Source organism: Primulina tabacum, chromosome 16 (genome assembly GCF_025594145.1).
Source record: "Primulina tabacum isolate GXHZ01 chromosome 16, ASM2559414v2, whole genome shotgun sequence".
In the NCBI taxonomy this organism is placed as follows: Eukaryota; Viridiplantae; Streptophyta; class Magnoliopsida; order Lamiales; family Gesneriaceae; genus Primulina; species Primulina tabacum.
In genome coordinates, this window is record NC_134565.1 from 8,125,897 (window position 1) to 8,197,985 (window position 72,089).

Genomic DNA, 72,089 nt, shown 5'->3' on the forward strand with positions numbered 1-72,089 from the left:
GTGGCAGAAAGAAGAGAAATAGTTGCCATCCGAATGAAGGCCTATTGAAGTCAGGTCATACGAGCATACAACAAGAGAGTCTGACCCCGAGATTTTCAAGTCTGCGATTATCTTAAAAAAAGTCAATCCAACTAGATACGTTGGCAAATTAGAATAATGGTGTGATGGACCTTATAAAGTAATTCTGAAAGTTAGTTCATGAACATTGTATTTAGAGGATAGCCAGGGCCGATCTCTCAAAAGACCCCAAAATGCTTTTCATTTAAAAAATTATAATGCCTGAGTTATATTGATCATCACATTATTAATGAAGTATCTTACCATTTCTAATATGTGTGAAATTATGTTAAAGCTCGGGAGTTTTGAGACCCCGACAGTTTATCTTATATAGGCCTGGAAAGCATAAGGTCCCAGCTTCCTATCCAAGCACGGAAGTTTTGAGGCCCCAAAACATTATCTTATATAGGTCTAGGAGGCATGAGGCCCCGACTTTATATCAAATCTCGGGAGTTTTGAAACCCCAAAATTTTATATTATATAGGTCCTAGAGTCACGAGGCTCCTGCTTCATATCAAAGCCCAGGAGTTTTGAGGTCCCTGAATCTTATCTTATATAAGTCCGAGAGGCATGAGGCCTCGGCTTCCTATCAAAGCCCAGGAGTTTTGAGACCCTGAAATTTTATCTTTTGTAGTTTTGGGAGGCATGAGGCATCGACTTCCTATTAAAACTCAAGAGTTTTCAGGCCCTGATACTTTATTCTTATGCTGTCCAGGAACAGTGAGGTCCCGAAAATTATATTTATTCAACTAAGTGTTAATAAATTAAGCTGTCTCGAATGTCGTCTGACACTAAGAAGATTTTTGAAGCTTTAAGTACATTTCTCAAGGTGCCCGAGTTATATTAGCTTAATCTCGAAGCCCGATTGTTTTTTGACACCTAGAAGATTTTTTAAGCTTTAAGTTCATATCTCAAAATGTCTGAGTTATATTAGCCTAATTTTGAAGGCCCATTTACTTCTCAACACTTGAATTTTTTTGGAATATGTTTATTTTAGTCCGGTCTACTTATCAATTCAAATGAAGAAAAACCAAGATAGAGGTGAATAAGGAAATTTTATCAAACACTGAGAAAATGTATAAGAAAAGCCCGAAGGCCAAAAACACAAAATGTACAAATAAGAAAAATCTAATCTCTACAGACTCCTCGACATCCGCATCTTCCTCTGACCCATTATTTTTATTGTCAGCCGAGAGGGAGGAAATGGCCTTATCAAGATTCGAAAAATCCTTCCACATCATCTGGTAAAAGACCTGCCTCCTTGAACTGCTCCTGACATTTGTCAAAGTCGGACACGAAGTAGGAGTAGGCTTGATCATCCATGGCCTTTTGAATTTTGGAGTCAGAATGAAGAAAGCCCTACACCCGTCCTCAAAATGTCACTAGGCAGCCAGGACAGACTCTGCTTCATAAGCCCCAGCCTTGTGCATATCCATTTCTTCAACTATGGCCTGGACCCGTGCCTCTGAAGCTAAGAGCTCGGTCCTCAGAACATCTACCCTGTCATAGGAAACCTTAGCCTCTACCTAGCTCTTCTTCAGCCTTGACTGGGCTACCTCCAACTGTTGGTAGGCCACCTCTGTTGTCGTCCTTAGCTCGATCACGATCTCATCGTGCAACAGTCGAGTATGCTCCAGCTCACCCTTGACCTGGTGGTGGAGATCCTTAGCGGCTCGAGCCTGGCTCGCCTCTCGCTTGGTCGTAGAAGCGACTGTTCATAGGAAGCTACTGAGCATTTGGAGGACCTGTGAAAACAAAAGCTAAGTTATAAAATTTCATAAGAAAATAAGAGATAGAATTAGAGGCAAAAAAAAAAACATATCGATAAGGCTTTGATAATATCTTCGAACAGTTTGTGGTTAGGGACCAGGCCCAGAAAATGGGCTTCTTCGGCCAGTGAAGTGATGCTCTTACAAGCCGCAACCCTGCCGAGGAAACCTCTTCTAAGAAGAGGTTACCCCAGGCTAATGGATGGTTTGGTTGAGGCTGCTCCTTGATAGCCTAAGTAGAAGGGGAAGGGCCAGGGCTAATTTCTCGGATGAGGCTTGGAGCCCCATTGTCGAAATCACCTGAGCTCGACAATCCATGGTCTTTCAACAGATGAGGGGCACATGATCTTTTGGTTCCTCGAGGGAGATTGCAGCTCAGGGTCCTTGTTGGAAAATTTCATGTTCGCAATCTTACTTGATTTTGTTGTTAACAAAACTTGTTATTTTGTTACTAACGATTTTACCTAAGTGCGCAGAAACTGAAACTGATCAGGACTCGAACTGATCAGTTATCAAGCCAAAACTGAAGCTATCGAGAAGCAAACTGAAAGTGCCAACTGATTGATCAAACTGAACCAGTACAACTGAAGTATCAAAACCAGTTCAAATGATTGTCCAGCTGAAATGTGGTTCAGTAGAAGACCTTCAAAATCCTGGCCAGCTGATGAAGAGTTCAACCGATGAAGATCCTAGCTGACTAGTTCAACTGAAAGAGTGAAATCATTTCAACTGACGAGTCAACTGATTTCACAAGCCCAACTAAAGATCTGACCAGTTCAGAACATCAGTTAGAACCAAACAGTTGCAGAACTCGACAAGCTTATTCAATGAGATCCAGTTGTGCACAAAAGTACAAAAAAATCTGTACTATGAATAGTAAAATAATGGACGTTGCAGCAAAGCCTACAGACAAAATGTTCCAAAATGGCTCTCGAAAAAGTCGAGACACAAATTTCAAGGAACACACTCAATCTGCAACGATCACATATGACAAGTATTGATAAACGATCGCATTACTGTTATAAATACAGACCAAGACCATCAACAAACACATGAACGAGTGCAAAAACAAGAGAGAAAAGAAATGCACACCTATTGCATATCAGCTTACAAAGAAGTAATCAGCCCAGAGGGAACACTTCAACGTATTATCAGCTTAGTCTTAGAAACATATTTCCCTCAGCGTGTGAGAACAATTTCGGGTACTTTTCAGAGATCTGTTCTCACACCTAAGCTAGGTGAGTTTGTACAAGGTGTTGTATAAATCAAAGTCTTCTAGTGGATCCTATCCGAGGTGGTAGAAGGGGTGACGTAGGAGCAGTTGAAGTCTCTGAACATCCATAAATATATCTTGTGTGTTAACTGTTTAACTGTGTTTTAAACTGATTTGATCAGTTCAGCTGATATCAGTTCAGTTAAGTCAATAGATGAACTGATAGAAGCAAGAACTGATTCCCCGTATTTCATTCGATCAGTTTACACAAGCTAAAATTCTTTTTAAAATCTATCAGTTTTTCTTAACGAAAGATTACTTCGAGTGTTTTCCTTTTGATTTGAAACCAAACACGATCTAATTCATTGGTGTATACATTCTTAGAACAAGAACAATTGCAGTTCATTGAGAATATTGTGTTTGAAGCACTCTCGCAGGTGCCCGAATCGATCCATCAGTCCTGTCCCTCGACCCGGGTCGAAACAATAGTTCTCCCTATTTTCTTCTCGGCCACCAACCTTTCCTCAGCTTCTCGGGCCTCAGTAGCTACCTGGGCTTCTGGTGCCTTCTTTTTTGCGGCGGTTTTTTGAGCAACCTGATTGTTTTCCTCAGCCCATTTCTCAGCAACCCATCTTTTACAAAAGCTTTCTGCATCTTGGAATTATTTGCAAATAAAAGAAGGGAAAGTTTTATAAGCAAAGTATAAAGAATTCAATGGTAAGGGGAAGCAAAAGTAGGGAAGAAAGAGGTACCGATTTGAGTACCCTAGGCGGCAAATTCATCTATTGCCCTTTCTGTTGTGTCTTCAGCTCCGACACGCAACTCAAAGGCTATCAGATTTCTTCGGAGATCAAAAGGCAAGAGGAAAATTCATGTCCTTCCACGAGCTCCTTACTCCAGATTTAGGGATCCTGAGTCTTATTGACAAAGAAGTACCGAACTTTCCACCCCTTCAAGGAGGAAGAGATATCATCAAGGAATTGACTGTTTAACCAGGCTATCAGAGAAAAAGCGTTGTCACCAAATCAATAAGCAAAAAATAATGGAGAATAAGGGGGTCGATTTGAAGATGATGCATCTTGAAAAGGATGTAGGCCGATGCCATCATACGGAAGAAGTTGGTATGGAGTTGATTTAAGGGTACCCCGAGAAAATGGGTAACCTCGATATAAAAGAAGAGGATGGGAAATCTGAGGTCAGTATGGACTTATCCTGGAAGAAAGTATAGAATCCCTCTGGGGGCTGATTAGTCCAGTCTGAGAGAGCATGAATAATGATGGTGTATGAAGAAGGAAGGTGAAACGTCCACTGCTTGTTTTGCTTAAAAAGTACTAATTTTTTTATCCTAATGATTTCCTAGTCTCGGCCGAATACATATATATACTTAAAATATTTTTGATACCATTTTTAAAATAAAACAACCAACTAACTTGAAAATTCAAAAGAAATAGCTCAAAATATAAAATCGTCAAATGTTTTACAAATATTAAACTAGCAATATTTCAAAATAAAGCTAACTCTAACAACCTCTCAAAAACCACTTAAAAGCATAATAAAAGTTGTATAAATATTTAATATAACTTTAAATCATAAATGCGAAAAGCTAGCGCTGATCCTCGGTTATATTCATCTTTAGTCTAGCAAGATCAACCATCAAGACCTCCACTAGCATCAACATCATGCTCACCTTCATCGATCATACCTAGCGAGTCTAACGACTCAGCAAACCATAATCTTGATAACAAATAATATGTATACCATCACATGTAACAGTGAACATACTTTTACTTAAAATAACATTTCATAATTATGCATAAACTTAAACGTTTTCATATCATCATAAACATATTCATATCCATCATAAACGTATACGTATTCCATTTTCTTTGAATTCAGATCGTTAATTGTGACTTTTCGAATTAGAGGTTTGATGGATCCATCTACATGTAACCACAGTGCTGGATGGCAGGGACATCAACGACACTCTCTAAAACGTCCACTACTCGTTATCTTTGAAAAAAAGTACTATACTTTTTTTTTTCATTAATCTCGGCCAAATTGAAATATACATTTATATACTTTAAGATATAATAATTGCATCATTTTAAAAATAAAACAACCAACTATATTTGAAAATCAAATGAAATAGTTTAAGAACATAAAATCGTCAAACGTTTTCAACTCCCAACTTAGAAATATTGCTAAAACTACCAACCTCTCAAAAACCACTCAAAAGCATAATCAAAGTCGTAAATATCCTTAACATAAACTTTTAAATCAAAAATGCGGAAAAACTAGCGCTGGTCCTTGGGTTATGTGCACCTTCAGTCCAGTCAGATCAACTATCAAGACCTCCACTACAATCAACATCATACTCACCTGCATCGATCACACCTAGTGAGTCTAAAGACTCAACACACCATATTCTTAATAGCAAATAATACGTATACAGATCACATGCAACATTGAAAATACTTTTACGTAAAATATCAATTTCATAATCATGTATAAACATAAACATTTTTCATATCATCATAAACATATTCATATTCATCATATAAGTATACATATTCTTTTTTCGTTGAATTCAGATCGTTAATTGTGACTTTCGTATTAGGGCGATGTATCCATCTACATGTAACCACAGTACTGGGCGGCGGGACATCAGCGACACTCTCATCTGTCAACTGAGCATTCACCTTACGTATTAACATATCATCGTATTCGTATTAGTCGCAATTACTTCACTTCCTTCAACAATTCATATTTCCATCATTTTATAAAATTCATGCGTATAAATATCATTTTTCTTTTAAACCAAGCATGCAACATATCTTTTAACGTTAACGTTTCATAATAAAATCCACAAACATTTAAAATAATCATATTAACATATAAAATAGCATTCAGGACACTGCCATGATGTTTACTATTTTCTATGTGTAAAATTACTGTTTTACCCATAGATGTAAAATTTCACGATTATTTTGATTTTTTCTTATTTTTGTTTACTCTAGACCATAACAAATAATTATTTAAGCTTAAAATAATTTTTTTTCATATTTTTATTTAGCTTAAATCGATGATTTTTTATTTATTCTTTAATTATAAATTCTTAATATGTTTTAATCTCGGATTAAATTCAAAATTTAATATAAATTCTCAAACTTTAATTATAGACTTTTTATATTTAATTTACCATTGTGAACCATGATTCGACCCTCGTTGAACCATGATTCAAACCCTTAGCCAATTAAACCAAAATCTCAAACCCTAAGCTAAACCCTCGAGCCATCTTACGTTTTCCACGAGCCATGCTCGAGCCACCCCGATCCAACTCCTTTCCTGACCCTCTTTGGACTCTACTGGACCCTTAGAACCCCTAGGACCCAGCCCTAACCCGCGGCGAAGAAACCTGCACCAACAAGTGCTGCGGCCGAGTAACCTTGCTAGCCTAGGACTCTTCGCACCCAACCAGGACCCTCGCCCTCGAGCCAACACCGAGCTCAGTCCTTTGTGAACCCTCTCAGGACTCTAACCGACCTATCCTGGACCCATGACCCTAGCCGCGAAGCCCCCCCTCGCTGCTACTCTCTCTCGGGTAGTTTGGGGAAGAGTCCTTGTGCGCTTTGACTCTTCCTAGCCGTCTAACTCGAGTCCTAGCCACCTACTGACCCTAACCATGTCCCAGCCCTGGTCGAGCCAAAGCCAAGCCATGCACTGGTTAACCCTTCAAAATCGAGCCCTTGACACACAAACGTGGTTATTCGGTTCCAGCTTGTTCTTATTTCGTTTGCAACCTATAAACGTGTTTTCTAGGACCCTTTTCTCGTGTAAGAACAACCCATATACATTCCTTAATCATGGAAGCCCCTTCATGTAAACATATCTCAAGTTTTGGATAAAAAATCACACTTTAAAACCCATGTTTTGCATAAAAATGAAAATAATAAAAATGAATACTTTTTTTCATGCAATTCACAAACAAATACATATTAGGGTATGATAGATGAGAAAAAGAAAGAATTATGGCGTGTCTCTGCGCATTTTACGCATGAAAATCCGTTGACGATGCGAAGAATGGTGACGAGAAAGCCTTGGCTGAAATCCTCAAGAAAATTCGAAGCTTTCCTTGAAAAAATTCGTGTGTGCCGTGTATCTGATGATACTAGGAGTCTTGTGTAAAGATTTAGGGAAGGAGGCGTGTAGTTAAATAGAAAAAGGGGTAGGGTTTGGGCTTAATTATTTGATAAAATAATTAGTGTGCAAGCTTGGGCCTATTAGTAAACTATACTAGGCCCAATAAGCCCAACAATGTATTTAAAAATTATTTCGTTTAGGAAAGTTCGTGAAATTATTAACCAAGTTCTCAAAACGTTCTATTTTTGTTGAAAATCGAATACCGATAAAAATTACGTCTCGACGTATAAAATCACCTCAAAACTCCTTATTTTCAGAAATAACATAAAGCATCAACGTTATTTTATATAATTAAAAACAATTATTTAATAAAAATATTTTTCATTTTTCAGCCCTCGTCTCCATTTCTCGATCACAACTCGAATAACCTTTAAAAATACATTTTTATACATTCATGTAGAAAATTACATTTTAAATGTGTAAACATGCACATTATATTTAATTCATGTAATTAAAACCATTTAATTAAAATACATAAGATATTTAATAACTTGCATGCATGTGATTCACGTGGACTTTAAAATTTTCGGGACGTTACAATCTATCCCCTTAAATTGAATTTCGTCCCCGAAATTCATTTATCCTCGATAATCAAAAAGTTTAGATTTATATTCTAGTATCCCAATAATCCAGGCTTCTACTGCGCTACTCTAATAAAATAAGTTTTTAGGATGTCATTATGTCTCCTTAATCCTAATTAAATTTACCCTTAAGATCTTTGTTTGCGAATGGCAACTTAAAACGACCTATGATGACTTAGTTCTATGTTTCTATAACCTCGAAATTCGACTTTTCTTACAATTCCCAATATTAGAAATGGATGTCCAAACTTATCGTATCTTACTTTCCTCATACTACACCCAAGATGTTCATCAACATATTATATTTCAACATTAAAATCACAAAAGCATCCATTAACGCTTAAATTTTCAAGCCCAATATTGATTCATCCTATAATATCATTGATTGTCATTCCTTATAACATTATAACCAAGATGTTTCAAGGTTCTAAATATTCCTTCAAGCCTAAATCATCGAAAATTCCTATCATTTAAACCATTCAATTCTCACTTATTGCTAAACTAGTCCTCAGATTCCTTATTAATTGAAAAATTAATTCTTAATTTCCTTGAAAATTATCCAATTGGTTCTAAATTTCGAAAATTTCACAATTAACCCATAAGTTCTTGGCATTCTTAATTTCATTCTATAATTTCCCCGTAACATAAATTTCAGTAATTTTAAGCTTCTTAACCCAAAATCAATTCTCATAACCAATCTTACATTTCCATCTAAACCTACAATCCCAAATTATACATTTTTATACTTCTAAATATCGTTGAAGTCTTCGAATCATCATTCCTTATATGAAAGTCTCAAAATTAACTCAACTAATAACCACAGGATCATCAGTATTTTTCTTAGAAAACCTACATGTCCCAAAAGCATTCATTATCTTCACGATTAACTTATGACCCAAAAAGTAGAACATCAGTACTAAAACCCAAAAATCCATACAGTCCAATCATTTCAACCTTTCCTAAGGTCCATTAACCAAATTCTTAAACATGTCCAATTCCATCACAAAGCCAGCATGCATGAAAATCTTATAATTTCTTATTTAATATTGTAATATGTGTATAAATTCTAAAGCATCTAATCTATTACCTTAAAAAAATCATGCAACGATGCATGTTTAATCATAAAAATCCTTTATCATGCAAACTTTAAACATAAATGCCGTTTAACTTCAAAAAGTGTTTTCACATGTAGCTTAAACGTATAGACCATATAAACATGCATGTGATAACATTAAAAATATTTAAAACATTTAAACTTACAGACTTGAGGCTTGATGACTGAGCTTTCCGGAACTGACGGTGGCACAACCCTTTGCAGGAACATTGCTCTGATACCAACTGAAACGTCTACTACTTGTTTTCTTAAAAAAAAAGTACTAGAATTTTTTTCCATTAATCTCAGCCGAATTGAAATATACATATATATATATATATACTTTAAAATATAAGTTGCACCATTTTAAAAATAAAACAACCAACTATATTTGAAAATCAAAGGAAATAGTTTAAAAACATAAAATCGTCAAACATTTTCAACTCCCAACTTATAAATATTGCTAAAACTACCAACCTCTCAAAAAATACTCAGAAGCATAACCAAAGTCGTAAATAACCTTAACATAAACTTTTAAATCAAAAGTGCGAAAAAACTAGCGCTGGTCCTCGAGTTATGTGCACCTTCAGTCCAGTCAGATCAACCATCAAGACCTCCACTACTATCAACATCATACTCACCTGCACCAATCACACCTAGTGAGTCTAAAGACTTAGCACACCATATTCTTAATAGCAAATAATACGTATACAGATAACATACAATAGTGAAAATACTTTTACGTAAAATATCATTTTCATAATCATGCATAAACATAAACATTTTTCATATTATCATAAACATATTCATATTCATCATATACATATACGTATTCCTTTTTCGTTGAATTCAGATCGTTAATTGTGATTTTCGTATTCGTATTAGGGCGATGGATCCATCTATATGTAACTACAGTACTGGGCGGCGGGGACATCAACAATGCTCTCACCCTGTCAACTGAGCCTTGGTCTTACTATTAACATATCATCGTATTCGTATTAGTCACAATTACTTCACTTTCCTTCAACTTTTGAAATTTCCATTACTTTATAAAATCTATGCGTATAAATATCATTTTTCTATTAAACCAAAGCATTCAACATATCTTTTAAGTCTAACGTTTCATAATAAAAATCCATAAATATTTAAAATAATAATATTAACATATAAAATAACATTCAGAATACTGCCATGACGTTTACTATTTTCTAGGTCTAAAATTACTGTTTTATCTCTAGATGTAAAATTTCACGATTTTGATTTTTTCTTATTTCAGTTGACTCTAGAATCATCCCAAATAATTATTTAAGCTTAAATAAAAATTTTCTCATATTTTTATTTAGCTTAAATCGATGGCTTTTTATTTATTCTTTAATTATAAATTCTTAATGCATTTTAATCTCGGATTAAATTCAAACTTTAATATAAAATTCCTAAACTTTAATTATAGACTTTTTATATTTAATTTAACATTGTAAACCATGATTCGACCCTCCGTTGAACCACGATTCAAACCCTTAGTCAATTAAACCAAAATCTTGAACCCTAAGCTAAACCCTCGAGCCATCTTACGTTTTCCACGAGCCATGCTCGAGCCACCTCGATCCAAATCCTTCCCCGACCATCTATGGACTCTATTGGACCCTTAGAACCCCTAGGAACCAGCCCTAACCCGTGGCGAAGCAACCTGCACCAACAAGTTCTGCGGCCGAGTAACCTTGCTAGCCTAGGACTCTTCGCGCCGAACCTGGACCCTTGCCCTCGAGACAACACCAAGCCCAGCCCTTCTTGAACCCTCTCAGGACTCTAACTGACCTAGCCTGGACACATGACCTCAGCCGCGAAGCCCCCCCTCGCTGCTACTCTCTCTCGGGTAGCTTGGGGAAGAGTCCTTGTGCGCTTGGACTCTTCCCTAGCCGTCTAACTCGAGTCATAGCGTGGCTATGACTCCCCTACTGACCCAACCATATCCCAGCCCAGCCCTGGTCGAGCCAAAGCCAAGCCATGCTTGGTTAACCCTTCAAAATCGAGCCCTTGACACACAAACATGTTATTCGATTCCAGCTTGTTATTATTTCATGTGCACCCTATCAACGTGTTTTCTAGGACCCTTTTCTCGTGTAAGAACAACTCATATACATTCCCTAATCATGGCAGCCCCTTCACGTAAACATATCTCAAGTTTTGGATAAAAAATCACACTTTAAAACCCATGTTTTGCATCAAAATGAAAATAATAAAAAGGAATACATGTTTTCCATGCAATTCATAAACAAATACATATTAGGGTGTGATAGATAAGAAAAAGAAGAATTATGGCGTGTCACGCACTAAAATCTGTTGATGATGCGAAGAACGGCGACGAGAAAGCCTTGGCTGAAATCCTCAAGAAAATTCGAATCTTTCCTTGCAGAAATTCATGTGTGCCGTGTATTTGATGATGCTAGGAGTCTTGTGTAAAGATTTAGAGTAGGGTGCGTGTAGTTAAATAGAAAAGAGGTAGGGTTTGGGCTTAATTATTTGATAAAGTAATTAGTGTGTAAGTTTGGGCCCATTAGTAAACTATATTTGGCCCAATAAGCCCAACAATGCATTTAAAAATTATTTTGTTTAGGAAAGTTCGTGAAATTATTAGCCGAGTTGTCAAAACGTTCATATTTTTGTTGAAAATCGAATAGCGATAAAAATTACGTCTTAGCGTATAAAATCATCTCAAAACTCCCTATTTTCAGAAATAACATAAAGCATCAACCTTATTTTAAATAATTAAAAATAATTATTTAATAAAAACATTTTCCATTTTTCAGCTCTCAGTCTCTGTTCCTCGATCGCAACTCGAATAACCTTTAAAAATATATTTTTATTCATTCATGTAGAAAAGTACATTTTAAATGTGTAATCATGCACATTATATTTAATTCATGCAATAAAAACCATTTAATTAAATACATAAGAAATTTAACAACTTGCATGCATGTGGCTCACGTGGACCTTAAAATTATCGGAACATTACACTCTCAACCGTCAACTAAGCCTTAGCCTTACGTATTAACATATCATCGTATTCGTATTAGTCACAATTACTTCACTTCTTTCAACATTTCATATTTCCATCACTTTATAAAATCATGCATATAAATATTATTTTTCTTTTAAATCAAACATGCAACACATCTTTTAGGTTCTAAATATATCATAAAATTCCATAAACATTTAAAATAAACATTTTAATATATAAAACATCATTCAAAGCACTGACATGACGTCTACTAATTTCTAGGTGTAAAATTATCGTTTTACCCCTAGATGTAAAATTTCTCGATTTTGACTTTTTCTTACTTTCATTGACTCTGTACCTTCCCAAATAATTATTTAAGCTTAAATTAAATTTTCCATATTTTTATTTAGCTTAAGTTCTAGGCTTTCTATTTATTCTTTAATTATTAATTCCAGGAGCGTTTAATTCTCGAATTAATTCAAACCTAAATATAAAATTCTCAAATTTTAAACATAGACTTTTAAACACTTAATCTACCCTCGTGAACCATGAACCCCTTAAACATTTAAACCAAATTTTCGAACCCTATGCTAAAGCCCTCGAGCCATCTTATGTTTTCCATGAGCTGCACCCGAGCCAAGCCCTTCCCAAATCCTCTATGGACCATATTGGACCCACAGGACCCCTAGGACTCGACCCTAGCCCGAGCCGAAGCCACCCATATCCGAAGAAAGCTGCGGCCGAGAACCCTATGTGAACTAGGACTCTTGTAACTTGGCTAGAACCTTAACCATCGAGCCAACCCCTGACCCATCCCCTCATGCACCCTCTCAGGACCCTAGAGACCTAGCCTATCCCAGCCCCAACCACCCTGGCCGAGACCTGTCCCCTTGCGCACAGCTGCACACTCACGCGATGGCTCGGGAAGAGTCCTAGCTTGCTAAGACTCCTTCCCATGCGCTGTGCTCGAGTCCTAACGTGGCTTGGAATCCTCTCCTGACCCAACCATGTCTCAATCCAGCCCTGGTCACGCCAAAGCCAAGTCATGCACCATGGTTCCCTCAAAACCGAGCCTTGACCCAAAACATGCAATAAACGATTCCAGCTTGTTCTTAGTTCGAGTGTAGCCTATCTCGTGCATCTTAGGACCCTTAGACTTGTCTAAAAACGACCCAACTTGATCCTATAACATGGCAGCCCCTTCATGTAACCATAAATCATGTTTTTGGATCAAATATCATGCTTTAAAACACATGTTTTGCATAAAAACGAAAATAATAAAAAGGGTAACTTGTTTTTCATGCAAATCATAATCAAATACATATTAGGGTGTGATATATGAGAAAAGGAAGAATTATGACGTGCCTTTGCGTAATTTACGTACAAAAATCCGTTGACGATGCGAAGAACGGCGACGAGAAAACCCTAGGCTGAAATCCCTCAAGAACCGAAGCTTTCCTTGCTATAATTCGTGTGTGCCATGTGATAATTGAGGGGAAAAGGAGAGTTATGGAAATAGGGTAAGGGGGCGTGTATATGTAAATAAAAAGGGAGTGGTGATAGCCCAAGAAACACACTGGTAATCGGGTCATCCTGGGACTTGGGTTGAGGATTTGTTGAAAAGTTATGGGAGGTCATAGTAAGAACTAACTCGAGGGAAGGAAATGCTCTTTTATAAACAATCCTTGAGTTTGTAACACTAGGGAAGCTGATCAGACCAGCACTTATTTGAGTGAGCTCAGACTCTCAGCTTAGCCCCAACAGTGTAATAGGACTTAGCCTCAGTACATATGTCAATTATGGGTCCGCTGAGATTCCATGTTTCGAAATCATTGGAAAATACTCATGAATAGAGGGGTGATTAATAACTGTTCTTGCTCACCAAAGATTACTGTAATTTGGTTGATTTCCGCGTTTACTTTTTCTTCCAAATGGTGCCCCGCAATTCCCTAATGGGCCAGCCATTTCAGGTAACAAGTTTCTTGATTTGATCGAATTTTAGTTTCTGTATCTCCATTAGGGGTGTTCATTATTCGGATATAACCAAAAAAACCGACCGAAATTTGTAATTCGGTTTTTTTGGATCGGTTTTTCGGTTCGATTTTGGATTTAGTTTTTAAAATATTTGGTTTTCCGGTTTGATTTCGGTTTTTATATATTGAAAACCGAAATAACCGAACCGACCACATTTTATGTTATATTATTATTTAGTCCCTAGTGTTTCCAGCTTTTACAGATTTTAGTCCAAAACTTTTGGTATTTATAATATTATTTATTTCCATATCTCACATCTAAAACACTTAGCCGGGCCTAGCTACTCTTATGCACAAAAAATCAGCGCTTAATTTTTTCTCTTCTCTTGAGTCTTGACTGTGTTGTTCATTGTTGGCCTCAATCCTCATACTCTGTGCTGGACTATTGCTGATTATCTTGAACCCTCATCCACCGTGGCCGCTAAGATTAAAGCGTGTTTCAAGTTTTACCAAGAAAATAACAATCAAAGGGAAACTGTCGAAAGGTAAAATTCATAACTTACCTGCTTATGTAAATGAAACTCAACATAGTAATGGAAATAAATTATATCATAACACCAGCAGTCTTTCTGAATAAGTTTCTAGAGCTGAAAATACAGATGTGATTGATAATGAAGGATGTTAAAGCAAAGAAAAGTTTCGAACTTGGGATGAAGTTTCTTAGCCTATTTATATTAATAGCTCAGGAACGAGAGCGAGGGGAAAACAAATTCAATTATCAATCACTTTATCCTTTGAAAAAAGAAAAAAAACCACCCCACTGGCTATGATCTGATGTCTCAAAGAAGTCTCGTAGGAAACAGAAGGTCATGTATGGTTTTAACCAATACGTATGGAAATTAAACTATTTGTTGTCATTTTTTATGTTTAAAATACAAAAAATTTGTATTTGAGTGAAAAGTTCATTATTCTCGGTGGTTCAAATTTTTTTTTTCGGACGTCTTCTTGCTTCGGAGCTTATATTAGGATTTAAAAGTGAATAAAGTAAATAACATTTTCCATGTATAGTGATCTTTGATAATTTAATTACATACTTCTTTTATCTTTGTTGGATTTTTTTCATTTGTTCTTATTTTAATCTTCATATTATGTTTATTGTATTATTAGATGGCTGAAATTGATAGTACACTTGGTGAAAGTAGAATTTCAAATAACGAGCCACCTATTGCATCTTCTACAAAAACTGCTGAAGATTCAAAGAAGAGAAAAACCGTAAAGCCTAGATCAATTGCATGGGAAAATTTTGAAAGGTATGTTGACTGTGATGGAAATAAAAGAGCAATGTGTCTTTATTGTAGTTCAAACTATGCTGCCGATTCAAATGCCAATGGAACATCTTCTTTAAATAACCATCTGAGAAAGTGTACGCAAAATCCCCATAATGCTAGGACTAAACAAGCCAAATTAAGATTTCAATAAAATTCAAAAGATAGTGAAAACTCAGTTAATATTTGGAGATTTGATCAAGAGGCATGTAGAAAATCATTAGCTCAAATGATAATTGTGGACGAACAACCTTTTAGTCTTGTTGAAAAAGAATGGTTCAAGCATTTTATTAATTTAATACAACCTCTATTTCGAATTCCTTCCCGTGCTACAATAACGAGATATTGCTTTGAACTTTTCTTGGAAGAAAAGAAAAAACTTCAGTTGTTTTTTTAAAGATACTCATCAAAGAGTTTGTCTCACAACAGATACATGGACTTCAGTACAACGAATCAATTATATGTGTCTCGCAACTCATTTTATTGATAAAGATTGGAAACTGCACAAGATCCTGAATTTTTGTCCAATTAGTAGTCATAAAGGTGATGATATGGCAATTGCAATTACTAAGTGTTTGATTGATCGGGGTTTGGACAAAGTGTTCATTGTTACAGTTGATAATGCTAGTTCAAATGATACGACAGTGAAAGAACTTTCAAAACAATTTAGCAAATGGGGAACTAATTTCATGGATGGTAGTCACCTTCATGTTAGATGTGTTGCTCACATAATCAATCTTATTGTTCAAGATTAATTGAAAGAAGTTGGTGATTCTGTGAAACGTGTGAGACAATCTTTGAGATACATTAGGAAATCTCCTGGGAGGATGAAACGATTCAAAGATTGTTGTGAAATTGAAAAAATAAAGAGTAAAAAATCATTGTGTTTGGATGTCCCTACTAGGTGTAATTCGACCTATTTGATGTTGAATACATCACAAGAATTTGAGAATGCCTTTGTGAGATATGGTTTTCTTGATCCTGGATTGTTGGATAATATTCTTAATCACACTTGTGGAGATTGAAATATTGTGGGTGCTTTTGTTAATGATGACTGGAAGAAAATAAGACACATGGTAAAGTTTCTTGAAACTTTTTACGAGCTTACCTTAAGAGTATCAGGGGTCATCATATGTTACTTCAAATGTTCACTTTCATGAAATTGGTGAAGTTGCTTGCATTTTGAAAATGTTAGTGGATAGTGATGATACTGATTTGAGTTGTATGGCGGAGAAGATGAAAGCTAAATTTGAAAAGTATTGGGGCGCTCCAGAAAAGATGAATAAGATGATTTTTGTTGCTTGTGTGTTAGATACTCGTTTCAAATTGAGTATGTTGCTTTTGTTCTTTTGAGTATGTATGGAGAAGAGAAAGGAGGGAAAATGAGATATGATCTAAAGCTCTATGTGATATCTTTATATGATGAGTATCGAATGAGAACTTCAAAAAAATCTCAATCTGAATAATCGGCTTCAGCTAGTAAAACAATTTAAAATGACATATCAAGTTCTGGAAGGGCAAATAAAAAAACCTTAATTCAACAAGAATACTTGAGGCACAAAGCCATGTGTGGAATTATGGGTGCTAAGTCTACAAGGCAGCTTTTCTCAACAAGGAAGCATATCAATATTTATGGAAGCAGCATCTCCAAATTATGGAAGAAATATCAATCGAATTATGGTAGGATTTTTACATCACCCTTATAAATAGGAGGACCCTCTCATTCAGAATTTACATGAATTTTTCGAGTTACTCCCCAATTTTCGAAATTTTGCTCCTAAAATTCTGCACGAGTCATCAAAATTCTGTTCAAGTTCAGAAATTCGTTTCTCTCACTCGAGTGCTTGGAATCTGATCTCCACTGTTCAGAATGTGCTTCGGTATGTTTCGCATAACATATCCAAATTTCAGCAAAATCCAACGGTTAGTTTTTCGTTTATAGCATTTGAAAGAAACTGCTCAGATTTTAGGCGGGAATTCAGCATACCTACGGTTTTTTCTGTATGAACAGGCCTAAACGTGTTCGAAAACCCGATCTCCACCATTCATAATATATTTAACGTACTTGTGAACGTACTGTAAAATTTTGAGTCCGATCCAACGGTGAATTAAGGCGCAGTGAATTTTTCAAAGACGGCTGATTTTCCGGTAGATGTGCTGCTGCGTCTTCGAGGGGTTGGTTGCATGATTCTTCTATAGTTTCAGAGTTCTTCACGTTCTCTTCCAGTCTAAGGTAAGTGGGCGTGTTTTAAAGATAAAATTTTGTTTATGCATATTTATTTCGTTTTCGAAAATGCGATCGAGTACACTTCTTCTTCTACTCCGTTCTTGTGTTGGTTGTCATACGGTTTTGGGCACTGTGAGGATTCGACTGTATATGGGTGGGAATCCCAACCATGACGTACCCTTACGCGGTGGGGGATATAACCGCTATACGGCCTCGCCCCCTTAGAGAAGTAAAAATTAGGGACTGATATCAGTAAACCATAGAAAGTGGATGAATCTCAGTGCTGGTAAATGTTATGCATGTGATATGAATGATGTTATGTAAGTGCAAGTCATGTGATTTTCGAAATTATGCATGTTGTTATATTGTGCTCGAACGGCCCCCACTTGCTGAGTATTTCCCAAAATACTCACCCCTTACTTTACTCTCCCCAGATAAATCAGAAAAGAAAATCGAAGAGAATGAGCAAGACCAGTTTTGGGGCTGATAATAAGATGATTCAAGAAGTTTATTTTAGTTTTGGCTTAGTAAGTTGTAAAAGCTTCCGCATATTATTTTATCATTTTAAGAATCTACGTTGTAAAGACAATCTTTTGATTGATTATGAGTAATAAACTGGTTTTTGGTTTATACTGTACTACGAGGCTTGTTGTTTTCAATTGTGTGGTTGTAAAACAACGCCGGTGTCAACTAACCCCGGTCTCAGGGCGTGAAACCAATTCTTAAGGTAAATATGAAATAACCAGAGGGCATATTCCATATAGTTGTTGGGAACTCCTCAAACTTAGGTGTATGATATGAGCTGAAGTGCTGAACTAGCTTGTGAATCATTCAACTCGAGCATGAGCTCAAACTTTTACATGATCCTTTGAAAGCTTTGAGCCGACTTCATGAACTTTTCACAGTATTTTTACATTTAATATATACCACTAAATGCTTATTGATTAAAAACTACGACACCAAAAAGTTAAGCAACTAATTTTAATATGTAATTAATTGCCTTTTAACACTAAAAAGTTAATGCAGCATTCTCTCTATAGTACAATGAAGTATGTCCTTACTTGTATTTGGTGATGAATAAGATCTCATATAAAATGAGCTTTATGATCAATTCAACTCGACTTGAAAATTCACGAGCCTAGATATGAGCCTTTAATTTTAAACACTGACTCGTTTATACTAACAGAATAACCAAAAGTTTTCTTTTGTGTAGGCAGCAAATCCTCCAGTGCGAGCAAATGTTCTGCATCTAAGTCCTGAGTATTCTATTCCAATATCGTAAGTTAATTTTGTATTACAGTACAGTTCTATTTGGTGATTATTATCTATAAAGTATACTAGATATACAATCAAAACCATATGTAGGGCGGTGAATATTCAATCAAAACTGTACATGGACAGTGACCTGGTTGTAACTTGAACATGGGAAGACCAATTCTCAAATCAAGGTGCAAGTTGGCATTGGCATCCATAAGTGATAAGCCAATTTCTTTGAGCAAAGAGACTATTTTTAGATGCTATGTAGTCGCCTTGAAAGGTCTCCCTGTCATTTGATGCCAAAAGACGTTAATTTATCGGGACATATTTGAACCTACTGCAAACAAGATACATGCCTAATCGAATATCTAGTGTAAGACTTGAATATTTCTGATCCCAATAGAAAAGCCTTGTTGGAACATTACAAATTCTTAATTTAGTTGATAAATCAATAAATCTTTATCCATGGACTCCGATGCTTTTGATAACAATGACTTATGTCATGTTAAAATTCCTTTTCTCATCATATGATGCTTAATTATCCTGCGTAGCTTGATTTTCCAGCAGGGAATCCGGGAAGAGTATATTGTTGCCGTACTTTGGTAAAGGTAAGGCATATTTTCCTATCAGTCATATAACTTGACATGATTTTCATTTTATGCCTGATGTTGGACCCCTGGGAGTAAACCAGCACTCTGTAGCTACTTTTGGCACAATACTTACTTTTCGTGATATTAATAAACTTCTTGGTTAGCAATTTGTTTTCAGAACTCTAGTATGTACCACTTTAGTATGTTTCATGCCTCGAATCACATATTTACGGTTCCCGCCAAAGAAACCGAGGTAATTATGATGTTTGCCTCTGTCCTTTGGTTTTCTTTCTTTACCATTTGTAAGATTCCTTTTGTTGCAACGGCTATCATTCGATTCCTAGATCGAAGTTGAAGCGAGTGCCATAAAAATTGTTGCAGAGACCATTTACCCTTTAAATATTGTCCTAGATCGTGTGATTTTGAACTCTACTGGAGTACTACTAGGTTGTTGGCAGGTTACCTTATTAATATCTTTCTCAAGTCTAAATTCTCTAGAGAGTTGCACTGTTCCAAGAAATGGGTTTTGTGTTGTGACATTTTTTTCTCCACTAACTAGATGCTGATTTACTTTACGCTTGAGAAAATTTTTTCATGTTTTATTTATCTAATCATGACATTTGACTGTATTTGCTAAAATATTTCGGCAATCATTCGAAGTTCAAAAGATTTCATAGTTGGTTTTTCATACACTATTCTTACTTATGGTTTCAGACACATTCTTATGATGCTCAGGTGGTCTCTGGAACAGATCCTGTAACCATTCGTACTAAACTAAAAACTGCTATACCACGTACTCCAGAGAAGCAGCTTGTAAGAACCAGATAGACCTGTTTTGACATGTTACTGTATCTGTATCTCGTGTAATTGAAGAATGTTTGTCTTATTATCCAAGAATATGGTGTCTTGAACACTTGAAGCAATCTGATGCTAGAATTTGTTAAACCTTTGAGTTCTCCAATATGTGGTCAAGCTTTGCAGTTCTGATACCCAGGGATGAACCCATCAACATCCGGCCCAAATTCCCGGCCCATCATTAAGGCCCACAGGTGAATGGCCCATGACAAGCCCATGTATTCTCCTATAAATATCAGGTGAGCGTATGATTATTGGATTCAATATATTGTTTTCAGCAGCACCCTTAGCTGTCCCCCCCATATATCCTCAGTCACTGACTTGAGCGTCGGAGGGGCTACGCCAGGACACCCTCCTGGCCCCCTCCTAACGATCTTATTTGTGATTTCAGGCTCAGGGTAATTTCAGAACCTGCGTCTGGACTAGTGACACTTGCCGGAATCGGACCCTAAATTTCCCGTGAGTATCAAGTTCTATTCCTACTAGTATTTAGTTTCTACTTCGTCATTCTTACATGCTAACCTTAATTCTAAACTAGTTGGAGTCGGTTGTGGAGATATTTCCCTACATTCTGCTATGTTTTAAAATAAAATTCTCATTGATCCCTGTCACTCAAATCATGCGTAGAAACTCAAGTAGTATTTTCTAATTTTTCTTTATATTCTGCTGCAGTATAATGAGGTGGTGTTTCATACATAATATGCGAGGCTTCTGTGGCGCCCCAACAACTTGCCAGAGGTATCTATAGTAAAGTTACTTTTGTGAAATGTAGTGGAATTCTTACTTTTTATTACTTGTCTTGATCTTTAATATATTAAAATTTCAGCTGCTTATTCTTTCTGTATTTCCTGCGTTTGAACTTGATAGTACAAACGCCAAACAATTAGGACAGTGCACCTCATTAACTCGCGTCGTCATGTCTTGCATATTTATGACTTTTGTTTATTATTCTTCTGTATATGAGGTAAAAAGTTTCTGTACTCCAAATTTTCCACGAGCTTGTAAACAGAGTAAACAACCAAATTCGGGGAATGAAGGTAGTTCTCTTTTGTAATTGAGCCATGCATTTGATTTTAATAATTTAATTTAAATTTCATTCTCAGCATTCTACTCTGGTCACCATGGAATACACTATTAATCAAGAATGATTCATAAAAGTTTTCATGTGAGAACCCGAAATTTCAGCAGTTAGCATCTTGCAGCAGCTAGCAATATTCAGCAGCAATGCAAGAATTTCAGCAGAAGCTAACAAAATTCCAGCAGCTATTAATATTTCAGAAGCTGTTATTTTTCCAGCAGACATGCATTTTTCAGCAGACAGAATCCAGTAGCAGAAGAGTTCAGTAGCGAGATTCCAGCAGATAACTACTGATTTTGCTTATGACTTGTAACTGAAGTATTTATCATGGATTAAAGGCTGTAATGACACATAATGACAGATTATGGCCATTTATTTGGGAGGTTAACAGTCAGAATTTGCCTATAAATAACACCCTCAAATCTCTGAATTGGTGTTACACAAATCTTGAGTATCACTTAAAAATTCGAGTTAAGAGAGCACCTTTGTTCAAGCAGAAAAATCCAGTAGCGAGAACAACAGATTTCAGACTTCAATCGAAACTCCTAGCAAAATTACAGTAAGTGGGCTTATATATAAATATCTTGAATCCAGTTTGATAATTTATGTTTTAAAGCAAAGTTTCTTTATGTTCGATTTCTGATATCTGATTTTTGAAGCACTGAAACCTAGTGAACTAATGGTAGGAATATATATTTTGAACATTACTGAATTCTGATTACTGATTACTGGCCTCACCCCTTAGAGGATAGAACATATAGGGGACTGATATCAGTTTAGTCATGAAATTCACAAACGTGCTCAGTGCTTACTTGTTAAATTTGTGATTCCTGTTATGAAATACTGATTTCTGAATACTAAATCCTGAATACTGATTCCTGTTCTGAAATTAAGAGTTTCTGTATATTATTTGTATTACTGTTTCTGTTGAAAATGATTTCGAAAACTGGGAGTTATTCCCGCCCCCGCTTACTAAGTGACTAACCATATCACTCACCCACCAAACCCATCTTAGATAAGAACGAGGAAGAGTTGCTAGAAGAGGAAGAGCAGACTCAATTTTGGGGCTGGTTAAGAAGAATGTTATTTTCAGTTTTAGTTTATGTTTCCCGCTGCATCTGTTAAGACGTTATTCTGATAAGTTTTACATTTCCGCTGTAAAACATTATTATTTGACTTTGTATCAGACAATGAATATTCAGTATTATGAATAAATGACTGGTTTCTGAATTTTGTACTTCTGAGGCTTATTGTTTTCGAATGTAAATTTGAGAGCAACGCCGGTGTCAACCAACCCCCGTCCCGGGGCGTGACATTGAAGTGGTATCAGAACCCACCAGGTTTCATAATCTGGGGAGGAGGAACTAGAAATAATAAGTTCTGATAGACTTCTGAAAATAAGTTCTGAAAGTTACTGAGATATACTACTGAAAATAAACTACTGTAATAGACTACTGAAATTAAGCTACTGTAATAGACTACTGAAATAAGTATAAAAAAAAACTAGTAGACCAAAATCAGTAGACCGGAAGCAACAGATAACCGAAAAACAGTAGCATCAAAACCAGTAGACTAAAACCAGAACCAGCAGATAGAAATCAGTAGATCTGAATGCAGAAGACCTGGTCATTAGACCTGGAATGCAGCAGACTGGTTCTAACAGTGCTGGAAAGCAGCAGACAGTGCTGGAAAAACAGCAGACTGATTGCAGTAGCATCAGAATTGCAGTAGACAGTGACTTCCTGCAAGCGCATGCAGTAGATCTTGCAAATGACATGGAAGTTAAGGTGTTTTTCGCGCAAACTTCAAACGGCCATAACTTTTGATCCAGGAAGAATTTTTACTTTTAAAAGATACGGTTGGAAAGCTCTCGACGAGAGGAACCTAACCTAGAACAAAACTTTTGTTCCAGCACCGCCGACGAATCCCAAAATCCTTCGTTTAGATAGCGATATCATCATTTCCGTAAAATTTTTCAGATTTTTTAAACTTTGAGGAATTTTCATTTCCAAACGGCTTAGCATTTTTGCACCAAATTTGGTACACTTCATGTTCTTGATGTGAAGGATTTTTAGAAAATTTTTCACGCAATTCTAAAATCGAAAAAGTTTGAGCTATTCCTTCTATTAAATGCATAGACAGTACTGATTTTGTTCATTCCAGTATTCGTCTATAACTTGACCTATATTTTTGAGATCATTTCTGAACATTCTCTTCCATGTTTTGGATGTAGGATATGACTGACCAGAGTAATTACATTAAGATCTTAGAGAGGAAGCTAGAGAAATTCAAGGAACATAAATACTGCTTGGAATTAGACAAAGATGAGTTACAGCGTAGAGCAGAACACTTGAGAAGTGATGTTCAACGTTATACTCACTATCTGCATGAAGCAGAAGAGAGGAATAGGAAGGCTCAAGAAGAGTTTGAAACCTCCGAAGAGACTGTTGAAGAGTTAATTGAGTTATGTGATACCTTGGTTGAGAAGATCCAAGTGCTTAATGATCAAAATCACCAACTCGTACACCAACATAATCAGTATAGTGAACATACTGATGCTCAGATTCCAGAGCTGCAGGACACTGTTGAAGTTCTTAGCAACCAGAATGCAGTTCTGCATGGTCATATTGAACATCTGGAAACAGTGATAGCCAACCATCAAGACGAACCTGAGGAGGATCCCGAAGAAGATGAAGAAGTCGAAGAGGATCCTATGGACTTGGGATTAGGAGAAGTGATAGATTAGACATTCAGTAGTAGCTTTTTGTAATAGCACTTGTTCTATTTGCATTTTGTTAGCATTTTCAAAGGTTATTTGTAATTGCACTTTCTGGGGAAATCAATAAAAATTTATTTCTATCAATTAGTTTCATATTTAATTTGTGGAGCAATTACTCGATCATTGTGATTCCTTTGTTTAGTTCTTTTATTTTTCTGCCATCAACCTTAGAACTTTCATATTTTTAGGAAATGGACGGGAGACCTATGAGAAACAACCGTAACCCTCGTTACAATAACCGCAACAATAATCGCAATGATGAAGATGTACAACAACCACCACAACCACCACCAGCAGTTGGCCTCAATCAGGTGGACTTGATGGCTATAGCGACGATTGTGGCAACCACGCTACAAGGGTTAGTGAACCCTAATGCTAATCAGCCACCGCCACCACCTCCAGCTCAGAATGGGACTAAGCAACACTTTGAGTCTTTACGAAGAGCAATAGTCCCAAACTTCGATGGAAGCTCCGATCCTGAGGTCGGACAAAATTGGATGAAAGAGGTAGAGAATCATCTTCGACTACTTGAGGTTCCACAAGGGGGGATCAAGGTAGATGTGATTACACCTTTTCTTGTGGATAAAGCAGCCAAATGGTGGGAAGGAGTCTCACCAGCTATGGTAAGGGCGGGACCTATCACTTGACAAAGGTTCCGAGAGGCATTTCTGAAGCAGTACTTCCCGACAGCAGTTCGAGTGCAGAAGCTGTTAGAATTTGAAAGTTTGGTTCAAGAACCAAACATGACAGTGGTGGAGTATTCATCTAAGTTCCACTCATTGGGAACCTACTCCCCAACCATCATGGGAGACGAGACCTTGAAGATACATCGCTTCAAGAAAGGATTGAATAGCCGCATTCAATCTGCCCTTGCCGTTATCGAGCCCAATAGTTTTGATGAATTGATGGGAGCCGCCATCAGGGCTGAGAATGACATCAAGAGGCGTGAAGATGAGAACAAACTCAAACGTCCTCAGTCAAGCCAATACTAACCAGGCCAACAATTCAAGAGGCCTAGGTTTTCAAGAAATAAATTCACCAGTGCTCCAGCTAAAGGAACCACTTCTTCTCCATCAAGCAAAGAAGGAGTCAAGTGCCAAAATTGTGGATTCACTCACACTGGTGAATGCCGTAAGAATTCTGGAGCTTGTTTCCGTTGTGGAAAGATGGGCCACCGCATTACTCAATGCCCTTTTCCAGATCCAAGGGATGGTCCAGCAGGCGGAACAACTCCAAACAAGCCTAAGGAGAACAAGCCAAATGCTCGAGTCTATGCTATTACTCAAGAAGAGGCTGACAACTCAAATGATGTCGTAGCAGGTACCATTATAATCAATGATATACCTGCGTATGTGTTATTTGATTGTGGTGCTACACATTCATTCATGTCTAAAAGATTTGCCAAGAAGTTAGGAACTAAGCCTGATAACTTAGAAGAACCATATAGAGTAGCAACTCCTGCAAATCGAATTTTAGAAACTCGCACTCTATATCGGGATATTAGTGTTCTCATAGAAGATCAGAATTTCAAGGCAAACCTGATTCAACTAAACATGGTGGAATTCGATGTAATTCTTGGAATGGATTGGTTAGCCAAGAATCATGCTTTAGTAGACTGTCATGGAAAGACGGTAACCATCCAATCTCCACACCAAGAGAAACTTTTATTTCATGGTAAGACAAAAGAACGAAAGACTCTTCTTTCTGCTTCTCAAACTTGGAAAGCCATGAAAATTGGAGAAGAAGTTTACCTAGCTTTGTTAAGCGAGGTAAAGAAAGAAACAACACTTACGCTATAAGAGATTCCGGTAGTACAAGAATTCCCGGATGTCTTTCCTGAAGAACTCCCTGGCGAACTTCCCGACCGCGAAGTGGCATTTGAGATTAATTTAGTGTCCAATGTTACACCAATCTCAAAAGCACCGTACCGAATGGCTCCAGCAGAGTTGAAAGAACTCAAAGAACAACTTCAAGAGTTGTTGGATAAGAAGCAAATCCGACCAAGCGCATCTACGTAGGGAGCTCCTGTCCTATTTGTGAAGAAGAAGGACGGAAGCATGAGATTGTGTATCGATTACAGAGAACTGAATAAGATTACAATCAAGAATAAATACCCACTTCCAATGATAGATGATTTGTTTGACCAACTCAAAGGAGCTACAGTCTTTTTCAAGCTCGATTTAAGGTCAGGCTACCATCAACTCAAGGTCAAGATAGACGATATTCCGAAGACAGCCTTCAGAACAAGATATGGACACTAGGAGTTCATGGTAATGCTGTACGGGTTAACAAACGCTCCGGCAGTATTCATGGATCTCATGAACAGGGTGTTCAAACCATTTCTTAACAAGTTTGTTGTAGTATTCATTGACGATATTATGGTATATTCGTCAAGTGAGAAGGACCACAAAGAACATCTTCGTCTCACCCTCCAGAAGCTGAGAGAAAAGGAACTGTACGCCAAATTCAAGAAGTGCGAATTCTGGCTAGAGAGCGTCGCATTCTTGGGACACATAATATCAGCAGCAGGAGTATCTGTGGATCCTAAGAAAGTCGAAGCAATCTCAGATTGGCCTAGATCAAAGACTGTGACAGAAATTCGAAGTTTCTTGGGATTAGCAGGCTATTACCGAAAATTTGTTGAAGGATTCTCTTCAATAGCAATACCTCTCACCAAACTCACACAGAAGAACTCTAAATTTCAATGGAGTGAAGATTGTGAGAAGAGCTTCGGGACTTTGAAGAGGAAGCTTACCTCCACGCCAGTGTTGGTATTGCCAACTGAAGGCAAAGACTTCACCATCTACAGTGATGCATCTAAATAAGGTTTAGGATGTGTACTCATATAAGAGGGAAGGGTGATTGCTTACACGTCGAGACAGTTGAAACCGTATGAACAGAATTACCCAACGCATGACCTCGAGCTAGCAGCAGTGGTGTTTGTACTAAAAATTTGGAGACATTATCTTTATGAATCCAAGTGTGAAATTTTCACTGATCACCAAAGTCTCAAGTATTTGTTCACTCAAAAAGAACTAAATATGAGACAAAGACAGTGGATTCAACTCATGAAGGATTATGACTTGACGATAAGCTACCACCTAGGCAAAGCCAACAAGGTAGCAGATGCTTTAAGTCGAAAGAATACGAGTAAGATAACCCTGACATCACTTTCAGCACAACCTTGTCTTCGAGAAACAATCAAGATCAGTCAAGATAGAGATTCCGCTTTGGTGAAACTGAAAGAGCAATCCAAAGAAGGGAAATCACCAGATTTCGAGATTGATAACAAAGGAATCTTGTGGATGAAAGGACAATTGTGCGTACCAGACATTGATAATCTTCGACAAGAAGTAATGTCTGAAGCACATAAGTCGAAATTTTCAGTCCATCCTGGCAGTACCAAGATGTACAGAGATCTGAAGAATAATTTCTGGTGGAGTGGACTGAAAAATGATGTTGCGACATTTGTTTCCAAGTGTCTTATGTGCCAACAAGTCAAAGCAGAGCACCAAAGACCTGGAGGACTTCTGCAACCTCTAAAAATTCCAGAATGAAAATGGGAACATATCTCCATGGAATTTGTTGTCGGGTTACCAAAGTCTAGATAAAGTCATGACGGCATCTGGGTAATCGTAGATAGACTCACAAAATCTGCGTATTTCTTACATGTCCGTATGAACTATAATTTGGACAAGCTAGCCACATTGTACATGAATGAGATCGTACGATTACATGGAGTTCCAGCTAGCATACTATCTGACAGAGATCCGAGGTTTACATCCCGATTTTGGAAGAGCTTTCAACAAGCTATGGGGACAAAAGTTACTCTTATTACAGCGTACCACCCTCAAACTGATGGTCAAACTGAGAATACAATACAAACTCTAGAAGATATGCTGAGAGCGTGTGCTCTAGACTTCAATGGTAATTGGAGCAAACATCTGCCCTTAATTGAGTTCGCGTACAATAATAGTTACCGCAACAGTATTGGAATGGCACCGTACGAAGCTCTGTATGGACGAAAGTGTCGATCACCACTGTATTGGGATGAGGTAGGGGAAAAAGTCATTGGGGGACCCGAAATGATCCAAGAAACAGTGGATAAAGCCGCTTTGATCAAGGAGAGATTAAAAACTGCACAAGATCGACAGAAAAGCTGGGCTGACCTGAAAAGAAGACCCGTGGAATTTGAAGTTGGAGAAAAAGCGTATGTGAAAGTGTCACCCATGAAAGGTATAATCCGATTCAATAATGCTGGGAAATTGAATCCTAGATACGTCGGATCATTTGAAATTCTTGAGAAAGTGGGAACACTTGCTTATAGATTAGCACTTCCACCCGACATGTCAAGAATTCACAATGTATTCTACGTTTCGCAGCTGAGAAGATATATTTCTGATCCAAGTCATATTCTGGAAGTTGGACCACTTCTGGTTGAGGTAAATCTAAATGAAGAACTGAAGTATGAAGAAATTTCGATTCGAATTGTGGATAACAAAGACCAAGTACTGAGGCGACGAACTATTCCATATGTCAAAGTAAATGATCCAACCACACCGAAAGAGAAGCTACTTGGGAGCTGGAAGAAAAGATGCGAAATCAATACCCTTACCTTTTTGAGGATCAGGTATAGCCAAGTTTCGAGGACGAAACTTCTCATAAGGAGGGAGGGATGTGAGAACCCGAAATTCCAGCAGTTAGCATTTTGCAGCAGCTAGCAATATTCAGCAGCAATGCAAGAATTTCAGCAGAAGCTAACAAAATTCCTAGCAGCTATTAATATTTCAGAAGCTGGTATTTTTCCAGCAGACTTGCATTTTTCAGCAAACAGAATCCAGCAGCAGAAGAGTTCAGTAGCGAGATTCCAGCAGATAACTACTGATTTTGCTTATGACTTGTAACTGAAGTATTTATCATGAATTAAAGGTTGTAATGGCACATAATGACAGATTATGGCCATTTATTTGGGAGGCTAACAGTCAAAATTTGCCTATAAATAACACCCTCAAATCTCTGAATTGGTGTTACACAAATCTTGAGTATCACTTAAAAATTCGAGTTAAGAGAGCACCTTTGTTCAAGCAGAAAAATCCAGTAGCGAGAACAACAGATTTCAGACTTCAACCAAAACTCCTAGCAAAATTACAGTAAGTGGGCTTATGTATAAATATCTTGAATCCAGTTTGATGAATTATGTTTTAAAGCAAAGTTTCGATTTCTGATATCTGATTTTTGAAGCACTGAAACCTAGAGAACTAATGATAGGAATATATATTCTGAACATTATTGAATTTTGATTACTGATTACTGGCCTCACCCCTTAGAGGAGAGAACATATAGGGGACTGATATCAGTTTAGCCATGAAATTCACAAACGTGCTCAGTGCTTACTTGTTAAATTTCTGATTCCTGTTCTGAATACTGAATCCTGAATACTAATTCCTGTTCTGAAAATAAGAGTTTCTGTATATTATTTGTATTTCTGTTTCTGTTAAAAATGGTTTCGAAAACTTGGAGTTATTCCCGCCCCCGCTTACTGAGTGACAACCATATCACTCACCCACCAAACCCATCTCAGATAAGAACGAGGAAGAGTTGCTAGAAGAGGAAGAGCAGACTCAATTCTGGGGTTGGTGAAGAAGAATGTTATTTTCAATTTTAGTTTATGTTTTCCGCTGCATCTGTTAAGAAGTTATTCTGATAGGTTTTATATTTACGCTGTAAAACATTATCATTTGACTTTGTATCAGACAATGAATATTCACTATTATGAATAAAAGACTGGTTTCTGAATTTTGTACTTTTGAGGCTTGTTGTTTTCGAATGTAAATTTGAGAGCAACGCCGGTGTCAACCAACTCCCGTCCCGGGACGTGACATTTCATGACTCCCGCATCGAGCATATAAAACATATGTTCATTCATTGGTGTAGATTAAGCCCTTGATCCATGATTTGGTAACTTGTTGAATTGGTGCATCACATTTCATATGTGATAGCGTAACATGATCACCCCCAACGTTCTCGAGGTTGCATTAGTAATCCCAAGAGCATACCAGTAGATATCTGGCCAACCTTATTGAATGCCACACTTTCTACGCTTATAGTACCCACCCCAGTGCGTCTGAAACCATCTGTCATGTACCTGGGCCTGTGAGTCAAGTGGATTATTTTTTTACCAGTGCTAAAAAGTTGCACCTACAACGGCGCTCACGAGTTCCTCAAACATGCTCAATCTTGATAGAATCTTTGCTCTTGCATCAGTATTACCATCGTTCTGAGTGTCAATTCTTTGTATTTTTATGCACCTGCCAATACAGCGCGTATATGTTACTACCTCTTGTACTTTATTGATCATGATAAATTCAGGCAACTGTGTCGGAACTCTGGTACGTGGAGGAATATGACATGCTTGCTCTCGCGTTTAACGGAAAGACAAAGATTGCAGATTTCATTTTCGATGTTCAAACGCTCAACTCTTTTTACAGTTCAAGCCAAGCCAGTAGACAATTTTATCAAGTTCAGAACAATTTCTGATGGTGTTGTAAATAAACCTGGCTGGTTTTAATAAAATATTTGAGATGGGTGACTTTGGATAAATGCAAAATAGTTCTTTTGGATGGTAGTAAAATATTAACACTTGATATGGAATTTATGAATTTGGAAGGAATTTTTATGCAGCTATCCCGAGCTCGGGGCATGATGTGATGGACAACGACCACAAGAAAATGACCCTTTTTACAATTGAGTGGAAACAGGAGCAATTTCAACTACATTACCTAATGGACGATTAAGCATTGGATCAAAAGCTGAAGAAAGTATTCAATTATTCCAACTTTCGATTAAAACAATGAACTTGTCAAGTACAAGCTAATCCAGCATTAAACTAATCACATAATTATTAATATGTTACTTTAGAACAAATTATACGTTAACTGATTGCGTACCATTCATCATCCATAAACATTAAAACATCTGGTTGTTTTTTTGTATGATGTTCATTTTTTTGTTAATAAATTTACATCTTTACGTAAGTGATGAAACATTCCAGATGATATTTTTAAAGTCAAACAATAAGTTGATTCGAATTTTTTAGTGAAGATCTAAGTTGGATTTCAAGATTAAACTTGTTAATTTCTTATACATGCATCTAAATAGTTTATGCTCGATTTAAAGATTTGTTAATTATAATACTCATTCTAAGTTTTGAGATAAATATTTTTTGTGTTTAATTTTTGTAGACATTCACGAGACAATATTATTTTGATAAACCTATTTTCTCGTCATATATTATTTGGTAGGCACAAAATGATAAAATGTTATTTTGTAAAAAAAAAAAAACCCGAACCCAAACCCGACCTTATCGGGTACCCGAAAAAGCGGGCAGTGTCCAGAATCGGATCGGGTTCGAGTAATGAAAATGCTGCCCGAAAAAATCGGGTACCCGATCTGAACTACCCAAAATCCGAAAAACCCGACACATGCCCACCCCTAATCATTTCGAATCACTGCGGCGACTAAACATCCGAAGTATCCGGAGTTATTGGAAATTTAATTGGATTTGTGGTAAGAAATCAGGTTCTAAACAATCGATAATATCAAACTATCCCATATATGATGCCAAAAGAAAATTTGAGCAAAATTTTCGAAATCGAAATTGGACTATTAAAATGGGACAGATGGGCTCAGCATGACAAGAACTATGCACATTAGAAGAGCAAGGACAAACGAAAAATCAAGAAAGTTGATGAAGCAAACGAGAAGGAATTTTCCCTTTTCGAACAAAACACAGCTTGCAAACGGATTACACAATGCAAAGCTCAACTTAGAATTTAACTCCCCACCAGCTATTCATTAGTCTTTTTCTCAATAACCCCTCCCTTTTAACACTCTTCGAGCCATTCTAGATCGATATAAATCTTTCTAGATACATAATTTTCATTCTGAAGTACATATATTTTTGGGTATTTGGCAAGATGAAAAATGCTAATAATCATAGACCGGAGATGATAATAGATATTGGGAAGGGAGTAAATTTTACAGGGGGAATGGAATTTTCCAACCTTACGTATACTGTGATCAAGAAACAGAAGGACATTAATGGGAAATGGATCAAGCGTGAAGCTGATTTGTTGCATGATATAACTGGATACGCCCCTAAAGGGTGCATCACGGCTGTTATGGGTCCTAGTGGTGCCGGAAAATCGACGTTTTTGGACGGTTTGGCTGGAAGAATCGCCAGCGGAAGCCTAATGGGACGAGTATCGTTGGATGGTGTTGACGTGAACCCGAGCTTGATTAAGAGGACTTCGGCATATATAATGCAAGATGACAGGCTGTTTCCCATGCTTACTGTTTATGAGACTCTCATGTTTGCTGCAGATTTTAGGTTGGGATCACTCTCTAGGGATGAAAAAAGGGAACGTGTCGAGAAGTTAATCGAACAGCTTGGTTTAACTGTAAGTAACCAAAACTTTATCCATGTTCTTGTATTTGGGGGAACTTGAGTCTCACCCAGGATTTTACTTGATTTCCTTGAGTTGTGCAGACGTCTGTAAACACTTATATAGGCGATGAAGGGACGAGAGGCATCTCCGGTGGTGAGCGTCGCAGGGTTTCGATAGGAGTGGACATCATACATGGACCTTCCCTTTTATTCCTTGACGAGCCTACTTCAGGACTAGACTCAACCAGTGCTCATAGTGTAATCGAAAAGGTCCGCGATATAGCACGTTCTGGAAGCACGGTCATCCTCACAATTCACCAGCCCTCATCCCGTATCCAGCTTTTGATCGACCACCTCATAATCTTGGCTCGAGGGCAACTCATGTACCAGGGCTCACCCAAGGATGTCACCCTCCATTTAGGCCGGATGGGACGTAAAATCCCCAAAGGTGAAAACCCAATCGAGTACTTCATTGACGTGGTGCAAGAATATGATCAGTCGGAGCTCGGAGTGGAGGTGTTAGCGGAATTTGCTTTAACCGGAGTGAAGCCGCCGCTTCTGGTTGACAACGAGGATACATCTGTTTCAACTGTTGTTCCAACCTTGCCTTTGCCTCCTACTCAGAGCACCAATCAACAGACAGCAGAGGAAGGTGGATACAGGTCGAATAAACGATACCATCTGCAAACGGTACATAAGAACGAGAAGGATTTTGATCACAGTGTGAAAAGCCAGTCGAATCAGTCAATTTCTTGGAGCATTAACCAGTCAATGACCTTTACCCCAACTAGGAATCATGCTGATAACAGAGCCCTGACTCGAAGGAGGTAAGGAATTAAAAAAATCACCCCCATGCTGAAGTTTCTGATTATTAAACAAACTTTCCATCTATATTTTGCAGTCCATCTCCTGGATATTACACATACCCAAGCGACATCCTGCAAGGCACACCAACCCCTCATAGCAGCGAATACACGGTGAATGAAGACGACTACAGAACAGATAGCATTGTCCACCTGAATACTATATCAAAGCACCATAACTTAGGCCCGAAATTTGCCAACTCATTCTTCCCAGAGATATGGGTACTAATGCGCCGCAACTTTATCAACATCAGGCGGACCCCGGAGCTCTTCCTATCCCGACTTCTAGTCCTAACCATAATGGGCTTCATGATGGCCACCATGTTCTGGCATCCTAAAGGTGATGTACAAGGCATCACAAATAGACTAAGCTTCTTTATATTTACAGTCTGCCTCTTCTTCTTTTCCTCCAATGACGCTGTCCCAGCTTTCATCCAAGAACGCTACATCTTCATCCGTGAAACATCGCACAATGCATATCGAGCCTCATCCTACACCATTGCAGGACTGATCACCTACCTTCCTTTCCTCGCCCTTCAGGCATCGGTTTACGCAATAATTGTCTGGTTCCCATTGAAACTCCACGGTCCGTTCTGGTACTTCTTGCTAGTCCTCTACATGTCTCTCCTCTCAACAAACTCTTTTGTTGTATTTGTAAGCTCGGTCGTGCCAAATTACATCCTCGGATACGCAGCTGTGATTGCATTCACCGCGCTTTTCTTCTTATTCTGCGGATACTTTGCGAATAGCCGTGAAATTCCACCGTATTGGAAATGGATGCACTACGTTTCAACTATGACTTATCCGTACGAGGGGCTGCTGATGAATGAGTATCAAACCAACCAGACATTTGGTGGGATGAGTGGGTTCAACATATTGGAAACTCTTGCAATTGGGACTGAGAAGTATCTGAAGTGGCATAAGGTGTATATAATGCTAGGATGGGCTGTTCTGTACAGAGTTCTTTTCTATGTTGTTCTGCGTTTCTTTTCCAAGAACCAAAGGACATAGACTTTTCAGAGAATACTAAACAAGAACGTTTTGAAGATAAAATCTTAATACACAGAGTATTCAGAGAGTTGTTTTTATGTAAATGTGTGATCAAAAGAATTTGTCACATATGAATCTAAGAACTTTATTCCTTTTATTAGTTCCAGTCTCATAATCGAAGTTGAGTTTATTTTTCATTTGCTAAGAATTTTTGAGATATTTTTGGACTGAGATAATAGTAGTGAAAAATGTGAACCAATTAGCAAAAAATTAATGCTTCAAAAAAAAACTCCTAGAATAACAAAATAAAATTTTATACTGTTGAATTTCAGTAACATCTACCTTTAACACCTCAAGATTCACAAACTCTAGTAATTCATCGTGTCTGTGTTTGATACCCCCATAAGGATCCGAGTCATTTCAGCGATGACCCGGGCACCATCAAGAACCCGGGCACTTTCTCTTCTTCCCGAGCAGTCATCACAGCCCGGGCTCTCATCCAAATACCCTGGTAATCGACTACCCGGGCTACCTCGAGAATTGAACCACACTCGAGTATGATTGATACAGGCCGTCTAATCTGTCAGAACAACTTGTGCTTGGAGTATCCTAGAAGCCATCAGAAGCTAGAGTATGGGCAACCGACTTGCCATACTTAGTAGGTGGCACTGAAATTGAGGTATCTACCTCATTTTCTTACTATAAATAACAGGTATTAATGTCATTTATATAGTCTGAAATCTTTGAACTCTAAGCAATATACATATTTTCTCTCAAATATTGCTTGTGTTCATCTTCAACCTACTGACTTTAGTATCGGAGTGGCTACGTCGGATATCCCTTTGGCGCCCATTCACGAGTTCCTTTGATTCTTTGCATGTGTTATCACAGTCATTATCCTCACTCAAAATTCTCAAACATTATAAATTGTTGATCTGATCCGTTTGAGCTTCTTATCCGGCTCACCCATTTCAGCGAGATCACATCATTGGCGCCGTCTGTGGGAAACTTGAGTTCAAGACGTTGATATGGCTCGTACAAGAAGAACCAACCAAGATAATTCTCGCGCCCAGGATGATGGAGGGCAGACTTCAAGACAAGTTGATGTTAATAACACGTGACCAAATCTCATTACTTTGACCCCGGAAGAGTTGCAAAAGAATGTATCCGACGCCATAAAGCAAGCTATGGCCATGAAAGAAGTTTTTCATCATGTTACACCACCCGGGGATAGACAAGAGCCTGAGCAGGAGCAGGAGCAGGAGCAGGAGATGATGGAGGAGGAGGTGAGAGGAGAAGATGAGGAATCCAGCGCCGGGTCCAAATCTCCTACCGTGGCGGAAGAGTTGTTGGAATTGAGACAGAAGATGAAGGTGCTGGAAGAACAGTTGGAGAATCGGGGCACTTCCCGGGCAGTCACCAGGGGATGCTCGTTTGCTGAAATCATTGTCCGGGAACCTCTTCCCGGGAATTTTAAATCAGCCAAAATAAAGGATTATGATGGCAACGCAGACCCTGAGGAACATTTGGTCAGATTTGAGAACATGGTCATGTTGCACTGCTACACGGATAGAATAAAGTGTAAGGTGTTCCTGACAACATTGGTGGATTCGGCTCAAAGGTGGTTTGAAGGTTTGGCTCCTCAAAGTATTAGTTCTTTCAAAGACTTCCAAAAGATGTTCTCACACCATTTCAGTAGCAGCAAAAAGTACAAGAAGACAGCTTTTAGTCTTTCGAAGTCAAGCAGAGCCCGAAGGAGAGTTAGAGGGCTTATATCCGAAGATTCAATAGAGTGGCTCTGGACGTTCCAACTTGTGCCACTGAAACAAAGACTACCGCATTCACCCAGGGCCTGAGAGAGGGTAAGTTTTTCAAATCATTGACTAAGAAGGTGCCCGGGGATTTTGAGGACTTATTGTCCCGGGCAGAGAAGTATATAAACATGGAACAGGCTCAGAAGCAGAAGAGGGAGGCTGTTAAAAAGGAGAGAGGAGACCGGGTGTCTAAGCCCGAGGAGAGGGGGCAAAAGAGGGGTAATCCAGGGCACTTTTCTCAGCACGTGCCTCTGAAGATTGCCCGGGAAAGGAAAGTACAAGAATGCAGTAGAGACCTGGCCCCGGACCATCAATTATCCTTCCCAGAGAAAAGAGGATTTTGCACTTTCCACAAAGTGTGTTACCATAAAACCGAAGATTGCAAGACATTGAAGGGAAATTATGTCCCATCTTCTATCCCCGGACCCAGTCACAACAACAGAGAGCCGTTATTGCCACCTTGGACATCTCGGCAGCCAGGATCCAGCGCCCGAGGAGGAGGTATGAGGAATAGTCCAAGAGGAGAGCCGGGAGAAGAAGAGAGCCCGAGCTTGAGAAAAAAAAGAATTCACCCCCTGCTACGGGGTTGATAAAAATGATATCAGGAGGCTCTACTTACGGAGACTCCAACCGGACGAGGAAGTGGAGGAGTAGGAGGGAGTGTATGGAGGTAGAGGGAATGAGGAAGAGCGAGACAGTCATCAGTTTTGGCCCAGAGGATTAAAGGGGGTGAATCTACCCCACAATGATGCCCTGGTTATCCAAGCCCGGGTGGCAAATTATGACATTCTGAGAGTCTTTATTGACTCGGGCAGCTCTGTAAATGTAATTTTTAAAGATGCCTTCGTGCAGATGGATTTGCAGGGCTATCACTTGGACACTATGCAAACTGCCCTCTTTGGCTTTGCTGGCCATGTGGTCTACCCGGAAGGGAAAATTGTCTTACCACTGACCCTGGGCTCGCAGGATCTCAAGAAGACAGTGATGACTTCTTTCAAGGTGGTAGACTCCCCATCATCATATAATATCATTCTAGGGAGATCGGCTTTGAATGAACTGAAGGCTGTGGCATCTACCTACCATCAGAAGATAAAGTTTCCTATGGGAGCCCGGGTAGGAGAGGTCCGGGGGAATCAACCTTCTTCCCGGAAATGCCATGTGGAGGCAGTTCGAGCTGATCAGAGCAAAACCAAGAAGGAAGGAAAGAGAGCAAGGTTGGGTGAATTGGGAGGAAGAGCGGTAGAGGAAGGGGAAGTGCATTTTGTAGCAGAGGAGGAGTAGGAGATGGTAGAAGTTGGACCAGGCCAGCAAATCCAGGTGGCTCGGGACATCAGTGTATCCACCCGGGTTAGTTTGATTAACTATTTGAAATCTAATATTCATGTGTTTGCCTGGTCCCAAAAGGAGTTGACAGGGATTTCTCCCCGGATATCGGAGCACCAACTGAACATTCTCCCGGGATCTCACCCAGTGAAGTAAAAGAAGAGACACTTTGGTCTTGAAAAGGACAAAGTTATTAATGAGCAAGTGAAAGAACTCTTGAAGGCTGACCACATTTGGGAAATTCAATTCCCTACATGGCTCTCGAATGTGGTATTGGTGCCCAAATCTACCGGGAAGTAGCGCATGTATGTAGACTTCCGCGATCTTAATAAGGACTGTCCCAAGGATCATTATCCTCTGTCCCATATTGATCAATTGGTGGATTCCACATCGGGCTTCGAATTGCTGAGTTTCAAGGACGCATACCAGGGGTATCATCAAATACCCCTGGCCAAGAGTGATCAAGATAAAGCCAGCTTCATCACCTCGGGAGGTACATTTTGTTACATTGTAATGCTTTTCGGGTTGAAGAATGCAGGGGCTACTTACCAGCGTCTGATGAACAAAGTCTTTGAGAAGCAGCTAGGGCGAAACGTGGAAGTCTATGTAGATGATATTTTGGGCAAGTGCCGGGAGGTTGTGAGCTTTATTTTTGATCTGGAGGAAACCTTTGCCACTCTCATGCATTACGAGATCAAGCTTAACCCTGCCAAGTGCATCTTTGGCGTAAAGAGTGGCAAATTCTTGGGATTCATAGTGACAGATCGGGGGATTGAGGTGAATCAGGAGAAAGTCAAGTCTGTGCTATGCATGCCATCTCCCCGATCTGTCAAGGAAGTACAGAAGCTGACCGGGAGGATTGCTTCCCTCTCTCGATTTATTTCTCGATCAGCACACAGGAGTTATCCTTTCTTCCAAGTCTTGAGGAAGGCCAAGTAATTTGGATGGGATGATAAATGTGAACAGGCTTTCCAGGGCTTGAAGATTCATCTTGCAGAGCTCCCTGTATTGGTAAAACCGGAGCCCGGGGAGGTCCACTACAGAGTATGCTGTCAGCTTAGTTCTGATAAAAGAAGAATGCTCTGATCAAAAGCCTGTCTATTATGTCAGCCATGCTCTAAGGGGACCCGAGCTCCGATACAGTGGAGTGGAGAAAATTGCTTTGGCCTTGATCATGACCGCCCGGAAGCTAAGGCCCTATTTCATGTCACATCAAATCATTGTTCTTACCAATAGTCCTCTCGGCAGGATCATGACTCACTCTGAAGTGTCCGGGCGAATGGTCAAGTGGACAGTAGAGTTGGGGGAGTATGACATTGAATACAAACCCCGGGTTGCCATCAAAGCACAAGCTCTGTCAGATTTTTTATCCGAGATGGTCCAATCCAATGAGAAGGAAGTATGGAGAATATTCGTGGATGGGGCGTCTAGCCTTGCAGGGTGTGGAGTAGGGGTTGTGATAATATCTCCCCCGGGAGAAAAGATTAAACTAGAACTGAGGATTGACTCCCGGGTAACCAACAATGAGGCCAAGTATGAAGCTGTCCTAGCTGGTATTCAAGCTGCCCGAGAAGTTGGGGCTTCCCGGACTATTCTATATTCTGATTCGCAACCCATTACTCAGCAGATAAAGGGCTTGTATGAAGCTAAGGATGACAAGATGCTAAAGTATTTACGGCTCATCAAAGCCCGAGTAGAAGTTTTTGCGGATTGGGGTATTGAACAAATACCCCGGGAGGAGAATAGCGAGGCAGATACTCTTGCCAAAAATGGCTGCTTCTTTGTCAGAAGTAAGCATCCGGGAGGTCTTGCATGTTTCCCGATTGATCCTTTCTACTGAGAAAAAAATGTTACCAGAACCAGAGGACTCCTGGATGATACCTCTGATCAAGTTCATTGTAAGTAATGAACTGCCTGAGGACAAAGCCCGAGCTCAGAAAACTAAGAGACAAGCGCCCAGGTTTGTTCTCTTAAATAATATTTTGTACAGGAGATCGTTCCAGGGACCTCTTTTGAAATGCTTATCTGAGAAAGAGGTATATTATGTCCTCTGAGAGATTCATGAAGGATGTTGTGCTGAGCACCTCGGAGGAATGTCTTTGGCCCGGAAAACAATGCTTGCCGGTTTCTGGTGGCCAACTCTTAGTCAAGATTCTGCTAGGGTGGTCCAATCTTGTGAGGGCTGTCAACATCACTCGAATTTTAAACACAGCCCGGCTACTCTCATGAAGCCTATCTGGGCATCTTGCCCCTTTGATCAATGTGGCATGGATATCGTGGGTCCTTTCCCAATTGCCCGGGCTCAGAAAAAATTCTTATTAGTAGCTGTGGATTAATTTTCCAAGTGGGTAGAAACTGAGCCCTTGGCAAAAATCACTGAGCAGGAGGTATTGAAATTTCTATAGAAGAATATTGTGTGCCGATTTGGAGTGCCCAGAAGACTGATCTCGGACAATGGGAGATAGTTTCAGGGCAAAGGAGTTACGTCATGGTGCAGGGAAATGAAAATCAACCAATCTTTTACCTCTGTTGCATATCCTCAATCTAATGGCAAGACAGAAGTTGTCAATAGAATTGTTGTACAAGCACTGAAGACAAGGCTGCAAGGCAAAGGAAAGGATTGAGTGGAAGAATTACTCAGTGTTCTCTGAACTTACAGAACTACTCCCCGGGCACCTACCCAAGAAAATCCTTTGAACTTGGTATATGGTTCTGAAGCAGTCCTCCTAGTTGAGATCGGGCAAACCTCTTCCCTGGTAGAATCTTACCCGAACGACAATGACCAAAGCTGGGCCATGGAATTGGACTTAATAGAAGAAAATAGTGACCGAGCATTCATTCGAATGGAAGCATATAGGAGCCGGGTTATGAAATCATATAACAAAAAGGTCCGAATATGAGACTTCCAAGTAGGGGATCTAGTTATGAAGAAAGTCAACCCTGCTGGGGATGTTGGGAAGCTGGAAGCTCAGTGGGAAGGACCTTATAAAATTACCCGAAGGGTCAGCTCGGGATCCTTTAATCTAGAAGACGCGCAAGGACGCTCTCTCAAAAGGCCGTGGAATGTATTTAATTTAAAGCAGTCTTATGCCTAAAAGATGTAGTTGACTGGTTGAAAATATAATGAAAGATCTATTTTTCTAAGAGAGAGGTGTTATATAGTGTTTCTTGTATCTTAAACTCGGGAGATATCAAACGCCGGTTAATTTAAAAGCCCAGAGCACTACACCCTGGCTCGGGGCACCACACCTCGACAATTCACAAGTTCCGGGACATGTTCCTCGGCCCAAAGCTCCGCACCTTGGTTCGTAAAAGCCCAGGGCACTACACCCCGGCTCGGGGCACCACACCTCGACCATTCACAAGTCCCGGGACATGTTCCCCGGCCCAAGGCTACATACCTTGGTTCTTAAAAGCCCAGGGCACTACACCCTGGCTCGGAGCACCACACCTCGACCATTCACAAGTCCCGAGACATGTTCCCCGGCCCAAGGCTCCGTACCTTGGTTCTTAAAAGCCCAGGGAACTACACCCTAGCTCGGGACACCACACCTCGACCATTCACAAGTCCCGGGACATGTTCCCCGGCCCAAGGCTCCGCACCTTGGTTCTTAAAAGCCCAGGGCACTACACCCTGGCTCGGGGCACCACACCTCGATCCTTCACAAGTCACGGGACATGTTCCCCGGCCCAAGGCTCCGCACCTTGGTTCCTAAAAGCCCAGGGCACTACACCCTGGCTCGGAACACCACACCTCGACCATTCACAAGTCCCAGGACATGTTCCTCGGCCCAAGGCTCCGCACCTTGGTTCTTAAAAGCCCAGGGCACTACACCCTGGCTCGGGGCACCACACGTCTACCATTCACAAGTCCCGGGACATGTTCCCCTGCCCAAGGCTTCGCACCTTGGTTCTTAAAAGCCCAGGGCACTACACCCTGGCTCGGGGCACCACACCTCGACCATTCACAAGTCCCGGGACATGTTCCCCGGCCCAAGGCTCCGCACCTTGGTTCTTAAAAGCCCAGGGCACTACACCCTGGCTCGGGGCACCACACCTCGACCATTCACAAGTCCCGAGACATGTTCCCCGGCCCAAGGCTCCGCACCTTGGTTCTTAGAAGCCCAGGGCACTACACCCTGGCTCGGGGCACCACACCTCGACCATTCACAAGTCCCGGGACATGCTCCCCGGCTCAAGGCTCCGCACCTTGGTTCTTAAAAGCCCAGGGCACTACACCCTGGCCCGGGGCACCACACCTCGACCATTCACAAGTCCCGGAACATGTTCCCCGGCCCAAGGCCCCGCACCTTGGTTCTTAAAAACCTACGGCACTACACCCTGGCCCGGGAAACCCGAGATATACCCCCTTGAAGCTCATGTTTGAATCTCTACATCTCAAGTGTTGATTAAAGTATGGGGTTATTTATTTATCATATGGACCGGAACCCCGGGTATTGGTTTGGAGTTATCGGTTTTTTACACTTAGAAAGTTTCATAAGTTATTATGTTACCTGGTTGTGGAAAAATTTGTCAAAAACAATGTTAAAAAGGCACAACAATGGAAAGAAATAATATTTCATTATAAAGCCCGGAGGCAAGAACTACAAAGGGAAAAGTACAGAGTAAATAACAATACTATTCTAAGTCTGCTCCGCTGATGGTTCCCCAGCCTCCTCGGGAGTCTTCTCAGCCTCTTTCTCGGCAGCATCATCCTTGGGAAGGGAATCAATGGCCTTGAAAATATCAGGAAAGCCCTCCCTACCTGCTGGAATCAAACCTGCTTCCTCAAACTGCTCCTGGCACTTCTCAAAGCCAACTGTGAAGTATTTATATGCCCTATTTTCAACAGCTGCTTGGAATTCCGCTGATTGAAGGAAAACAGTCCTTCATTCCTCATGGGTCAGCTGTAGGAGTTTGAGCTTATCCTCAGCAATCTCAGCCCGATGTTGCTGAGCACTGGCCTCATTCTCGAGATAGCTAATCCGGGATGCCAGAAATGCAGTTCGCCTCTGAGAAGCCTCCTCCCGGGCTATGCTATCATCTCGGGCAAGCTGAGCCGAGGCCAGTTGCTGGTTAACCGCTTCCAGGGAAGCTTGGAGACCAGCATTTTTCTCTTCATGAAGTTTCTGAACCCGGGAAATCTCTCCTTGAAGATGGTCATGAATATCCTGAGCTGCCCGGGCTTGTTGACCTTTCTTTGTGGCCACCGCTGCCACTTCTTCAAAGGCCGAAACTATCATTTGGGCAGCCTGAGTAAGAAAGAATTAAAAAAGAAAAAAGAAAAGAGGGAGAGAGAAAGGGAAGAAGATAAAAGCATGAAGCTTACAGACAAAAGGCGGTTGGATCCCTCCAAAAACTTCACACTGGCAGGAGTAGTCTTCAAGATTGCCATCTCAGCAGGGGTGAGTATCTTCTTGAGGCGCTTAACACCAGTGGCAGTAGCTCCCTCAAAGAAGATATTAGCCTGGGAAAGCTGATCGGTTGAAGGGGGCTCTTGGCCGGGTTCTTCATTGGACTGAGGGGGAAGAGAGGGAGATGGAGCAGATTGGGAAGTACCCTGGTCACCCTCGGGGAGGTCTTCAAGAATGACCAGCTCGGGTTCCGCAGTAGCTTTTCGTTTCCTCTAACTGAGAGGAATGAGATCTTCAGATTCCTCTGAAGTCTCAGTCATCGCCCGGGAAGTGTTATCCCGGGAAGGATCTTCCCGAGAAGCTTCAGCTCTTCGGGCTGCTGCAACGGGCTGCTGCAGCCCGTTGCTTCTCTTCTTCAGCAGCTGCTCGGCGAGCTGCAATTTCTTTTTCTCGGGCTACCTTCTCAGCTGCTCGCCTTTTAGCAGAAGCTGCCTGCATCTCGGAGTTATTTGCATAAAGAAGTGACATGGTTATGGAAAATTAAACAAGCAAGATAAGGGAATAAGGAAACAAAGTAGAGAAAGGATGTACCGGGTTGAGAGCCCGAGCCAGCCTCCTCGTCAATTACACGGTCCACGGGGTCGTCAGCCCGGGAACTCAACCCGTAGGCCACTAAGTTCTCTTCTGAGATAAGGGTGGAAGAAAAGTACTTACGCCCCTCCACCAGGGTTTGACTCACGAGGAAAGGCTCCTCGAATTTGTAGGATTGGGGAAGGAAAGGTTGTTGGGGGAGGGAAGGGAAAAACCCTGTCAGACAGGGTAGAGGACCCGGGAGTTGGATATAGAAAAATTTTCCTTTCCACCCCTTTTGAAAGGAAGGGATGTCATCAATGAATCGGGTGTTTAGCCGGGATTTCAGGGAAAATGCATTATCCCCAAGCCGGCAAGAAAAGTAATAATGAAGGATGAGGGGGGTGATGAGAAGATTATTCATCTTAAAAAGGACATAGGCCGAGGCCATAATCCTGAAAGAATTGGGATGAAGTTGATTGACAAGAACGCCAAAAAACTTAGCAACATCGATATAAAAAGGATGAACGGGAAATCGAAGACCATTCCTAACCTGGTCCCGAAAGAAAGTTTTGTACCCGGGAGGAGGGTTATTGGCTCTATCAGAAGGCCCGGGTATCAAGATAGAAAAAATGGAAGGAATATTTCCCAAAGCTCGGAGTTCCTCGTCTGCCCCCGAGCGCAAGGTGCTGCTCATAGAGGAGAACCAAGGAGTGCCCATGATTTCGATTGCCCGAGGACTCGGGACCCGGGCTTTACCCTTACCCTTGCTCTTGGCAAAAGCTCGGGCCCGGGAGTGGCTAGAAGAGGAAGGTTTAGAAGAAAAAGGTTTAGTTTGATGGGCCACTGGTTTTTTAGAAGGCTGGGTAATGGAACGGCGAGGGGGAGATGAGGAAGAATCGGAGTGAAGTGCGGAGGACTCAGCGCTAGGTGAGCCTCGCACATTCGCTCCTGAGGTAGAAGAAGTTGAATGAGACATCTTAAAGAAGAAAAACTTACAAATTTGTAGGGTAAAGTACGATGGAAGATCGTCGGAGGTTGAATGCTTTGCACAAAGGAGCGTCGAGGAGGAATCTTGCAAGAGCTTCGCCGGAAATTTGAATTTGAAAGTGATTTTTGTACAATAGGGCAACCAATACTTATAGAAGGAGGGAGTTGATCTGCTTCATTGATTTGAATCAAATCGAATGGTTGAGCTGAACTTTGGAAATTGTGCGGGTATACGAAGGGACACGCGCAATTATTAAAGTGTCAGACTTATCGGTTCCTCGGAATGCAAAACGTTCCTGACCGTTGGAATGGAAGGGCACGTGTCATTATGACACCACATCAATTGCCCGAGAATAAAAAACCGCACTTTATTTTAAGCCCGAGAGATATGAGGACCCGGCATTTTATTCTAATCCCGGGAGATATGAGGCTCCGTCAATTTATTTTAAACTCGGGGGATATTAAGTCCTGGCATTTCAGTTTGTCATTTATCAGTTATTGTCAGCTAGTCTTATGTCAGTTATTTTATTCAGTTCATGATATATATATCAACTGATGAAATTAAATTCTTGCAGCAAAGTAAAAGATAAACTAGAGAAACGTTTTATTCATTAAAAGAAATGAGCAGAGAGTACATTCAAATATTCTTCCTCAACAGCATCCCTCCATTTGTTTAACCAACTGGTTAAAACTCCGGTGGAAGCCTTGACAAAGCTATCTGAATCGGCTATATTCATCAGGATCTTCCTCTCTTTTTTAAGCATCAGCATGTAGACACCTTCGTGTGTGAAGATGTCCACACTATCTGCAACGTGGAGGCTCTGGCGATATTTCTTCATGAGAGCCACCTGCTCAGGAGTGGGAGTTCCCTCTACATACTGAGAAGATTCAAGCTTGTACAACTCTTCCCTGAATCAAAGCACTTTGTGGAAAACTTCATCCTCCAGTTCAGTCTTTCGTTTCTCCAGAGCTGTTTTCATGAACCCCTCCGCCATATCGGAAGTCTTCGAACTACTTGAACCTGCCATTATACTTCGCGGATAATAATTTGCTAATATGATTGAAAAATAGGTGGGTTACTATATATAAAAGAAGGAATCAATCTCCGTCGTTTATCTTAATCAAATCGGACGAACAAGATGAATCTAGGAAATTGCGCAGACAGGCGAAAGGGCGTGTACGGATATCGAGGAAACATGCTCATTATTGCCTCGAAATATGAAATGATTTTCGGCGGTGTAAATGCTAAAGCACGCGTCATTATGACACCTCTTGGACTGACCGAGAATACTAAACGACAAGGATTGCAGAGCCCGGGAGAGAGGAGGCCCCGGCATCTTACTCAAAACCCGGGTTGTATCAGATCCCGGTATCCCATTTCATCTGTGAAATATTTGAAGACCCGATGCTCTTATTCACTCTGAGTTATGTTTCAACAAAATTACAAGTATGACTGATCGGGATAACGAGTCAAGCTCTAGCCCGACTATTTTAGGGATAGGTGATGGTACCCCCATAAGGATCCGGGTCATTTCAGCGATGACCCGGGCACCATCAAGAACCCGGGCACTTTCTCCTCTTCCCAGGCAGTCATCACAGCCCGGGCTCTCATCCAAATACCCTGGTAATCGACTACCCGGGCTACCTCAAGAATTGAACCACACTCGAGTATGATTGATACAGGCCGTCTAATCTGTCAGACAACTTGTGCTTGGAGTATCCTAGAAGCCATCAGAAGCTAGATTATGGGCAACCGACTTGCCATACTTAGTAGGTGGCACTGGAATCGAGGTACCTACCTCATTTTCTTACAATAAATAACAGATATTAATGTCATTTATATAGTCTGAAATCTTTGAACTCTAATCAATATACATATTTTCTCTCAAATATTGCTTGTGTTCATCTTCAACCTGCTGACTTTAGCATCGGAGTGGCTACGTCGGACACCACTCCGGCGCCCATTCACGAGTTCCTTTGATTGTTTGTAGGTGTTATCACAGCCATTATCCTCACTCAAAATTCCCAAACATTATAAATTGTTGATCTGATCCGTTGGAGCTTCTTACCCGGCTCACCCATTTCAGCGAGATCACATCAGTGTTCTTTCACTTCCTCCGGTAGCTTTTACTTTGTTATAGCCGTGATTCCAAGCCAAATGCCCCGCATCCGTCTCAGTCGTAACCGATATATGATTCTGAGCATGAACTAATTTAACAAAAAACATATAGAATTTCATTTCATTTCATTTTTAAAACCCATTTTATATGCATGTGATGGAATTAGTTTCATGTGTGTTCTGATACTCTTATAATGCTTACCTGCTGTAGCCACCTCTCCTTCCACGTTTGAACTGCTCATATGAGTTGCCATAATCATCGTCGTCATAATCATAATATCCCGATATACTATCATCATCAAATATCGATCTGTAAGAAGCCTTAATTGGTCATGCATATATCATTTCATCTATGAAACATGTTTCATCGGAAAATCCATATTACTACAGAATCTATTATGTTAAATCATAAAAAATAGTATCGTAAACTTTAGCAAAGAAGCGTACCTGAAGCTATAACCCTTACGGCTTAAGAACGAGTGGTTGATCTTCTAGATCTACGAATTCTTTCTTTAAGAGAATCTTTTTGTTTTCTCTTCAGATCTATTTTTTTAAAATTAGAATAAATAAAAGGAACATGATTACCCACGATCTGGAGACCATGACCAATATATAGTTAATGTTTATCATATCTTATGATATTTAAGTTTTTGAAACGTCCACTACTCATTTTGCTTTAAAATATATTAGAAATTTTTTTCTGCTCTTTTACTTCGGCCAAATTTATACATATATATAAAATATTATTTGACACCATTTTAAATAAAACTTACCAACTATATATTTGAAAATCCAAAATTAAGCATCCAAAATATGCAATTGTAAATCGTTTACCAAACCTAAACTTAGTATTTTTTCCAAAATAAAGCATACTCTTTAAATCCTCTCAAAGTCACTCAGAAGTATAATAAATGTTATAAAATTGTTAAAGTAATCTTAAACCGTAGACACAATCATAGTGCAGAAAACTAGTGACGGTCCTCAGATTGTGTGCACCTTCAGTCTAGCTAGTTCAACCACCAAGCCCTCCATCAAAATCATCCCCACATGCATCGATCACACCTAGTGAGTCTATTGAATCAGCAAACCTTAACCATAATAGTGAGTAATACATATACATCTACATGTAACAGTTAAAATACTTTTAATTAAAATAACTTTTCGTAAACGTAAACTTTAAAATTTTCATCATAAACATGTCCTTTTTATCATATACTTTTCATTTGATCATATATATATACATTTTCTTTTTTATTGAATTCAGATCCTTAATTGTGACTTTCTTATTAGTTGTAGGCCGATGGATCTATCTACGAATTACCACGGTACCGGGCGACGGGGACATCAGTGACTTTCTTACCCGTCAACTAAGCCTTGGCATATCATATCATCATATCATGTCGATGGAAATACGGTCGTCGGGCTCCCTCTGAGGCCTTCTCCCGTAAACGGGCTCCCTCTGGGGTCATTTCCCTCACAATATCTCCAATCATATCATCGTATCATCGTATTAGTCATAATCAATTCACCTTCTTCAACTTTTCATATTTCCATCATTTATAAAAGAATTTCATGCACATATATATCATTTTTCTTTTAAACCAAGCATGTAACATATCTTTTAGCTTTAACGTTTCTTCATAAAATTCCATAAACATTTAAAATAAAAATTTTAACATATATTACAGCATTCATGGCACTGCCAGTACGACTAACAAATCTTAGGTGTAAAATGATCGTTTTATCCCTAGAATCATAATTTATCGTATTTATCCATAGACATTGAAACGACGTCCCAACTCATTCCAAACTTAACATATAACCTTAAAAAACTCCCATAATATTCCTTAGACATAAACTTATGCCCCTCGACTAATTTCCCAAATCGTTTTTAAAGCTTAGACGTACATCCTGGTTTTAACACGTATTGACCTGAAACTTAACCGAACTTTCCCAACTTTGAACCAAATTTTAATAACATCTAAATAAACCATATTCAACACAAATCAAGCCAATTTAGACCCATGAACCAGCCTAGAACAGCTACTGAACCCATTGCCATATTTTTGCAAAACCCTAGTTCCCATGGCCATGCTAGCTTCGGCCCTAGCCCTTAGCCCACAAAACCAGCACCTGGAACACCTTCCTAGGACCATGATCAAACCCCTAGCAAGATATTGGATCGATCCTACGAAGCCTAGAAGCTTCAGCCACCAACCCGCGACCCACAAGGCCAACGCGGCCCCTTTTTCGTGCGATCACTCTACCCTCGCCCCAACCATCGTGCAGCCACCCTAGGACCATTCTACAGCCTCTTTTAGTCTCTTGGACGTGCCCTAAACATCAGCTGGTGGCCGCGCCCTCCTACGAAGCCAAACCAAAACCCTAGGACTCTAGAACCCATATTTTCGTTCAGCCTTGTTACCCTACTGTCCAGCCCCTTTAACATGCCTCTATGGACCCTTAAACATATGGAAAAACATCTCTTTAAGTTTCCCTACCATGGCAGCCCCTTTGTGCATCATTAGGAGGAATTTTAAAAGATGAAAACACTAGTTTTGTGCATGTATAGTCATAAAAACGAAAATAAAACTTGTACATCATATTCCTCATGCAAACATAATCAAATATACATAATATGGTGTGAAAGATGTTTGAATGAAAGTTAAGGCGTTCTTTTGTGTATATCACTCTAGCCTCGCCCCAACCATCGTGCAGCCACCCTAGGACCATCCTATAGCCTCTTTTAGTCTCCTGGACAGTGTCCTAAACATCAGCTGGTGGCCGCGCCCTCCTAGGAAGCCAAACCGAAACCCTAGGACTCTAGAACTCATATTTTCGTTCAGTCTTGTTACCCTACTGTCTAGCCCCTTTAACATGCCTCTATGGACCCTTAATCATGTGGAAAAACATCCATTTAAGTTCCCCTACCATGGCAGCCCCTTTGTGCATCATTAGGAGGAATTTTAAAAATGAAAACACTAGTTTTGTGCATGTATAGCCATAAAAACGAAAATAAAACTTGTGCATCATATTCCTCATGCAAACATAATCAAATATACATAATATAGTGTGAAAGATGTTTGAAGGAAAGTTAAGTAGTGCCTTTGGGTATATCACTCTAGCCTCTCCCTAACCATCGTGCAGCCACCCTATAACCATCCTACAGCCTCTTTTAGTCTCCTAGACGTGCCCTAAACATCAGCCGGTGGCCGCGCCCTCCTAGGAAGCCAAACCGAAACCCTAGGACTCTATAACCCATATTTTTGTTCAGCCTTGTTACCCTACTGTCCAGCTCCTTTAACATGCCTCTATGAACCCTTAAACATGTGGAAAAACATCCCTTTAAGTTTCCCTACCATGGCAGCCCCTTTGTGCATCATTAGGAGGAATTTTTAAAAATGAAAACACTAGTTTTGTGCATGTATAGCCATAAAAATGAAAATAAAACTTGTGCATCATATTCCTCATGCAAACATAATCAAATATACATAATATGGTATGAAAGATGTTTGAAGGAAAGATAAGACGTGCCTTTGGATATATTACGCACAAAACAATTTGGCGATGCGATGAACGTTGGCGGAGAGGCGACCCTTGCTGAATTTTCCTTCAAAAAGCCATGTGTTTTTCTTCAAATTTTTGTGTGTGGGTGTGGTGTTTGATGAAGAAGGAGACCTAGTAAAATTCTAGGAGATGGGCGTGTGATTATGGTAATGGTGGGTAGGGTTTGGGGCTTTTTATTTTAATTAAAACTAATAGTATAAGCTTAGCCCCATTAACATGGTATAATAGGTCCAATAAGCCCATTAAATAATATTTAAAAAAATTTGTTTAGGAAGGTTTGTGAAATAATAGCCGAGTTCTCAAAAAGTTCATATTTTCGTCGACAATCAAATACCATTTAAAAATGCGACTCGGCATATAAAAACACCTCAAATTCGAAATTTCCATTTAAATACACCACAAATTAAACAATTAAAGATAAGTATTAAATAAAAATATTTTCTTTTATATGGTCCCCGATCTCCGTTCCTCGATCGTGTCTCGAATCACTTTTTAAAACACAGTTTATGCATTCTAATATAAAAACATATTTTAAACATGTAAAATAATTAAAACATTCAATTAAAACAATTATTTAAAATACATAAGAAATTTGATAATCTTGCATGCATGTAGTTCACATGGACTTTCAAATTTTAGGGACGTTACAGTTTTAGCCCAACATAAAAACAAAAATTACATTGTATAGAAACATATCAGATACATTAAGACTCATTAACCAAAACCTTAAATGATCACTTTAAATTTTAGGTTTCACCTAACAGAAAATCCACATCACACAATAATTTACATATAATGAAATGTACACTACTCGTTTTTTTTTAAAATATATTAAAATTTTTTTGTGTGTGAAACCCTCGGCTATATATATATATATATTACAATTTTAAAATAAACAAACCAACTATTATTTGAAAATCCAAAAGAAAGTAAATCAAAGCATAAAGTCGTAAACGTCAACAAACCTAAACTAACATTATTTCAAAAATAAACTTAACTCTAACATTGTGGGGACCCGGACGCTAATCATCTTTTAAATCGTCATTGGGACTAATCTGATCAATTATAATAAACAGGGTCTAAATTTTTTTTTTTTTTAAAACGCGGAAGGTAATGGAATCAAACTCCTATACATATCAGTATAAAAGTATAAATCTGATAAAACATACAAACATACACACTCAGGTTCAACAACTACTATCAAGTGTTTAAACCCTATCTCTAGTCCAAGTCCGTAGTCTCCACTCTAATCTCGATCTGTCTTCACCTCTGTGACCCTGTACCTGCCCCACCTGTTGTCAAGTACACATACAAACAAGACAACAGCCGGATAACTCCGGTGAGATATAAATATCCCAGTATAAACAATGTATTAAATGCATTCATATAAAACATATATAAAAGCATAACAAACATCAAAACATGTATCTAATCTGACTACATGAATCAATGACTCGTGATCTAATCTTATCTTATCTCAAATCTAGGGATCCCAATCTAATTTAGACTTTGGTATTCTGTATCGAGTGTCTACGATAGACGTCGATCTCCATCTAAAGCTTTTCGATACACCGTAAGTCTAGAGTCTTATCGATTCTGAGAAAGACTCGGCGGTTCTGCCCTAGCTAGGCTAATCTGCCCTAGACTCGGACTCTGACTTTGTTCTAAGTCAATACATTAACATATCAATCTGATAATCTGCAAATATCAATGCAATAAATAAAGTATGTGATTTAGGGAAACTCAAGTCGAACCTAACTCGAGTTGTGCAATCCCGAATCAACATTTATTTATACCTTTCTTGTTGTCGATCTGATACAATCAAAGTCTTGATTCAAAGTCTGTCACGGTTCAATCTGGCAATGACAATATCAATATTCTGTATCAATATTCTAATCAAATCACAACATCTCTGTTTTATCAAATTCTGACAGTACAACAGTACAATCTTGCGATACTGATAATACTATATCAGTCTATATCAATTCCAAACGTTTACAATCAACCACCGTACAATCTGATATCAATTCTAGTCAATCTCATTCTGAAAATCATAATAATTCCATATGATATCCGTTTCTCAGTCTGACTTCGATTCTACGTTGTCTAACATGTCAAGAATAGCATATATGACGTGTATTCAATTCTAACATCATCATAATTTCAAAACATGTCAAAACGTAGTAAAACTTACGTCCAGTTGTAGCCTACGTCGATAGGAACACAGTACCGAAGTCAGATTCAAAATCAGACGGACGGATTTCTCGCAAAAGGCGTAAGGATTTTCAACACTTTCATGGCAACTTCTCTCGATTATCTTTTGAGGATTTCTGAAGAATTGAAGCTTGATACGTATATTTATATATTGCATGCAACCATAAGATACGTGGCATGATTTTTCATAAACCACGTCTCGCGCTCGGGCGGACATAAAGTTCCGCCCGGGCGCGCAACTCTCGGCCCTCCTGCGTAATTCAGTCGCGCTCGGGCGGACAAGGACTTCCGCCCGGGCGCGAAGTGTTCGACTTTCTTGCTCACTCATTGGCGCTCGGGCGGACAAAGACTTCCGCCCGGGCGCAACACTTCCGGCCTACATCTTAGCTTTTCATATTTCTTTGTCTAGTCTGGTCTCGGAATGGCCCGGCTATAATTACATTAAAACATAATTAATAATCTCATATTAATAGAATCGAAATCTCGGGCATTACAAACATCCTCCCAAAACCTCTCAAAAGTATCATAAGTCATAAAAATCTTTAAGTAATCATTATTCATAGATATAGTTATATTTGCGGAAAACTAGCGATGATCATCGGGTTGTGTGCACCTACAGTCCAACTAGTTCAACCATAAAGACCTCCATCAATATCAAGCTCACATGCATCGATCACACCTAGTGAGTCTATTGACTCAGCCAGTCTTAATCATGATAACAAATAATACATATACATTCACAAGCAACTTTGAAAATACTTTTACTAAAATAGCTTTTCATTAACATAAACTTTAACATTTTTCTTTTAACATATCATATCATATTTTATTTTATCACATACGTTTACGTTTCCCTTTTTATTGAATTCAAATCCTCAATTGTGACTTTCGTATTAGCTGTAGGTCGATGGATCTATCTACGTATTACCACGGTACCGGGCAGCGGGACATTAGCGACACTCTCACCCGTCAACTGAGCATGGACTTACATATAATCGTATCATCGTATTAGTCACAATCAATTCACCTCCTTCAACTTTTTTATATTTCCATCACTTATAAAAATTCAGGTACGTATAAATCATTTTTCTTTTAAAACAAGCATGCAATATGTCTTTTAGCATTAACGTTTTATCATAAAATTCCATAAACACTTGAAATAAACATTTTAACATTTATTACAGCATTCAGGGCATTGTCAGGACATCTAATACTTTTCAGTGTAAAATGACCATTTTGCCCCTGAAACCCTAACTTTCCAAATTAATCCTTAGATCTTAAAACGACTGACCCAAATCATTCCTAACTTAACATATAACCTTAAAATACACTAATAAATATTTTTTAGACGTAAAATTAAGCTTCTCGATTAATTTTCCAATTCTTTTTCACAACTTAGACGTACATCCCGGTTTTGACTCGTATGGACTCAAAACTTAGCCAAATTTTCCCAAACATGAATCAAAACTTATTAACACCTAACTAAACCATATACAACCCAATTCAAGCACGTTAAACCATTGGACAAGCCTAAACTAGCTACTGAATTTTCTTCTGCTCTCCTCCCTCTATACGTATTTGTGCCTCTCCTTCACGCCTCTTTTTATCCTCCTCAATGGGCCCCATCCTTCAAATCTTTTTACGCCCATATCAAGTAAAAAAAAGTATAGATAAGATCTTTATCAAGATTTAGATATATTTTTTTCAAAATTTCAGTACCATCAAGGAAAAAATATAAAAATATTTTATTTCCTTTCTTTTAATATTTTGTTTCCTTTGAAGTGTAGTAAGTTTATCTTATCTCTCAATTTAAATATTTTTCACTTTTATTCAAATCTACAATTATTAATTCAAATAACCACATAATTAGAGATAAAAATTCTAGATAAGGGCAAATATTATAAAATTAAATCCTTAAAATCTTTGTAAGATTTGGCCTTATCAAGAGTCTAGAATTAATTAATAGTTATTCAATTTTATATATTTCTATATATGTGTATGTATGTATGTATATATATATATATATATATAAAGACATATATCATTCAATAGATATATATACGTAATGTATTATCAAGAGTTGACCATACATAATATTTTCAAGAATACAAATTATCATATGAGAATTTTAAATAATGAAAATATATCATTCTGATAAGATAAAATCATGGTGGTATTGAAATATCATGTTTATTAAATATATGTTATCAAAGAGATGATAATACACACAAAAAACACAACAAGGAAATCGAGTCTAGATTTTCTCCTCTCTCACTCACTTTGAAAAAAATTTCGGCCCCCTCCCTTTTTGACAGGACACGGCCGAACCATCATAGCACCACCATGCGCCGCCGTCGATCCACCACCAATTTTTTAAAATTCTAACGATCATCTGAACGGAAATTTCTCATAGTTTTGTAGTGCAATCTAGGATATGAACAAAGTATCCGATTTTGAATCTAATTAACTTCAAACAAAAATTTTAAAATTTCTGATAAATCTTGGATATGAGAAAACGGTACGCCAACAGATGCACCGATGAATTGATGCATCTTTGTTGAATAATTAATGTAGTATATTTTAAATGTACGAGCTCCAGTATTACACGAGGGAAATCCTCCAAATCTACTTTAGACAAATCCAGTACCCTGAGAAGTATACAACGCTGTAGTTTTTCGTGAGGGTTACTCTGGGACAGAAGAGAACGGACAAGTGGAAATATTTATGTCGTTCTGAGGATGTCTGCTAGAGCTTCATCTGAAGAATCTTTATGAATGCAAAGGCGACGTGTAACCGTGGCTACTTCTTGACGATTGTAGATGTTGGCTCCTCCTCAAGCGCTTTACTCAAGCACCACTCCCTCGACAAATCATGGACCACACATGTTTTAATTTTTCCTTCAAATATCTTCTGTCCAACCTTTCTTGACATCAGATCATCAAAATACTCCTCTCCCACTACTTCCAAGCCATTTGAGCTATTGGATTTGATGAATCCCTCGGCAATCGATAGTTTGATGAGCTTGGAGATTGGTATTTCCAAATCTAGGGGGAAAACTCCCGTATAGAGGAAACATGCTTTCAGATGATGTGGTAAATGGTCTTAGCTAAAATGTAACAGCCACGGGAGGAGCCACCGCCCGAGTGATTTGTTTTTTTTCCGATATTTTTTATACATAAAATTTTGTCTTTTTTTCCGATAGCTTGGGTTTCTATTTGTCAATATTAGCTCAATCACGGTTTAAAAAATTATAGCCTAGGTAGAAATGAAAACCTGGCTCCGCCACTGGTAACCGCTCCGCACATTGATTATCATTTGCAATTAAAACTGAGTTGAGATTTTTTGCAACGGATTCCCATTCTTCTAGTGTTCTTGATACTTTGGACTAAAGGCCACTTATTACAACAACTGATAGGGTAGGTCTTCATCACTTTCTTGATGCATTTCATTTGCGAGCCTTCTCATGGATTGTAGAAATCCTAATAGGATATCCCTTTTGCGATACCGTGACTCAAGAAGAAACATAAAAAAATATGAAATATATTCGTCTTGAAAAGCATATTTAACCAAAGTAGTCTTCCCACTGCCACCCATTACAACTACTGGTATGATTTGGAGATTCTCTCGTTCGTCTAGACAATTCGATCCATTAGTTTCCGTGAAATATGACCTTAGTATACTCACCACTTGAAGAAAATTTTGATGGCTGAGCAAGTGATGAACAACATGTGTGATGAAAATCTTTATCATCCGCCCAATAGTCCTCCAGCTCTGTCACCTTTAGCTGAATTGATTCCATTTCTTCCACCACAATCTTCAAATGTCGACTAACACTTTCGCTCGTCTCAAGTTCTCCTCCATTCTCTGCAAAAAATGCTCTGATTTAACATCTTTTGCTTTAAGCGATGCATCTCTGATTTCCCTCTCCAAACACAATGCATCAGGGCTTCTTTTCTTCAAAGAACGTGTAAGAAAATCTTGGAAGCAACACATGCTTTGAAGGAGAGATTCAATCAGTTGCTTCTCCCTAGGAATCCGGTGTTTACCGAGTATTTTATCTAGAATTTGCGTGAGAGAAACTATAGCAGCACAAGCCATCTAGGATCTTTCCAAACTTAGTGGGATTAACACTTGTAATCGAAGGATATTTGAGCTCAATTTTTTTGAGTCCTTTTAAGTGTAAGAAAATGTGACACATATCAGAATACGAACAGACGTGTAGTAAATGGCGACGGCCGTTGCCCAAAATTTTTGACAAACATGCGTACACAACCTCAACTTTAGAAAATTGAGATGCGTACACGGTTTTTCTTTTGACTCTCGGCTCCCGATACACTCATCGATGGTATGAGAAACGCCTATAAATAGCGGTGATTGAGGTCTCTAAGCACAAACCTCATAAAAAAAATATACATCATCTATCAAGAGGGTGGAGTGCTTAGAGAAGACATCAACCGAGAAGAAAAACAGAGAGAAAGCAAAAAAATTTCAATGGCCGGAGGTAACATTCGATTAAGCTTCCACTTATTATATATCATGTTCATATATACGTAAAAACATGATTTTGAGAAATATCTCTAGCATTTGGTATCAGAGCCGTGATACCTCTGCCTTGAAATTTTTTTTTCATTTTTCCGATATCATAAAGTTTTGGAAAAAGTTGTTTCTGGAAATTTTCATAAGAAACATGAAAATTGAAAATAAGATAAAACAATATTAAGAAATTTACCTTAAGATTTTGTTCTCGGTTGAAATCTTGAAAATCGAAGAAGGTTTCTGAAATTTTATATATGGAGAAAAATTGCCGAAGAGATGTTGAAGATGACTCTGAATAATGAATTGTGAATGTTCAATTCCTTGCATGTAAATGAAGGCAGCTCATCTCGTGAATTCACGTGGAGCATTAATGATATGCAAAAATTTTATTATTATAATATTATTTATTATTATTTTTTTAAAATAATAATAATTAATGCGGGACCCACAATTAATTAATGCGAGACCCACAATTTGACAATTATTTGTTATCAAAAAGTGTCGGTAAAGTTTTTATTATTATTATTATTTTTTCTAAATAAAAAAATAATAATAATAATAATAATTATAATTAATTAATGTGGGACCCATAATTTAAATAATGATTAATGTGTTATTAAGTTATATGTATAATTCGGTATAATTATAATATTTGATTAAATAATTTGTACACATTAAAAATAATTTCAAGTTCGATGTAATTTCTAATACATGTTTAGAAATTATTTTTGCATGTTAGATATAATTTCAAATATTATGAATACGTGTTTGATGTGTACATGCAAATTTAATATTATGTTTGCATTTATTCTTGTAATTTAAAATGCAAATAATATTAAAAAATAATTGGTACATCAATATTCACAATATGTTCATATTAAATTATATTAAGTTGTTTATAATTTGAAATGAATATATCAAATAAGATGTGAATATAATATTTTAAAATAAAATATTTCAGATGTTCACAAATGAACAAATAATACTCACTTTATCACTACTCTGATAAAAGAGAAAAACTGATGAGGAGCCCGCATTTTCACATAAATGTGATCCTCACTTTATCACTACTCTGATTGAAGAGAAAAACTGACGGGGAACGTATTTGTCCATATTAAGTAAAAATGTGAATATAAAGTTATTTAAAGAAAAAATTTTGGCTTATAAAGATTCACATAAATGTGGATAATTAAAGTGAATAATATTTATAAGGTGACATGAGAAAACATGATTTGGGAGAGTTCTTCATAGATCGGTTTAAACTGCCTTGACTAGCCACTTGTCTCCCTGAAGAATGTTGCTCTGACTAGGAGTTAGGTATTTAAAGGGTCTTAGCACTACCTATCTTTCCTGGAAGCACTTTTGGAAAATATTGATTATCTTACTAAATAATTATTATATAAAGTATTAAAATAAAGCCAAAATTTTGTCTCGTCAACCGTATAATTTTAAATAATTGAGAAATAGTCACATCATCTTTAATTATGAAAAATTGTGCATTAAGTGAATTTGGATCATATAATGAACATCAATTGTAATTAATTATATAAACATAATAAATTTTAACCCACAAGGATTTTTATTATATGTATATAACTAATTAGGTTAAAATATCAAATTATATTTTTCTTAATTTACCCACAAGAGTTAAGGAAAATATATTTTAATAGTTTTATCATAAAATTATAGAAAAACTTATTGAATTAAAATTTTAGCCCACAGGCAAATTTTATGTCACTAGATTTTTAAAACATGAATTTATATTGGTAAAACATAATATTGTCTCAAAATTTTTAAGCATATGATATTTTGTGCAGTTATGCAACCTGCGAGTTTTTCTGATATGAAATTTGACATTCCCGAACTGAAGGGCGATAATTATAAAATATGGAAAGAAAGAATTCTTCTTCAATTAGGGTGGATGGATATTGATTATGCTATACGGAAAGACGAACCATCTCCTATTACTGAAAACAGCATTACAGATGACGTTGATCTTTATGAAAAATGGGAGCGATCTAATCGACTCTGTGTAATGTTCATAAAGACCAAAATCTCTGCTGGTATGCGTGGTTCTGTCGACCACCATTATAATGTCAAAGAATTACTGAAGGCTATTGATGAACAATTTCAGTCTTCAGATAAGGCACTTCTAGTACCCTAATTATGAAATTCTCTTCATTAAGACTCACCAGTGTGAGAGGTGTGCGAGAGCACATAATGAAAATGCGGGACATAGCGGCTCGGCTCAAGACACTTGAAGTGGAAATGTCTGAGACTTTTCTTGTGCACTACATTTTATGCACTCTTCCACAACAATATCGACCCTTCAAAATTTCTTACAACACACATAAGGATAAATGGTCAATCAATGAATTAATGACCATGTGTGTTCAAGAGAAAGGAAGGTTGTTGATGGAAACGAGTGATAATGTATTTATGACTACACAAGGAAAGTATAAGAAGCAAGCCAAAGTCAAGGAAAAAGGGAAAGGAATAATTCCACCCCAACCTGACATCAAGAAAGAATCCAAGTATTTCTTCTGTAAAAAGATGGGACACATGAAGAAGGATTGCAATAAATTTAAGGACTGGCTTGAAAAGAAAGGTATTCCTACTTCATTTATCTGTTATGAATCTAATATGGTTGATATGATTTATAAAACATGGTGGATTGATTCTGGTTCTACAATTCATATTACAAATACCTTGCATGGTATGCAAAACCTAAGGAAGCGAATAGAAAATGAGCAGAGTATCTATTCAGGAAACAAGATGCCTTCGCATGTGGAGGCTATTGGGACTTGCTGCCTGGTGTTGAATAGTGATTATATTTTAAAATTGAAAAAGACCTTTTATGTTCCTAGTTTTTCTAGGAATTTAATTTCAGTTTCAAAACTTGTACCCATTCATTATTCATTTCAGGTTTTGGATAAATCAATAAATTTGTTTTACAAATCAAATCTAATTGGAAATGGTACAATGGTTGATGGTCTTTTCTCTATTTCTTTACAAAATAATAACACCACTATGCATGTTCAAGGAGGTATTAAAAGATGTGTTATAAATGAAGATTCCTCTATATTGTGGCACAAGAGATTTGGACACATCTCCATAGAGAGAATTAAAAAATTAGTAAATGATGGAGTGAGTACTCAGTACTTTAAATTTTACTGATTTTGAGACTTGTGTGGACTGTATTAAGGGAAAGCAGACCAATAAGTCTAAAAAGGCTGCCAAGAGGAGTACAGAAATATTAGAAATCATACATTCAGATATTTGTTGTCCAGATATGGACATGCAAATTCCGAAATACTTCATCTCCTTCATTGATTATTATTCACGATACATGTATATCTACATGCTTCGTAATAAAAACGAAGCACTTGAAGCCTTGAAGGTTTTTAAGGTTGAAGTGGAGAAGCAATGTGGAAAACATATTAAGATCGTGAGAACTGATAGAGGTGGAGAATATTACGGTAGATACACTGAGAATGGACAGACACTTGGTCTGTTTGCAAAGTTTCTCCAAGAACATGGGATTGTAGCCCAATATACTATGTCTGGTTCTTCGGACCAAAATGGCGTAGCTGCGAGGAGAAATCGAACATTATTGGACATGGTGAGGAGCATGATTAGTAGCTCCAAACTTCCTAACTCATTGTGGACTGAAGCTCTTAAGACAGCTGTGTATATATTAAACCGAGTTCCAACCAAGGCTGTCCCAAAGACGCCATTTGAGTTATTTAAAGGTTGGAAACCGAGTTTGCAACATATACGCATTTGGGGTTGTCTTTCTGAAATAAGAGTTTACAACCCACATGAAAAGAAACTGGACCCAAGAACTATAAGTGGATATTTCATTGGGTATGCCGAAAAATCCAAAGGGTACAGAGTCTATTGTCCATCTTACAACACTAGAATTGTGGAATCAAGAAATGCAAAATTTCTTGAAAATGACTTGATTAGTGGGAGTGATCATGACATAGTTTTTGAGAATAATCACATTAATGCAAAACCCTCTTATTCAAATGACAGATTGGTCGTTATTCACACCCCTCAAGACCAAATCGGTGTTAGACAACCAGTTACTGAAGTTCCACAAATCGCTGATGAAAATCCAGTAGATCAAGTTGTTAATGAAGAACAACAAGAAATTGTTGATCAACCAAACAACCTTAGGAGATCTATTAGAATAAGAAGATCAACAATATCTAGTGATTATGTTTTGTATTTACAAGAATCGGATTTTAACGTCGGAGCCGAAAATGATTCCTGAAACGTTTTCACAAGCCATGAGTTGTAATGAGTCAAAACTATGGTTTAATGTTATGAACGAAGAGATCAATTCTATGGCAGTTAATGGAGTCTGGGATCTTGTTCAGTTGCCTGATGGTGTAAAATCCATTGGATGTAAATGGGTCTTCAAAACAAAGAAAGACTTATTAGGCAACATTGAAAGGTATAAAGCAAGACTCGTTGCTAAAAGATTCACTCAGCTGGAAGGAATCGATTATAAGAAGAATTTTTCTCCTGTATCTAAAAAAGAATCTCTTCGTATCATTCTAGCATTAGTTGCACATTTTGACTTAGATTTACAACAAATGGATGTGAAAACAGCTTTTCTCAATGGAGAACTAGAGGAAGATGTTTATATGAAACAACCTGAAGGATTCTTCTCTAGTAATGGTGAGCAATTGGTTTGTAAGCTTAAGAAATTTATATATGGATTGAAACAAGCTTCCCGTCAATGGTATTTGAAATTTCATGATGTTATCTCTTCATTCGGATTCGTTGAGCACCCCATGGATCAATGTATATACCAGAAGGTCACTAGGAGCAAGATTTGTTTCCTTATTCTATATGTGAATGATATATTACTTGCAACCAATGATAATTGTTTGTTATATGAGGTGAAACAATTCTTCTCTAAAACTTTGATATGAAGGATATGGGCGATGCATCTTATGTCGTTGGCATTAAGATACATAGAGACCGAATTAGAGGTATTCTAGGTCTGTCTCAAGAAACCTATATCAAAAAAGTTTTAGAGAGATATCGGATGAAAGAATTGTTCACCAAGTATAGCTCCCGTTGTGAAAGGCTATAAATTCAATTTGAGCCAATGCCCAAAAAATTATCTAGAGCGGGAACAAATGAAAAATATTCCTTATGCTTCTGCTGCCGGAAGCTTAATGTATGCTCAGGTTTGCACTAGACCTGACATTGCATTCGTTGTTGGGATGTTGGGAAGATATCAGAGTAATCCAGGTTTAGACCATTGGAAAGCTGCAAAGAAAGTAATGAGGTACCTTCAAGGGACCAAAGATTATATGCTTATGTTCAGACGAACTGAAAATTTGGAAGTAATTGGCTACTCTGATTCAGACTACACTGGCTGCATTGATTCACGAAAATCCTCTTCATGATATATTTTTATGCTAGCTGGTGGAGTTGTATCTTGGAGAAGTGCAAAACAGACATTAACTGCTACTTCCACTATGGAAGCTGAGTTCGTAGCTTGTTTTGAGACAACTCACATGATGTATGGTTCAAGAGTTTCATTTCAGGGCTTAGAATTATGGATTCTATATCTAGGCCATTAAGAATATATTGTGAAAATTCAGCTGCTGTTTTTATGGCTAAAAATAACAAAAGTGGTAGTCGAAGTAAGTACATCGACATTAAGTATTTAGCCATACGATAAGGTGTTAAAGATAAGAAGTTACTTATCGAACACATTAACACTGAATTGATGATTGCGGATCCTTTGACTAAAGGCATGCCACCATTGAAATTTAAGGATCATACAGAAAGAATGAGACTTGTTCCTTTATGTAATTTTGTTGTAAGAAAAAAGTTAATGAAACTATGATGTGATATTTTCTCATATTTATTTTGCACACATTCATTAATTTGAGAAATATCAATAAAGTTGGACATTGAAAAAACATAGGGTTTATTCATTAAGTTATTTGAGAGATACATATTGCATTGTAATACATGGAAGATAATACTCACTTTTAGAGGACATATCGCCATGATTCATGTGTTTTGTTTTCTCTTATGGTAAATGAGATATATGTGTCAAGTGGGAGAATGTAAGAAAATGTGACACATATCAGAAGAAGAACAGACGTGTAAGAAATGACGACGGCTATTGCCCACAATTTTTGACAAACATGCGTACGCAACCTCAACTTTAGAAAATTGAGATGCGTACACGGTTCTTCTTTTGACTCTCGGCTCCCGATACACTCATCGATGGTATGAGAAACGCCTATAAATAGCGGTGATTGAGGTCTCTAAACACACACCTCATAAAAAAAATATACATCATCTATCAAGAGGGTGGAGTGCTTAGAAGGCATCAACCGAGAAGAAAAACAGAGAGAAATCAAAAAAATTTCAATGGCCGGAGGTCGAATTCAGACGACGTCGGACCGGTTCGGCTCTTCGGGTCAACCCGTGACCCCGGATATCTAAACGCAGGCATTTGGGGAAGATTGGATCGACCGTCACAGAGGGGGGGAGCGAGGGTGCACTTGGGTCGGGTAAGCCGAAATCCGATTCAATTAGCTAGTTTAGACGAACCTACCGCATTCTGTGAAAACACGGTTGTCCATACTTATTTGTTGCTCGAATCAAATCATTCAATCACACGGTAGCCTTTAAGTTGCTGAGTTTTAGTACAGTTCTCAAAGCACAGAATAAAGAAAAAGATGTGTATCAACTTAAATTTTAAAGGGTAGCGATCTTGAACCATTACCGAAAATGTGTAAGAAAAAAGATTTACTAAATGTACATATTAGAATATCATTTCATATTTGCCTAATTTTAATTGTTTTTTTTTTTTCTAAATTACATCATTCAAGTGAAACCTTCTTCATCCGGCAAATATTCTATTCTTCACTGTTCTTTCTACCTCAGCAGCAGTTAAATGTCTTATTCCATTTTCTTTCAGCCATCTTTCCTCTCTAATCAACTTATTGTTCACCTCGTTATTCGCCATTTTCAACAGCTTCAATCCTTCGGAGATCTTCGGAAAGAAACCTTGAGGCCTCAAACACCAAGCTCCAAATACCCCAAAAAGAACCATCAGATCGTTTGAAAGCCTCTCGACTCCCCAATCGTAGAACTTTATCTTTCCTACTAATAAACCATGGAAAAATAGCCTATCGATCCCAGCAGCCAAACTTCTCCACACTCTAGTAAAATCTATTTTGTTCAGCCCTTCTTCGAGTACGGACAATTTTCCCTGTAGGTAATCCATCGCTGTTAGGTATGATCTGGACTGTGCCGAATCTTCTTGGCTCTTTTCCTGCCATTGCTTCTTGTTTTTTATGTAGTCTCGGCAACGTGCTTCAAATCCCCTTGAGACAACTGTGGATAACTTCTCAACCCATTCAATCTTGAATTCATTCAACCTTTTGATTTCTTCGTCAAAAATACCATTTCCAGGTGCTCCTGTAGCAGTAGGATCATCTTCCTTTTCTAGTTTATCAGTATTGTTCAATCCCATTTCAAGGAAGAAGACATACTCGCACCATTCTTTTAAAACGGATTCAAAGTAGTGGGCAGCATTAACTGACAAGGCAACTTTAGTTAAAGCATCATCATCAGCTAGCGCAGTTAGCCCCTCAGCTTCTTGACACCTAAGCAGCAAGCAATCAAAGAACTTGCATATTATAGGTGAACCAGTCAATTTGACAAATCTTGACCTCAATGATGCGCTAGGCAATGATCGGCAACGGTCTATCACAGAGGAGAGACGTTGAAGCACAGCACTAGAAATCAAAGGGGATTTGTTGTCTTCTTGGCCAGACAGAAGAGAAACTCCTCGGTCTTCACTTAACCAATTTTTGTTGTCTTCCATTTGAGATTTTAATTTACTAAGAGCCTCACTAAGCTCAATTTCTGCCCATAAATCAATCCAATCAGGTCTATCACAAAATAAAGTCAGTGAAGACAGATTTTGCACATTGCCATCCTCCTCGAGGGAAAGATGCATTCCTGAGTGTGCAGCCAGCGTTTGAACTCGTTTATCAAATGCAATCATCAGATCCACAAGATGAAGCCAGGATAACCTTGCCTGTGTTTTGATCCCAGTTTCACTCTCTTCACTGAGCTGATCCACATAAATGGGAAATATTTCTTTCGCCAGGTAGGTCGATAGGGAAGACACCATGGCCAAGATCCATTCTTCTCTGCAACTGTAACCAGATAGCATTGCTTCGTCAACAAGCGGTTGCAATAAGTCATCCATAGAGTCAACATATTCTCGAGTGATCTTATAAACTAGCGCAAATATGTACTCTGGCTTCTCAATCCACTTTGAGAAGTGGCATTGAGAAGCAATAGATATAGGATTGACAAGTTCTTCAATGGCCCAAAGTGGTTGGTGAAGTGCAAAATCTTTATAACGCCCCCCAAGTTGACGAGACTTTCTCTGTCTCTGCAACTCCTGCAGACCACACAATGCCAGGAAACTTTCACAATACTGAAGCTTCAGGTCACCTTTCATTGTGAAAAGAGGATTTTGCACTTCAGTTGATCTTTCTGCATCTGAAGTAGACGAACTTAGGGTTGACAGAGGTGGTGGCCATCCAAGAGAAGCAAGAAGAGCTCGATGGTCTGCAATAGCTTGGGGCCTTAGAATTGCTAATGCTCTGTCTATTCTATGATCAGTAGCTGAAACAAGTCGATTCCACTGAGGATGTCTCTTTGAAACAGAAGTAAGCAGATCTTCAGTCGATTTAAGATGTCTTAAGGCAACTGAGCGCATATCCTGCAAAATAGATGAAAGCAAATGTAATCGAAAAAAGAAAGAAAACAAAAGAAAAAGGGAAAAAAAGGGGAAAAAACCACTTAACTTGAGGTGATGCAATTCAACTCAATTCATACCTATGCACATTGAAACTTTCCTTTTTATTTCAAATTTGTTGATAATGCTGCCTTAATCAACAATTGAGTGTGCACGAGTAAATTACAATATTCAAGCAATGATGAAATCTTTACTTCAATTCACTGGACGGCTCACAAAACTAAAGGTTAAAATCATTCTCGGTAAAAGAATTCAATGTCATATTACTTTGATCTTGTTTGATTAATACTTGAAGAGTATTCATCCATAATGAAGCATAGTTTACCAATGAATCATGTTTGATTAATCTATTCTAAAAAGAACAAAAAAATTCCACACCAAAGATACTGGTTCATCTTAGTAATTTACACGTGACTACAACCAAGTTTGAGCACGAACAACAAAGCTTTGGCATTCCACACGCGATGATAACATGACGATGATTAATAATGATATTTAATTTCAGCCAAATTTTAATCAGATATTGCAATTAGAATAGCCCAGTAATATAAGGCAAACATACCCTTAAAGGGTACTCACTTCATAATTCTTTGTTGACGAATGCTTTCTCAAAGTTCTGTTCATTGAGGAAGACGCAGCATCTTCAATGCCACCAACCAACATGTCAAGCTTCAATGCAGTCTCTGAGAGTAATGAAGAAATCAGTTATGTAGGTAACTGCCTCAATCAAAAGACAAGAAACAGATAATCAAATTTCCACTTTTCCAGTTTCTTTCCCTCCTTCCATCCACAACTATAAAAAAAAGAAAACACCACCATATGTTTGTTTATAGGTTTCAATATCGTTCCTGTGACTGTTTATTTTTAATTGGTTCAAATAAGCCAGATTTATTAGAATTTAGGAGTTTTTCAACCCCGAAAAAATGATAAATAGAGCACATCCTTCCTAAAGGCTAAAACTTTAAGGTGAACTACTCTTCGAACTTGATATAGTTAAACCATCATTTCCACCAGACATCAAACTTTATAAGACAAATAAAAACTCCCAATAGTATTAATATGCAAAAAATGAAAAAACCCTTCACAACCTTCCAAATTTCCATTCCTTACACGCAAATAATTCCTCAATTAATATATTTTAACAAATTTTTACTACAAATTGAGCTATACATATAAACTTCAAGTTAATAAGTAAACAAAAATAAAAAAACACCTGCATAGTTTCGCACTGTTTCCACTCTAGCCACCTCCTTTGCCAATGCCTGCAATTCCTCCACCATCCCGCTCCTCGATCCACCATCTAAGATATAAACAAAAGCGCAAAAATCAGCATCCTCTAATTCCTAATTAAAATTACAAAAAGCAAAAAAAAGCAAATTTACATTATTAAACAACCTGATGATAACTGAGAAGAAGAATGCTGAAGGTCTTGCAACTGAGCATGGACATTCTCGAAGAGTGAACCCACCCGATTCGAGTGGTCAGAGTGTCGGGTCAGGTTCGACCGGAGTTGTAACGCAAGATCCGAAAGCATTCGATCCAGATCATTGCAGCGGGTCTGGAGCTCCGAGAGGAGAACCGGGGCTCTGTCTAGATGTTCTCTGGAATTGAGGTTTGAATTGATGAAATACAAGGCTTGTTGAGAGATGGAAGCGGGCAGAGGTAAGGGTCGGGTTTCCATGTCTTCCATGAGAAACGAGTCACCGTTTTGATCACCGGAGATATAAACGTGTCTGGTTGATTGCCGGAGATATATGTTCACACACAAGCAATTAGCGTTAACTTTCTGAAATTACAAATTTGTCCCTAAGCCTATAAGGCCACTAATAGGCTCGGATGAATATCTTTATACGGATATATATAGTCCCTAAGCCTATAAGGCCACTAATGGGCTCGGATGAATATCTTTATACGGAGCCAATATATATATATATATAAAAGTTACTTTTACAGTTTTTTTTTCATTATCGATGATTTAAAGTGAAATTTGATAAATTATGGAGAGACTATTGATATTTGAATTATTGAAATTAAAAAAATAAAAAAAAAAGTGTGTGTTGAAATTAAAACAAAAATCAAAAAACAAAAGTGTAATATTATCATATAAAGTAAAATTGGAAGAAAAATTGGTATCCCCTAGATAGTTATTATCATATCTTCACCCTTAATAAAATAGAATATATATATAAGTTAAAAAGCGTACAAATGCAAGATTCAAATCCAAAAAGAATGAGAGACCGGGCTTGTAGTCCAGTGGTTTTATCCGTCAGATTAGCTGACTTCCTTTCCCGGGTTCGATCCCCCCTCCCCACGTGTGATGTAATTAAAAAATCCAAAAGAATGAAGCAGAGGAAAAATTTAAAAAAAAGTTCATTAGAAATTCAAATTAGTTTGAATAAATCAACTGCACATAAACAGGAGAAGATCGTGAACCAAGATCGTGGATAGTGGCAGGGAATGAGAAGAACCTCCTAAACAGTACACAGGAAGGGAAACATTGGAGAACAAAGAAATAACTAAAGATCGTACAATATTTGCAAACTCTCTGTAAATTTAGTCTTATATATTCAAGTATTTTTCAGGTTTTTCAGTCTATTTCATTCCACATTTCACCGTGTCATTATATTTTTATGTTTTATTCATTCTTATATATTATTGTAACTACAAAATATGTATGGAGTTTATTTCTTCAATTTCTATATTAGTTTAATTCGTTTTTAGCGTAATATTTTCGTAAAAGATTAGAACCATCAATCAAGTTCGTGATTCATTTTTGTTTGATTTATAGAAGTTAGATTTTAGCATCAACATTGGTGATTTTTTGCTACACCACCTGGCACGCCCGCATCTACTCAAATTTTGTGTAAACAAAAAATGGCACATCCAGTGGAATCCAAAAATATTCCGCCAAATAGAAACAAACTTGAGAAAGAAAAAGATATTGTTGAAGGAATAGCACAAGAAGTTTCATTTCAAGACATGATTGAACAACTTGAAGGCCAACTTCATGGCCATGATGCACTTTAGAAAACTCGCGAGCCTCAGTCAAATGCCGGAGAAAGTAATGCAAGGGAGGTGGAAGAGGCATAAAAATATTTTGCTGAGAGTATTCTAGTTTATGTGAAGGCTGGGGCAAGTCAAATAAGCAAGTCTGCAAATCAGGGGAGCTTTCGTCCAAGGAGATGGATCAAGGTTCGGGGGGTTAGATAGCTGACACTCATCACCAAACTCAATCGTCCATGGTCACGATGATAGGTACACACCACCTCACCGAAGAAAAAAATTTACTGGACAAAGAAATCCATTTTATGCGAGCGGAAGTGAAAGTGGAAACCCAAGCTCTCACCTGAATCAGTTGTATACGATGACTAATCCAGTGAACCAACATGTTTTTTTAAGAGAGTCAATGGTGCTTTCCAATGAGGTAATACTGAATTTAATGTTGGTGAAAGGGAGCTGTTGATCATAAACATACATGAAATAAATATATAATATGTATCAGAAGTTAATGTTGTGCTATGATGTTGTCAACACGAGCACACAACATGCAGCGGAAATTGATTATTTAACAACACACACGTAAACTTTTAATAAATAAACACCAAATTTAAATTATGCATAAGTAAAAATACTTGTGCAATGCCTCATGGCAAAAATTCACTAGAAAATTATGTAAATCGTTTACATCAAAACAATACTAGTGAGTATAACATAACTAAATTCCTTGACACTCCAAAGAATTAAGATGCATCAAAATAAACTAATACTCAAAACTAAATGTTGTTGGAAACTAAATTTCGATCGTTTGACAAACCAAGTGCTTAAATCAATTGGACTAACTGATAAAGAAGTTTGAAAGTAACTGAACAAATACTCAAACTGGCAGTTGCTTATAACTGAAGATTAATGCGCAGATTTATGAAGGCAACTGAACCAGTGAACTGAATTTACGCAGACAACTGACTGATCAGTTGAAAACTGATCAGTTACTACATTCAGTTGTGAGCTTATCAGCTATTTCTTATCAGCTGATCTTTCAGCTGTATACGTCATCAGTTAACGAAAAGGACATTCAATCGACAAAAGTCCAAAGCAGACTGTAACAAATAGTGGGAATGCCGCTGCAGTGTACGAATGTCAGAAAGATATTGACGTGGCAAACAACGGATATAAAGATTCAAATTACATTGATATATACCTGTTGAAGAGAATTCTATAAATAGCAGAGAAGGGCAGTTGAAAAACATCCTAACAATCAACGATTCACTATTCTATCAATCTTGCTGTTACTCTGCTGAAATTCTCACTCATATTCAAAAGAATTAGAAGCTCACACTTATAAGATATATTTGTAGCATTCTAGGCTACTTTTCAAGCTCATTAGTACAAATTATCTTGTTGTAAATTCGATCTTAAAAGAGATCAGTTGTACTATGTCCAGTTGAGTACTGTGAAACATATTGTAAACTTAGAGTTTCAGTTTTGGCATTGTTAAGACCAAATTGAAGTTGGTCTGTACAAGTGTTTGTATCGATCAAAGTCTTTTAGTGGATATCTTATCCTAGTGATAGAAGTGGTGACGTAGGAGTAATTGAAATCTCCGAACATCCATAAAATCTCGTGTATTCTCATTTCAGTTTTTATTCTATCTATCAGTCATTTTATTTCAGCACTTTATTGTTAACTGATTGATATTGACTGACAAGATTCCGAGTTTCAGTTTGTCACTAAAATGACTCAACTTTAAAAAAGATTGTGAAAATCGTGAGTGTTTATTCAACTTCCCCTTCTAAACACTCTTTCACCAGTTAAACGATCCTATCAGATGTATAAAATAAAAACGTATTGCTTAAAACCAAACAAAACAACTCTTCAATCAACACTCTGCGTCAGTATTGTTCTTGAGTGTTGTCAACACCAATCAACAACAAGGAAGGTATGTGACTCAATCACACAAAGTCTTCACACGAAAATATTCAATATATGAACTCTGTGTGTTCAGAAAAAATCCAGCAGCTCTCATGCGCTATAAAGTGATCACCCGATCACACAAAAACGTCTCATCAAAATAGGCTTGGCTCTAGAAATTTTCTTCTATGCAAGAACTCCTCAGCCGATCCTCTCAAAAGCTCACACCAAAAAGATTCACCAAAAAGCTCCTACAAAAGTGATCATCCGATCACAGAAAACTTTAGCAGCTGCACAATAAAGTGATCACCGGATCACATAAAAACTGCAAAGCAAATATATGTTTACTCTTGTGATTTTCTCTCTGCAAAAAGCTCTCCCGTCCAACTCTCTGAAAAGCCCCACGAAAGGCACACACGAAAAGCTTTCACGAAAAAGACTATCTCCTCTCCAACTCTCTCCCTTTACCACCGCACTGTGGCCGTTCATTCTCTATGTGTATATGTGTCATGCTTGACCTAGAAACACTTCCATAAAAGAGTCCTAGAAAATATGGAAATAAGATTAACATTAGATATAAAACTGTTTTTAACAAAGATGAAATATCTTGGAGATAAAAATTATATTAAAAACAAATCTTATAATATCTAGATATAAATCAATCAAGATCTTATTATCTATAAATAAATCAAGCAATATCTCATAATCTAGAAAGACAAAATCTTAAATTGATAATATAAATTTATCAAATAAATAAAGGAATAAAATATTCCTTTCATTTGGTTTTCAGGCTCGGGGCATATTATTATCCTCATCCCTTCGGTACATGAATGTTGATATGATTGACCTTGTAACGTTTTGATAATTTCAAGGTCCACGTAAACCACATGCATACAAGTTATTGAACTTCTTTTGTATTTTATTAAATTGTTTTAATGCATTAAATACTTGTTTATTGCATGAATATGTGTTTTAATTCATGGGTTATTAAAGTTTCATGCTTAAGGGCTTTTGATAGTTTCGCACTCGAACGAGGAACAGAGACCAGAGATAATTAAGGAAAAATATTTTTATTTATTTAATATATGGTGTATTTAAGTTTGATTTTTGAAAATGGGTCTTGGTTGGTATTTTTATCCTCTGGGTTATATTTTTAACCGGTACGTGACTTTTAGATAGTTGGATGATTTTTTGAGGGTTCAAACAATATTTTCTAAAACGTATCTAAACGAAATATTTTTCGGGAGTGTTATTGAGCTTGATGGGCTTATTTTAGTGCTTAATGGGCTCAAAATATTTTTAACCATTCAGCAAACAGCAACAACATTCGGCCCCTTCATGTTTTCAAAGAAAGCTTCCCCCCGCCTCTCAGGTTCACGTCCCGCGCGTAGTTCTTTGAGCTTTTCATCATATAAACGTTAAGGCACGTCATGTATCGCTTTTTCTCATCATTTACACCAATTAATGCTGATATATATATAATTGCTTGAGGAATCCCTTAATCTATCATGTGGTTTCATTTGTACAAAGTTTTGGCATGAAAAGTGCTTCCTTTTGTTATAAACTCTCGTTTTCT

The 72,089-nt window shown here is 38.1% G+C and overlaps 4 protein-coding genes across 4 annotated transcripts; 3 read left to right on the forward strand and 1 right to left on the reverse strand.

Annotated features, from left to right (window-relative positions):
• Positions 1–15,760: 15,760 nt before the first annotated feature.
• LOC142528322 (uncharacterized) lies at positions 15,761–30,912 on the forward strand. Its single transcript, XM_075633365.1, has 10 exons — positions 15,761–15,905; positions 16,381–16,465; positions 16,522–16,615; positions 18,650–18,714; positions 19,261–19,301; positions 19,448–19,536; positions 19,628–19,741; positions 20,019–20,105; positions 21,107–21,175; positions 30,365–30,912. Exons 1-10 carry the CDS (start codon positions 15,761–15,763, stop codon positions 30,530–30,532), a joined length of 957 nt encoding a protein of 318 aa, XP_075489480.1. The 3' UTR covers positions 30,533–30,912.
• A 645-nt stretch (positions 30,913–31,557) lies between these two features.
• LOC142529208 (ABC transporter G family member STR2-like) lies at positions 31,558–34,444 on the forward strand. Its single transcript, XM_075634667.1, has 3 exons — positions 31,558–32,454; positions 32,544–33,268; positions 33,343–34,444. Exons 1-3 carry the CDS (start codon positions 31,972–31,974, stop codon positions 34,313–34,315), a joined length of 2,181 nt encoding a protein of 726 aa, XP_075490782.1. The 5' UTR covers positions 31,558–31,971; the 3' UTR covers positions 34,316–34,444.
• Positions 34,445–38,710: 4,266 nt separating this feature from the next.
• LOC142528324 (uncharacterized) lies at positions 38,711–39,271 on the forward strand. The gene has a single exon (XM_075633366.1). It carries the CDS (start codon positions 38,711–38,713, stop codon positions 39,269–39,271), a length of 561 nt encoding a protein of 186 aa, XP_075489481.1.
• Positions 39,272–63,492: 24,221 nt separating this feature from the next.
• Positions 63,493–67,403, reverse strand: LOC142528919 (RINT1-like protein MAG2). The gene is made up of 4 exons (XM_075634207.1): positions 67,001–67,403; positions 66,819–66,905; positions 66,185–66,288; positions 63,493–65,569 (listed from the first exon to the last, which is right to left on the reverse strand). Exons 1-4 carry the CDS (start codon positions 67,293–67,295, stop codon positions 63,668–63,670), a joined length of 2,388 nt encoding a protein of 795 aa, XP_075490322.1. The 5' UTR covers positions 67,296–67,403; the 3' UTR covers positions 63,493–63,667.
• Between the last annotated feature and the right edge of the window lie 4,686 nt (positions 67,404–72,089).

What these genes read in the sequence shown, in the direction of transcription:
- LOC142528324 (XM_075633366.1), top strand. Translation starts at nt 38,711, where the DNA reads ATGGTCAAGTGGACAGTAGAGTTGGGGGAGTATGACATTGAATACAAA.
- LOC142529208 (XM_075634667.1), top strand. Translation starts at nt 31,972, where the DNA reads ATGAAAAATGCTAATAATCATAGACCGGAGATGATAATAGATATTGGG. An exon ending in TCGAACAGCTTGGTTTAACT is followed by an intron (nt 32,455 to 32,543) that starts GTAAGTAACCAA and finishes TGAGTTGTGCAG; the next exon opens with ACGTCTGTAAACACTTATAT. An exon ending in AGAGCCCTGACTCGAAGGAG is followed by an intron (nt 33,269 to 33,342) that starts GTAAGGAATTAA and finishes TATATTTTGCAG; the next exon opens with TCCATCTCCTGGATATTACA.
- LOC142528322 (XM_075633365.1), top strand. Translation starts at nt 15,761, where the DNA reads ATGGCAATTGCAATTACTAAGTGTTTGATTGATCGGGGTTTGGACAAA. An exon ending in GAGTATTCTATTCCAATATC is followed by an intron (nt 18,715 to 19,260) that starts GTAAGTTAATTT and finishes ATTTTCCAGCAG; the next exon opens with GGAATCCGGGAAGAGTATAT. An exon ending in AGAAGCAGCTTGTAAGAACC is followed by an intron (nt 20,106 to 21,106) that starts AGATAGACCTGT and finishes TATATGAGGTAA; the next exon opens with AAAGTTTCTGTACTCCAAAT.
- LOC142528919 (XM_075634207.1), bottom strand. Translation starts at nt 67,295, where the DNA reads ATGGAAGACATGGAAACCCGACCCTTACCTCTGCCCGCTTCCATCTCT. An exon ending in AACAGTGCGAAACTATGCAG is followed by an intron (nt 66,289 to 66,818) that starts GTGTTTTTTTAT and finishes CATTACTCTCAG; the next exon opens with AGACTGCATTGAAGCTTGAC. An exon ending in CGTCAACAAAGAATTATGAA is followed by an intron (nt 65,570 to 66,184) that starts GTGAGTACCCTT and finishes TCTATTTTGCAG; the next exon opens with GATATGCGCTCAGTTGCCTT.